The 55,270-nt window shown below is 41.2% G+C and overlaps 1 protein-coding gene across 1 annotated transcript; it reads left to right on the plus strand.

Annotated features, from left to right (window-relative positions):
- Positions 1-486: 486 nt before the first annotated feature.
- RASSF3 (Ras association domain family member 3) lies at positions 487-53,889 on the plus strand. The gene is made up of 5 exons (XM_084206135.1): positions 487-705; positions 47,379-47,486; positions 48,702-48,969; positions 50,030-50,145; positions 50,513-53,889. The coding sequence occupies exons 1-5, from the start codon at positions 577-579 to the stop codon at positions 50,660-50,662; spliced, it is 771 nt and encodes a 256-aa protein (XP_084062261.1). The 5' UTR covers positions 487-576; the 3' UTR covers positions 50,663-53,889.
- Positions 53,890-55,270: the final 1,381 nt, after the last annotated feature.

The following is a 55,270-nucleotide window of genomic DNA, read 5'->3' on the forward strand; positions in this document are numbered from 1 at the left end:
TCCGTGTGCTGATGGTGGTGCGCGGGGCGGCCCCGGCCGGACACCGCGGCGGCTGCGGAACTGGAGGCTGTGACTGCTCAGCCGGAATTCATGGATCGCTGGAAGAACTGTAAGGGAAAAGCTCTCCCCAGTACTTTGCCGTCGGTCATTTAAAAAATGACTATTCTTACAGTGCATAGAAAAGTGAAATTGAGTAATTATTAGGGAAAGGTTTGGGAAGTTCTTACTTCATCAAGGCCCCCCTCAGCTGCCTCGCTGCTGTAATGAGTATGGAGGTGCGGAGGCGCCGGCACAAGACGGGGAGGGGGTGAAGCCGCGGCGGGGCCCGGGGCCGGGAAGGAGCCACCCGCGCCCCTCACCTGCTGCCCGGGCGGGCGGGGGCGGCGCTGCCCGGGAACTCGCGCGGCAGGAAGGGAGCGGAGCGAGGGCGGGAGCGGGGCCGCCGGAGCCGCGGCTCCTCCTCCCCGGACCCCGCGGGCTGGGCGAGGAGCGGCAGCGGCGGGGCCCCATGCGGCGGCCGGGACGGCGCTCTCCGCCGCCCGGCCCCAGCACCACCAGCAGCCCCCGCCGCCGCCGATGACCTGGACCAGCAGCATGAGCAGCGGGTACAGCAGCCTGGAGGAGGAAGAGTCCGAGGAGTTCTTCTTCACCGCGCGCACCTCCTTCTTCAGGAGGCCGCCGGGCAAGAGCCGCGCCGCCCCACAAGTGAGTGCCGTGCGCCGGGCAGGAGGGGCGGCTGCTGCCGGGCCGGGCCGGGCCGGCTCCCTCCGGCTCGGCCTCCACGTGTCCGCCGCCCCCTCCCCCACGGGGAAGGACCCGCCGAGCCGCCCGGGCGGCGGGACGGAGCGGGGCGGAGGCGGCCGGGAAGGGCTTCCCTCGGCAGGCTTCCAGCGGGGCTCCCGTGCGACCGGGCGGCGCTGGAGGGGCCCCCGCCGGCGTGCCCCTCTCGCCAGCCGGGCTGAGGGACCCCCGCTGCCCCAGGCAGGGATGTGACCAGACATCCCTGTTTGTGCGGTGAGTGTCCGCGCTGTCGGCCCCGCTGCCGCCGCTGTCTCCTCGCTCCTTCGGAGCTCATTCCGAGGTGAATGACAGCCTCTTCAGCTGGTTTGTTGGCAGCGAAAGGCCCTCTGAAGTGTTTAAGTGGCTTGGTTTAAGGATTCAGGCTTAGGCAAGTGGGGCTTTGAGGTGAAAAACTAATTAAGTAGAAAGCAAAAACTCCGAACCAACCCCTTGTGTGGGCAGCGTTGAACTTCAGTGGAGGACCTGTCCGACCCCGAGCACTCATTAAACCATATAGGGTAAACGTCACACTTTTTTAGCTAAGCAGTCTGTCCCCCCTCATTTCCCTCTTTCCAAAGTGCAGGATCTCATTGTAGAGATGGCTGGTGTCTTTGGAAACTATAGGCTAGCGAGCCTGTTTTGTTCATGCTACTTCTTCATCTGCTCCCACCAGCATCTGTGCCTTCTTTCTGTTCAGTGTCTGTTTCTTTCTACAAACTCTTAGTAGCTTTCCCCACTGCATTTCAGTGTTAGTATTACTGCCGCTGTAGGGACCTGGTTAAAAACTTGCTTTTGAAAGCCTGGCTATGCCAGCTGCCCTCTGGTCCGCCTGTGGCACTTGTTGAAAAACATCATTTGTTGCCCACAGCCATTCCTGTAGGCTGCGTTCTGCTGCAGAAAGCCAATCTTGGTTTCTGTTTCTCTGAGGTTATTTATGATTTGCTTAAACTGAAACCCTCTAGCTGCCCCTCAGGAAACTCCTGCTCCCGTTTGAGGAAGTGCAAGAGCTCTCTTGAACTTCAATTTCCTTTCCAAAGTCTGGCAGGGAGCCAGGGCACGCCCTCTTCCTACACCTGAGCTTGGGCACTTGGAGCAAATAGGTTGGGACCAGCTATGTATCAGGTCATGGCTGCTTCTCCAGGGTACTTCTCTTGACACCTCTCCTCAGTGTTTGTTTTTGTCTCATCCATTTTGAGTTTCAGCCTCCCACTAACCTCAGGTAATCTGTGGAAGCTGCCAAGTGCTGTTGGGTGTCCCTGAACTTCATCTGGTAACCTATTTGGCCAGCACTGGCTGCCACCTGGCCCTTAGAGAAGAGGATCCTGGTGTCACCCTACTGTGGGAATAGATACCTAACTGCTATCTACCTCAGTGTAGTTACTGTATCGTGACATCTGAGAGTGTCCATGGCTTAATTCAGATCCTAAACACGTACACATCTTTCTAATGCTATTGTATGAGTTGTGTTGCTAAATATTAGCTGTATAAGTAGTAAGTTGTGCAAATGTGTAAATTGTGTGTGGCGTTAACATTTCCAAGCAAGAGGGACTGGAAAAAACGCCAAAAACCACCCCCCCCCCTCCCCCCCATAACTAAAATTTTATATTCTACTCTAGTAATGCTTCCCAAGAGAATATTGCAGTGAGGTGTTGCAGGGTACCTATTTAAGCATGTATTTACTAGGCTGGAACAAATTCATCTGTATTGCTGACTCTGCAGCATCAGAAATACTCAGCTAGTATTTCTGGTCATAAAGTTACTACCAGTTGCTCTCATCTGATGATTTATAGAGACAAGAAAAAAAAAACCCCTCCAAACAATGCTGAATGCAGATTTCAACAGTCATGTGGCCAGTAAGAGTGAGTTTCCCCTTCCAGCAATAACAGTCATAATAAGCCTCTTTGTAGGGATGAGGATGTTACTTTTGGTTTGTATTTGAGGTTTAGTTAAAAAATGCATACTATGTCCCCTTGAGCAAAAAGAGGGGAGTTGATAGTTATTGTTTCTGTGTCTTTCTCAACTACACAAATATTAAGTTCTCCAGTGTGGGTTTCTCTTCTTGCAGAAGACCTTTAAGTGCTGGCAGTTAGTTTATCCTTCTGTCTTAGCTCCCTGTGCCTCCATTCTTGCGGGGAAGAAATGGTTTAGAGCATTTGGTTTGCAGCTGTGCCTACAGAAAAACTGAGAAAAACTCAGTACTAGTGTTTAGCCTTGTTATGTATGGATTTCCAAAGAGAAGAAAGGAAAAACAAAATTCACTTAGTTAAGTAGTGAATTTTTGTCTTCATCTAATTGGGCAAGGATGGGCTTAAATACATCAAATTCTGCAAATGAGACAGGATTAATAAAATGGCTGCAGTTCTGGTGTAAAAATTTTGTGATAGTACCTTTGGTCTTTGCTTAGGATCTGTTGAGTGATTAACGATTTAGACAACTCTTCCCATTTCTATACCACTTTTAAAAGAAAATTGCAGCATAAAACCATTGCAGTGTATAATAGGCAGGATGGTGTTTTAGGGTTCAGCAGTAGTCCCCAAGTTATTTCTTAAGCAGGAAACACTTCAGTCTGAGGGCAGTAGGAATAAAAATGCATGTTGCCTTTTGCTGTCTTATTGCTCCTGAAAGTTTAGCTTTATTTAAGGTTTCTTATCAACTGCGTCTCTTGTAAAATTTGAATGTCAGAGACTAGATTAAGCTCAGTGTGGCCCTGTTTAATGTTTGCAATGAGTCATTTAATAAATGGAAAAAGGCAGAACTGTAAATATTTTTGTCCTGCCAGTCTGACTACTCAGGTGAGATAAAGTTATCCGTATACTTAGGCTTTTGCAAGATCAGACCAATGCTTTTGTATGATCAGTTTGGAAATTGTCCATTCCCTGTAGAGAAAATACCAAAATAAGATGTTTGGCAAACTTTTGAAAACTGACCCCTTTCTCTCCCTGTTTCCTCCCACCCACCCCCATCCTTCAGGAAAATTGAAAACAGTCATGCCTGCTGCTGCAAGCCCCACCATATGCTGGAGGGATGTGCATCTTCCTGTGTATGTTTTCTGCACTTTCCTTCCACATGCCAGTTCTCTGAATTATCTGAATTATCCCACTTTGAGCAGGGTCGATGTAAATCCTTGCAATTGTTTCCTTTCTCATGGGTCTCAATGGACAGTGGCCTTTCAAGCATTGTAGGTGGCTAGTTCCAAGCCATGCTGGGCTCACATTTTCTGTCTGGATGACTGCAAAAACCTGAGGACATCCCTGTACTTGGTTCTGCCTGCTCTATGTTTGAGGGCCCCCTCCACTGTAACTAGAAGGGTTTGAAACATGAGAAGAGGCTGTAGACAAGCTCTCTCTCTGCCCTTATGTGTGAGGAATCTGTGAGACAGGACATCACTGTACTTTGGAAATCCTTGCTTTGGAAGCTGGCAGTGCTGTGGTGGTCGTGGATCCCAGCTAAAAGAGGGCCATTCCTGCAGGTTCTGTTCAGCATCTGAATTGTGAATACTTTGCACACAAAATGTGAGAGAGTTTTGGTTGATGTCTCATGCAAAATGGCTTGGAAATAGGAAGTTTGACACTTGGATGCTACTTTGTTCTTTGGAGTCAAAACACAAAGTGCTGCTGTGTGCTCTGTTTTTCTATCATTTCATACTAAAAGTTTTTGCAAGAAAAATGCAGTCTCTTCTGTTGGCAGTTTCCAAAAATGCACGTGTTCCTTTTGCACCCAAGAATGTCCCCATTGCCTCACTGTCAACACTGGTCCTTCCCTGTCTCCTGTCTGGGGTCTGATTTCTCCCTCTCTCTTCCCCTTACTAGTCTTGGTCATCACAGCTTCCAGACCCGCCAAGTTCCTTCCCCTGCACTCTCACCTAGTGCACCCTGCCATGGCATTGGTTTTGTGGCTCTCTTTTCTGCATGTCAGTGGGATTTGCAACTGTGCTAATGGTGGTGGGAAAGGAAATTCATAGAAAAGCTGGAAATGGGAAGCAGATAGGTAAGAGCAGAGGAGGTGTAAAGGGAAGGGCAAAAGGCAGAGGGTGACAGTCTCATCCCTAGCTAGTCCTGACAAGGTAATCAACTATCTCTCATTTCACTGTTAGAGAAGGAGATTTGAAGGGAAAGGTGTAGCAAATTTTTTTTTTTTTAATGGGTGAGCTGGTGAAAATGGGAAGAAGTAGGACAAACTTCTGGGCACAGATACCTTTTTTTTGGTTTCTTCTTCATGAATTTGCTCGGTAGGTTGAGGCATGTAATTGAGAGGAAGAGAGATAATAAAAACACCCATTTGAATTGGGAAGAAAAGTTTCTAGTAGTAAAACGCAATTTGTAGCTGCTCAAGCCTAGTGAGGAGGTCTTTGTGTTACCAGTGTCCGTTATTAATGTTTCACGTTGTTTGGCCATTGCGACTCTTCCTGGGTTTCCTTTTAGTAACATTCCCCAGGGAAAACGGCTCTACTGACTACCAGAAAAAATGAGGTTTCTAATTATAGGGGGCTTGCTTTGGAGCCAAAAAGTTTAGGTTTGTGTTTGACATGTAGTCGTGAAACTTACTTTAAAAAATGCAACTAAAAATATCCAGTAATATTTTGTTGGGTTTTTTTTAAAAATACATTTGGCAGTCAGTGAATATTATGGGATAAACATTGTCGCAACTGAAATACTTGAAAGTTAAGGGCTGAAGGAATGAGGAGGGTAGAGATTGTGTCTATTTTAAGCCCACATCACTGTGATGGTAAACTAGAGGTCGTTATTTTGTGCTTTTGCCTCACTCTTCTCTCGGAGGATTTGATGTGGCATGTGTGCGTCAGTAACTTGGAGGGGCTTGATGGCCATTTTGTGGTGAACTCTGAGTCCCCTGTGGGTGTCTGACAGCCTCTGGAGGTGAGATGAGAGTTATGCTCTGAGCAGAGGGTGCTGATTGCTGTACGCTCGTTTATCAGCACAGCTGGTTCTTGGAATCATCAGTTTAAATTTTGAGGACTTAACTATATGAAATAGTAACTACTAGTGCACACAAAAATGTAAGAAACAGGTTTAGGAGAGATGGATTAACATATTGTCCTAGTCAGAGTTCAAGTCACTAAAACATGTGATGGGTGCTGTTAGATTCAGCAGTTTAAGGGTCACGAGTGCAGCACCAGCAGCAGGTAGTATTCAGACTAGATGAGTAACTCTTAACATTTCCACTGGTTTCTTTAGTCTATTGTATTAATACTATATAAAGTGAATCTCAGGCACTTCTCTATAAACTTTGGGAGCACAAACAATGTATTATTATCTTTTTAATTGACATTTATTTAAATACCACCAGAGAAACACTGATTATTTATTTTTCATTTTGTTGGAGAAAAAAAGGCTTTGATTCACTTATCAGAATCTTGGGGTATAGTAGCTAGGCTTCACATTAGTTAGATCAGAAGCACTTAATAAGTGTAGGTATTTTGTGAACTCAGTGATGTAATTGAATTGGGATAAATGTGAAGGTTTAAGTGTAAATCAGAAGGGTAGAGCTGTGGAATTTTGCTGAAGTCAAAAAGTATTGGGCACCTATAACTTTATGGTCCAAAATTTTTAGACTTAGGCTTCTTCAGACACATGTCAACAGACATGCAGACACAAGGAGTTTTCTTTTAACTGAAGAGTCTGGTGAATCCAGGAAAGTGCTCTGCAGAGCAGCAGAGCTCAAGGTCATTTGAATACACTGAAGAGATTAAAAAAAACCAATAAAAAGTTACTTAATGAGAAAATTTGATACCTCCTTTTCACTATCTGTTATTTCAGCTGTAGATCAGTGTGTAAGAATAATATCAGAATGACCATTTTGGAAGAGGATCTTGCTGATTAACATCTAGCTATGGCCATAGCAAAATTATGAAGAAAAACTGAAGTAGAAACTGATGATACAGTTTGTCTCTTCTGTAAAAAGTCAGTGGCACCAGTGCTGAATTAACAGTTGTAAACACTACTGGCTCATGGTTTGGGTGCAGAGGGTCAAAGTGAGTCATCACAGGCTGTCAGCTGACCTCTCATGGAGTACTGCAGGGCTGCATCCTCAGCCCAGAGCTTGTCCACATCTTCATTAATGACTTGGACGCAGGACTGAAAGGAATACGAAGTAAACTTGCTGATGACACTAAATTGAGAGGAGCTGTTGAGTCCCTGAAAGGCAGAGAGACATTGATAAATTAGAGAGATGGGCAATCATCAGCTGTATGAAGTTTAACAAGGACAAGTGACATATTCTGTCCTTGGGATGGGGCAACCCTGGATGTATGGACTGACTGGGGAATGAGAGGCTGGAAGGCAGCCCTGTGGAAAGGGACCTGGGGGTCCTGGTCAAGGGAAAGTTGAACCTGAGTCAGCAGTGCCCTGGCAGCCAGGAGGGCCCAGAGTGTCCTGGGGTGCATCAGGCACAGCATGGCCAGCTGGGCAAGGCAGCGGGGGATTGTCCCACTCTGCTCTGCACTGGGGCAGCCTCACCTTGAGTGCCCTGTGTGGTCTTGGGCAATGTAAGGAAGATACTGCCCAAAACTGGGAGGAATTGGCACGGTGTAAGGAAGATATGACGCTATTGGGAAGTGTCCAAAGGGAGGCAGTGAAGGTGTTGAAGGGTCTTGAGGGGAAGCTGTATGAGAAGGGCCTGAGGTCACTTGGTATGTTCAACCTGGAGAACAGGAGAATAAGGGGAGAGCTCATTGCCATCTCCAACTTCCTCTTGAGGGGAAATGGAGGGGCTGGTCTTTCCACTCTTGTAACAGTGAGTGTAACTCAAAGGTATGTATGGCCTGAAAGTGTGTCGGGGGAGGCTCAGGCTATGTATCAGTAAAAGGTTCTTTACCCAGAGGGTGATCAGGCCCAGGAGCAGGCTCCCCAGCCTGAGTTCAAGAAACATTTCGACAATGCTCTCAGGCACACAGTGTGATTCTTTGGGTGCCCTATGTAGGGTCAAGAGTTGGACTTTGGTGATCCTTGTGGGTCCCTTTCAACTGATGATATTCTGTGATTCTAAATAAACTGAGTAACAGAGAGTTTTGGATTAAGTGGTCTGTATGTAATGTATCATTTTGCCTGTGACACTATATTAGTGAGTCAAGACAAGCAATGTGTATATATATATACACACACACACACAAAATATTTAGATTTATCTATATAAATTTGACACATGCACGTATGGATTTGTGCCTTTTGAGACCAACATTCAGGAAAGGTCTTAAAACCAGCTGTCCCACAGATGGTGGAGGTGTACCCTGATGGGACTGAAGCTAGCCCAGCGTAGTGTCATGCCCCTGGTTTCAGTGCAGCACTTACCTGACTACTGCATTGACAGGCTTTTGTATGGGTTCAGGTGCCTGTGTCAAAGCCCGCACGTTTCTGTAGACAGGTATGAATTGACTTGGGGGAGTAATTGCTGCTTTCCTTTTGGCGTGCTTGCTGTTCTGTGAGGTTGATGAAATACTGTGGACAGTTTTGAGGAGAGTGCTTCCTATGCAGACGTGTATTTGGCTATGCTAAGTAGCCACATGTGATTTATGTAGCAATTAAGAATGCTTTCTAGTTACTCATCTGTGTGTGTGCTGGAGAGGAATTTGTGTTTCTGTATGCAGAGGAATCTATGCTGGGCTGAAAATAATAGTAAAAGCAGCAGTGGTTCATCTGCCTCTGAGGATGCATCTAACGCTGATGTTGGATATGTAGGAGTACTTGGTGTGTCAGTTGCCAGCTTCTCTGTCTCACTCTACCCACTCAGTAATTGTGGAAAATGCTGTTTGCTTGTGTGTTTCTTTTATAAATTACATAAAATAATATACTAGGGGCAAATTACAAAGGCAGTTGTCTCTAATCTTTTATAGATATCCCTGTTGTCCCTAATTAGGACTGGGATCTGTCTCCTCACTGATCCAAGGTGTGGTCAAGTGCATGGATGCACAGTTTAACCATGCTATAGTTTTCCTCATAGTGCACAGTCCTTATGTCCACAATCAGTACAGTCTCTCTAAAGCCTGGTAATAATAAAAACTGAATATCAAGTTCTTCTCTGACTGAACATGATAGTTTGCCAAATATTTAACTGCTTAATTTTATTTCTGCTGAAGCAGGAATCCCATGTTTTGACTTGTCCCCCTTGAAGTAAAGTTTGTAATAGAACAAATTTGTTAATACTTCACGAGTAGTTTAACACCTTTATTGATGGCTAATAACTTCTGTTGTAGAGGCTTCCTCTCAGTGACTTCTTATGTACGTTGTGCCTAGGTCACACTAGCCTGTAAACTGGAAAGGGTTTAGTTCAGATGTTTCATTTAGAGCATTATTTTTCTCTTTGAGGGTTCCTCTTTCCTGAAGAATTTGATGCCTCAAGATCAAAGCCTGCTCGTCTTGCTGTTCAGTCCACTAGGAACTTGATTTGGTGTGTTCTACTTAGATACATAAGCTGAAATTGTGGAAGTCTTTTCGTTCAGAGCCGCTCATCTAATTGTAAAATATTCTCATAGCTCATATGAGAAGCACCTGGTAAAGCCATATAAACTCCAGCAACTGCACTAGGGATTTCAGCATGACCCACTGTGATTGTGTGTACAGAAATTGGCAAATTCTTTGGCACTGCCTGAAGGATTAGGAATTTGGTGGTTGTGTATTGCATAATGGGAGAATTGGTCTGCATTGTTTCTCCTCATGTTTCAAATGAGTAAGTTCAAGAATCAGTATTATTGAGATTAGCATAAGAGTCAGTGCAAATTTTTAAAACAGATGCAATCTGAACTACTGTATTCCAATTTTTTATTATATTATTGAAGTGTGGAAAGGTTATGTAATATAGGCATAGACAGCTATCTTATGTTACCATTTATGATAAAACATGTGAAAAAAACCTAACCTTGTTTTTTTGATCTTTGATTGGCTTGCAAGTAGTAGAAAAGCTGATGTGTGGCAGGTGACCTAGGCTGTGCCTAAAATGCACAGCAGGTACATGCTGTAGCCAGCTGCAGGAACTGATCCCCCAGCTTTCCAGACTGGTGACTTAAAGAATAGTCAGCCCCTTTTTTGTTACCATGCATGTGTGTTTAACTTTGAAAAGCAGTGGAGAGCGAGGGTTTCTGCAGAAGGGTTTCTTGATTTGTCAGGCTAGGCTGTTGAGCCCAAGTGTTGAAGACCAAGGAACAGAAATATGAGCAGGAGGAAAGTTTGTTTTAATCCTGTCATACATACAGGCTCCCATTTCCATCATCAGGAGTACTTTGATACAGAAATTAGACCCACATGAAGGCTGTGATATAGCCAGGGGTAAATGCTGCTATAAGGGGATGCTCCTGAAAACTGCTAAAATAAATCCCTAACTCCCATGTGGCATGGACTTGGCAGCTGAAAGCTAGAAATAGGTGTAACTTTTATATCTGATAGGGAAGGACGAGGAGAAGGAAGGAATCTTTGTGTACAAGACTTGCTCCATCTCTTGAAGGATAATATGAGCACTTATCAACTGCTGAAAGCAAACTGGAGTAAATTATCCTGCATACATGTGAGGCATGGTAAAAGTCATTTGAGATGGGCAGTTGATTTGTGACTCTTGTCTTTTAGGAGCTCTGTTGGAAAGAAGGAAGAGAAAGTATTCTGTCTGTCCTGCTGTAAGTGCAGTTTGAAAAATTGCCTGTTCATATTTCTGCATGTAGGATCAATGTCTTATGTCCTGTGGAAAAATACACAGCTTAAGCAAAAATTCATGCTTGAGGCAGTTGCTCCATTAGGTACCCACATACAAGTGCTGGCAGTGTAAGAACAGCAGAGTCAGGGGAACATTAGTTGTGCAGGCAACCTGATGCAAGCAGTAACCAGACTCCCATGTAATCTGTACAAGAGAAATCTGCTTTATTAAGGGAAACTTGATCTTTCATTAAAGAAATCTTCTAGTCATGGTTGTCACAGCTTTCATGGAGCCTAACTTAGCACAGTGTTACTTTTCTACTGCACTGTCTACATAAATTTATAATTCTAAAGTCTGATTTTCTGTATTTAGAAGTTTATCCAAATCTTTGAGTTAATTTTGATGTAAAATCTAAAATTAGGGAGAGTTTGCAGTTTTTGCATGAGTTAGCAGGTCAGCTTAAGATGAACTGGGAGTATTTAACTTGACATTCAGGGATCCTTTATTTGTTGAATTAATAGAACACCTTCTTCCCCTTCCAAGAATATGGGATATGAAGTGATAACTAATGTCAGGAGCCTTAATCAATTATTTCTGTAATGAAAATAATTTAGAGAGCCTGCTTTAAGGGAGCCTAATAAGGAGATCTCAGGATCTAAGTAAATGGTTTCACAATAGCTAGTTAAGATAGTCTTATGGAGTGGGGCTGTTGTAGAGTTCAAAGACTGAAATGTCTTTTGTTGTATTTGTTAATATAATTTAGTTATTTAGTTAGGTAATATATTTTAGTTATTTTAGGAACTGACTCTTAAAATACTGAATTACTTTTAGTTACCTTTTAGTCACTGTAGTGGTAAGAGACTACTGCATATGCATGTGAATGTCAGAGGAGACAGCAAAGCTTCTGGACATCAGTCAGATAAACCTCTGAATCAGATAATCACATTATTCTAAATTTCATTTTTCTATTCTCATTGAATATAAAGTTGAATTAATTTATGTGATTGATTCTTAAGTTTTTTCTTTGAGCTCTATGACTAAGTAAAAAATTCTTCCTGAACAATTTCCTACACTCTCCCCTGCTCCCCCTTATTTTTTCTTCAAGGTCCTAGCCAAGCAAGAGCTTGTTTTATTCTTTGGGTGCTAATTACTTTCCCTTCTTCTTTAAGTCTGAGACTGACTCACACTGCTGTTGCTTATAACAATTATAACAAGAATTGCTGATAAATCTAAATACTTTCTTTAAACATTCTCCGTATCAACTGCATAGTATTGTGTTGGGGTCTGATTTGGGCTTCATGGGAACAAGTTTGTTTTCATAGAAATTGAAAAATGGTATTAGTGTTCAGCTGACCATGTGATCTATTACTCTGAACTTTTGGTCCCTGGCTTGCCTAGGAGGTATTTTTACTGCTTTAAAAATGTTAGCAAAACAAAATTCAGCTAACTAAAACCACCATGTTTTAATTAAAGTATGTTAAAGAAAATATCTTCTATAAAAGTTTTAATTCTGAGCTGTAAAGGACAACTTTTTTCTCAAGTGAATGTTCAGTAGTCTGTGTTGTCAAAGAGTCTGATAATTGGGAGAATGTTCTTATTGCTAACTCAAACCTGTGAGCAACAGGACTTCATTAAGCAGATTTAACTGGGTTTCTGGCTTTTTGTTCCTCTGGTCAGAATTCTTGTTCTGTAAAATGAAGCAGACAGTTCCTGTGCTTAGTATGGTGAGGTTTTTGTATTCTGGATTAGGCTGGGTGCCAATGAGCCAGCCACTGTCTACCCTTCACAGTGTAGACAGTTTTTATATCTTAGACCTGATCACAGCCTGTGTAACATTATCCCAAATAATTGCCAAGTATTTAGGCAAGGTGGAGAACCAGTGATGCTTTGTAAATCAGAGTGGCTCTGTTGCTTGCAAGGCATGTTCTACCAGGGTTTGTCTTTTGGTTTGCTAAACCATCAGGCACTTGTGATTGTCTTGATACTGTGATAGGAGGTTTGTTATAAAATACAGAGGTAATTCCTGATATATACCTTTTTCAAGTTCTGAATAAGAATGGAATTGTTTCTAAAACCCTAAAGAAATGTTCAGCTATCAGGAGATCAAGTAAGTTGGTTTGAAACATGGCAGGCTGTGTAATGCAAATTTGTTTGACTTCTTTATGATCACCAAATCACAGTGAGGTTCCTGGGAGTTTAATTCTGTGTTTTGTCATCAGAAAGCTGCTTTGTGCTCACCTGTGCCTGAGATTTACTTGTGAAGGGTGTTTTCAGGCAGCAAGGTTATTGGCAGCACCCTCTTGGTGCTTTGGCTCACTCCTCTTGGGTGTCCTTGGTTTTCCAGTTGCTGTTAATGCTGTTCCCCACTGGTGGCAGTGGGCGTGGGAGCTTTTGGGAGGAGTCTTATACCTGCTGAGCCCAATCCTGTGGAAGAATGATTTTTTGTTTTTCTCGTACTATGCTCCCCTGGAAGGAGTCATCCCACTTGCAAGGAGACCTTTAGGCACTCTTACAGGTGAAATCTCTGCTTTGATGGTGATAGCAGTTGGCGATTCGAATATCCAAACTGTTGTTCCATTGTTCCACATGTTCCTGTGACTGAGGGGTGATAAGATATACCTTAATACAAATCTTGGAGGATTTAAATAACTTCTAGGTTATTCCAGTAGAACAGAAGTTATATTTTTAGAAATATCTTTCTAAAGATCTTCTGTGTTTGTCCAGTCATGGACAAGAGTGATTAATAGTTATATCGGCTTTGTTTTACGGCAAGAGTTTGTGGGTTTGTCTACACTGACAGCTGCTTTTGAATTTATGTGAATGTGTTCACATGTTGGGAAGCTTATCTCAGGATGGGGGAACATGACTGTTTATATTGTGCTAAAAGGCTGATATGTGAAGTGAAACATCAAAGTAGTTTCTAATGCTCTGAAGTTTAAAACTCACAGTTAATTTAATTAAAAAATAATTAAAGGCATGTCTTTCCCCACCCCTGAATGCAGACCCCAAATATTCTTCAAAGCATATTTGATTTTAATGATTTGGTGATTTCCTCCCCAAGGCATTTTTAACTTGTCACTGGCATATAAAGATGTAGCTTTGAGTTGCAATGATAATAGATTATTACTGCAGTAGGTGTTTGCCTCCTAAGACAGTAAAATGACATGTTTTGTAGAAATAGCCTCATATTAAAAAAAAAATCCTTAACAGAGTGATTTTTCCTCTAGCAGTCTAAGTTCATGATACACTTCTTTTTTTAGTGATTTATAGCTTGAACTAGCTCCTGAAGCAGCTTGGTTAAGTGCATGGTATGGAATGCTAGCATGCCACCCTTGTTTCTTCACTTTTTTCTTGTTTTGTCTCCTCCCCCTTGAATTCTAATGAAGAGTCCTGTTTTAAAATGAGTTTAAAATCAGCCTTTATGGTCAATGCTGGAAAATACCATGTATTATGCAATACAGATATACTGCACTAAGTAGTTGTAAAGATGTTTTGTGGAGGATGTAGGATTGGAGCTCCATGCTACCTGTTTGTATGTAACAAGTAGTAACCTGTATGTTTTCATCTTCAGAGATCTGTCTGGAAGATAGAGTGGGGAAAAACCACCTTTCAGAAGGCATTTAACATTTGGTAGTAATTGTGTCAGAAACAAAAGGCAGCAGAGATGAGTATTTTTTACTATAAGATTAGTAAAACTAACATTGGTATTTCTTTCTGTTGTGGGTATGGGCATTACAGTGCACTAAGGGCAGTGTCTCAGTCTTGTCACCCCAAGACAGGCAATCATTAGAAATGTGGTGCCACTCCCTGGATATGGGAAGGAACTGTGTTTTTTAGGTACTTGCAGAGATCCTTTCTCATTCTGCACACACTCCTGAGTAATGTGCTCTGGGAGACCCTGCTTGAATGGGGAGGTTGGGCTGGTTAGTCTCCAGTGGTCCCTTCCAACATTACCCGTTCTGTGATTCTTCCCTGTCTCCTTGCTCTGTGTTTCCAAAGGAACCTCGATACTGCCCTTCCAGAGAAATCCAGGCTTTATTCTGAACAGACAGGTGAAAAAGTCTGAAATATGGTGGGGATGCCATGCTGAAACTGAGCTGGAATTGGATCCCATTCTCTTTCAGATGTGTAACACCAGAACACAACTTTCCTGGTCAGCGCTTGCTCTGTTCCCTCTTTGTTCTTGTGCTTTCTGTGCATTTCCATGGCTGCATGCTCACGAAGGAGATCTTTTAACCTGCAGTAGCAATTGGATTGCTAATCTGCACAGGTTGTTGGTAAATAGGTTGGTGGGGTTTTCTTGGGTTCATAACTTCATCATACTTCACTTTTGGTGAAGCAAAACATCTTGGTGAAAGCACAATAAACTAAATGTTAAAGGTAAATTGTTTTAAGATGTAAAAGGTCAAAACAAAAGGCCTGGTGGAACTCACAGCACTCAGTTTTTTCGGGTGTTTTGTAGAAGGGGTGTGCCAAGTACTGCCAGGTTTCCAGTCTCCTAGATTTATCCCATGAACCACTGGGAACAAGTGATATCTCACAAGGCAAAACACAAATGGATCATCTCAGAGCAGTTAATCCTACCTCTGTTGTTCATGCCCTGTCATATCTCAGCCACACGCCTGCAAGGTGGATGCTGCAGGTTGAAGGCTGTTTCAGTGTGGCTGCCATTGCTTGAGCAGAGGGTGTGGTTCCACTGAAGCTTCAGTTTAATTAAGGTAGGTTTTTGTTCAGATGTCTTCCTTCAATCAGATCTCTCTGTGGTTGCAAGAGAAACAACTCTGGTGCTAGAGCGGATGGAGGAATGTGCAGATGAGGAAACTGACTGAGAGGGTGGGACCACAAGAGGCTGTGCTTAGCTGGTGTAGCTGCGCTTTGGGAGGGAAAGCCCCCGCTGATGGCGCAGTGAAGATGTGCCTTAGAGTGTTTGGACAGATTTCTTAACTTGGTAGACATGATACAGGTAGGCAGAAGGTGAAGAAGTCTGGACATTTTGGTTTTGTGTGGTTTTGGTTTGGCTTTTTTTTTTTTTTTTGTGTTTGTTTTTATTCATTTAATGAATAATGGTTCTGAAAGGAAGAAAGCAGTAGTACTTCTTGAATGGGAAATATGGTTTATGCTTTGGTATCTGACAGAAAGTAATGCAGCAAATAGGATTGCATTGTAAACCTTGGATTTACTTGCAGGTTCTTGATTTTCAAAATTCATGCATTTGTGTATTTCTAGCTCTTTGTATTTTCTGTGGCTTTAGAATCCTCCCTCTATTTAGAGCCCTGTAACAGGTTTAGCAGGCTGGCCCATCCATTTAGAGAATAAAGTTAAGGGCACTATTTTAAACATACTGAAATGTATTTTGAATGTTATGCCATACCAAAAGGTAGCTGCACTCTTTCCTGTGCCTTGACCATCTTCAATCTCCAACTGTTATAACATCTTTCCACTGCGAGTATGAGCCTGTTGATGGCAACTGGATGTTAGTCTTTTGCTTGTTGCCTTGCTTGCCAGTTTTGAGAGAAGGTTGGAAGGAATTTATTAATGTTTGACAAATGTATCCTCAGTATCTATTTTCATGCCACTTCATAAAAAGTTTCACTGCTGAAACTGTCTGCCTGTGGTAATGATTGCTGTAATCAACCTTATGCCATGATTTCGTTTTGTTGGTTTGGGCTTTACTGGTTATGGTATGAACTGCACTTACTGCTGTTTTTCCCAAGTGTAAATATGGGCAGCTTTTTGGATGCAACTGCTTGAGAGGAAGTAAGTTCCTTTTGCTGAATAGAAGACAGAAGAATATAGGTGAAGAAACTGCAGCAAGGGAGGAGGCAGCTGCTCTTGGCAGGAGATCTTGCTCTGCCAGTGGATCACTGGAAGAAGAGAAGGCAGGCCTGCACGCTCCTTCTGCCTTTCTTTAATCACAGCATGGGGACATTTGAGCATCTTGACTTCTGACTGTTTAATAATTTTATTTGCTAGTTTTAAAGAGGGAGAACATTACCTGATTAGCATCTGGACAAACTGGAAGGCCACATCATGATTCTTTTTTTCTCTTTTTTTTTCCCTTCCTTTTTCCTTCTGCCCCACAAAACTGAAAATAACAAATAGGACAGAGCTCAGATGAATAAGGCGCTAGTGTTGTCAGGAATGTGGTAGATAGCAGAGCTGTGTATGCTATTCATGTAAGGAAAGTATGAAGTTTAAAAAGTACATAAAATCATACCTCATTACTTGGCAGATTAGATCTGTTTTTTTACCTTGGTTGTTTTTATTGTACGAGACACAAGGTGTTCCCTCCCTTCCTTGTTCTCTTAGATCTTTCTTTTACGGATGTGTGAATCTGCTTCAGGTATTTTGTTAAAACAAGGAACAAGTATGGACGGCTACTAGGAGACTGGAGGGCACCAGCAGGAGCAGAAGGACCAAAACCTGACTGATGCTGTCAAGACCGGAAAGCATTTGATGGTTTTTTGAAGGCAATCTCATTTTGTAGTAGTGTCTGAACTCAGCACTTAGATGAATACAGTACACTGGGGCACTCAGAAATCTGTCTAAATACTTAGATTTGAGCATAATCAGTTTTGATTCTGACAGTTAATAATATTTCTTAGGAAGTAATTGCAAAGAGCTGAAAAAGGGAACCGTTGGATTCAAGAGTGTGTGTGTGTTTAGCCTTCAGGAGAAATGGAGTGTCCTAATCAGGGTGAGGAGACTAGGTGACGCTGCATGGCCTGTGCCTCTTCCTTCTTCCCTGGCTCAAAGGTTCCTTGTGTGTAGCACCTGTGTGAAGAATTAGATCTCCTCTGGGCAAAGGGCTGATGTGAGCAAGTGTAAGAACCGCTTTGAGTGCTCCAGCTCACCAGTGTGGCTGTGGCTGAGTCTCCACTCCCAGCAGGCATTTCACTCATGTCAGCACAGTGTGATGGCTTTGATAGGGGGCTCCTGCCATGGCCTTGGAGAATAGGCCCTTCTTCTCTCCAGAGAGCTCTGCCGTGATCTGGGTACAGGAAAAGGCATCTGGGCGACCAAGCTGCCTGGAAGGAAAGGGAGAGCTCTGGGTCAGCTTCTGTGCAGGTGAGGGGTACTGGAGTTGGGAGGAGGCTGTGAGCACTGTCGTTTGAGTGTTCAGTTCATTCCAGTTAGCAGTGCAGGAAGCTGGAGTGCCAGCATGCTGGGCCCCTTATCCCAAGAGAGAGGAGTCCAGAGAGCTGAATAGCAAAGAGAATGTCTGCAGAGAGCATCTGCTGGCTGCTGGAGTGGAGGTCTGCACACATGCTGGGTGCTGTGGGTGACCTCAGCGGGGCTGGTGGCCAGGTAGAGGTGATGGTCTGTGTTTCAGCAGTGCAGCTGCACTGGTTTGTGGAAGCTCTGAAGATGGTGACTTATCTGAAAGGAATGATGAGTCTGGTCTGGGCTGTACAAACTTATGTATGAGCAGCTTATGTATGAGGAAAGGTGTGCAGGGTGTTTTTGTCATCTTTTCTTCCAGTGACTGTTTTCTTGTGTGTCAGAACTGGCTGGACTAGCTTTATGCTGATACTATCAACTTTACTTTTGTATGTTCTTTTAAGCCTCTTCCTTGGTGGCTGTGATGCCTGGAGAGGTCATAAAACAATACCTGACTGCATGCAAATGCTTTTCAGATGATTTTTATCACTACCACTTACCAGACATCTCTTAAGCAAGCCCATTTATAAGCATTGGTATGTTGGGTAATTATTAACTGTAAATCCCTCCTGTTTGCTGCTTGGAGACTTAAGGATAGTTGCTGATGGTAGACAGGTCGTTAAATGTCCATGCAGAAGTCCAGAAACCACAGCCTAATACTAGTCCATTGACTTCTCTTCCAGTATTAGGTGGATATCCTTAAGAGTTTAGATGTTGTTTAAAAGTTAAAGTCTTTTTTGTCAGTGTGACTGTGCTAAAATTGAATGGACTTTCTCCAACAGCCTTCAGGATGCTTTAGCTGTTCTTCAGAGAACTGGTTTGGAAGTAAATGTAGAAAGTACAGTTTTTTTCTCCTGAGTTAACACAAGCGATAAATGAAGTATGTAGTAAATATAAGGGTATTTAAAATTTGGGTGTTGACAGACAATGAAAGTGGATGAAAGACTGGAATTTGTAAAGCTGCTGTCCACTAATTGCACTTTTGTATTGCATATTTGCTAGTATAAAGAAAAACTTTATCATTTAATTTTGGGCTAGACAGGCAAATGCCGACCAGTTGCGTGGAAGTGTTTGCTCTGGCAGCCTTCATTGCTTATGAGAGTCTTTGCTTATGACCTGAATTCTGGGAAGGTATCCAAGGCCTATGCAGGCTGAAGTGCTTATCTCTCAAGTGTTTTCTTTTCCTTTGCACAACAGAATACTCAGACCTGCTCAGCAAATGCAGACCTACTTAGCAAATGCCCATGCAATTATAGCTCTGTGTCCTATTTTAAATTCTCCTCCCGCCCCGCCAAGGCTATGCATTTAAAGATCTTGTTCTTCAGTTGCACTTTGTTCTTGTCCCTTAAACCTTGATGGTGTCTCTTTTATTCTTTTAGTTTGAAAATATTCTTAGTTAATCTTATGGCTTATTTTCAAGGTGACCTGTCATCTTGCATTCATCTCTGAAAGAAAAATTAATTTTCTGAGCAAAACAAGTTGTATTGTTTTTATTTGAATGGTTGCACAATTAACATAAAGCGCATTAAGAATTTTCGCTTTTGCATCCATGTTACTGATATAACACTAGCTTCTTGCAAGAAGCTGCTATGAGAATGGTGTTTTTGTAACTCTTGAACTCCCTCTTCATTGCTGCTAGAGAGTTGTGTTGGCATAAAAGATCTGTGGTGTTCATGGAGAGCCCCTGTCCGGTGCCTGGGGAGTATGTAGTATATAGCTGTTTCAAAATCAATTGTTGCTGTGGAGGAGGTATAGCTTAAGACAAAACCTTTCCTGGTTGGCTACTTGTGGTAGGATCTCAAAACTGTCCTGGCTATCTATTTTTAGCTCTTTCCCGCAGGAGTGGCACTTCCATTCCCTCTCCTAAGCTTCCATAATGTGTTGACTAGAACTCACAAAGGCCTGGAAACACATAGGTATTGAAGATTCTACAGATCTTTAACTAACCTGTAAGAAGGATTTGCAGAGGAACACACCCCCCTGGTGCTCCAGCCAGAAGGTTGGCAAATGCCATTTGAGACATTGGGGCAATAGCTCAAACGATAAGCTGTACTATTTGTACAAGGGCAAACAGCTTGAATCACAACTTGCCTCTTTGGAGGCATCCATGTGGAAGTGTCATGTAGTTTCGTTCACAAGTAAGTTGTGTGCAAGATCAAGGCAAATGGGGCTTTATTAGTTCTTTGCATTCAAACCACTTAGGGGTTTCTTGTTGCCTTTTCAGAGGCTCCTGGAAGAATTTTCAGTATTGAATGGAGCTGATGCTGTCCCTGACCTTGGGTCATTTGAATCAGAAAATGTTTTTAGAACAGCCTTGCTTTTTTAGAACAAAGGAGGACTGGGAAGTTTTGAAAAGTTGGATAAATAACAATGTGTTTGTATGGCTTGTAGCAGCCTGGACTCTTTATGGCAGGGAGTATAGCAGGAGCTTTGTTCCACATTGCTGTCCTGGTCCCTCTGGCATCAGTGGCACTCTGTGAGTGCTCAGTGTAGGGAAGGGAAATGGGATGTGTCCACTGCTGCTGACTGTGGCTGTGTTGTCAGTTCTATGTGTTTGTCTAGAGAAGAGTCAGCATCTTAAATGTGTTTACTCCCTTACATGGTGTTTGGCATAGTTCAGTTCATGCCTAGACAGCCCAGGGGCTGCTTAGTTAGAGAAGGCAATCTCCTTTGGTCTCAAAACAGTGGAGAGCTGTGAATACTCCCAGTGAAGGAGGCTTGGTATTACCTTTTCCCTGCACTTCTGTGTATTAGTTGCACTACAGAGGTTATTCCATTATGCACTTTCCCTTTGGAGTTGTGGGTACTCTGACATCCTTCCCATACTCCAGTTGTGCCTCTCAGTGCTTCCTCTTCTGGAATATAGTGCTGCAGGACTTCAAAGGGCTCTTTCAGCTGGGAAGCTCCTGAGGTAGCCATGCTCAGCAGCTGGCCTGTTCTGGATTCTGGGAGGATTCTGGTGTGCTTTCCCCTAACCATTCTTATCATGAGACACAGATGAAAATGGACAGATCCACAGATGCATCTTTAATGCATTTATAAACCTCAAAGGATTTGGCTTTCTTTTAAAGCAGGCATCTGGCTTTGCATTTCATACTTTGTTTTTCCTTGGTTACTTGAAAATCCCCATGTGGTCCGTCCTGACTCTCACCTTTTGAAGATATTTATTTGAGATGATTTCCAATGATTAGTGGGATTTAGGAATGATTTCTAGAAGTGATATGTCTTATTTCTGCAGAACTGATTTTCTGGAATAGCTCAAATCTGTCATTGGTACTGTAAACAACTCAAGACACCTTGTGTGAAAAATCTGCTTCTAGATTCATTCTGTGTTGTATGACAGCAACTGAAAGGCTCTTCAACAGTCTAGTTCCCTCTAGATGAGGCAAACACTGGAAAATCTTTTATTAGGAAAACCAGATCAAATATTTCTTCATACTAATAATATCTGTATTTTTTAGAATTAAGCAAAGGGAATGGTGTGTTTTGGTCTTTGCAATTCTCTGACCTGAATAAATTTATTTGTGGTGTTTTGGGTTTTGGTTTTTTTTCCTTAACCAACAGTTGGTGTTAGAGGAGACAGGGTTGAGAACTTACTGGTCTCTAAATAAATCACCCTTCCATTTGTATATATACCCAGGATACAATTTTTTGTGTTTTGACAGGGAAAAAAATGTTTCCATTTTGCAGTTCACGTAGGATGTAGGATTTAGTCATATATGATAGGTGCTACATGTCAGAACAGAGGATGTTGTTTTCTTAATCTCTTTGCTGCTTTTACCAGTCCCATCTTTGGAAAACAGGATTCCTTTGGAGTTCTTCATTATTGTAAGTAGCTAAGTATGTGTCTTTGCTGGAACACACAAATGACTCTTTCTAGTTTCCCTAGAAGCCAGTTAAATTGATTGGAAGCATGATAAATTTGTACCTTACTTGTAATTATACTCTGGGATGTCAGGAAACTGATAGGCTGTCGAGGAAAGCAGTGTCAGTAAAAACACCTTAAAATAGTTTTGAATAAAATAGTTTTGAATAAAATAACAGAATATTCAGTCTGGCTGAATTTCAGTATCTTTTGCCTGTCAGCCTTTTATAGAGATGCTTCCTTGCCTACCGAGGATGTCTTGCTTCCTTGCCCCATCTCAGTAACTGCGTAACATGACTTTGATGCTTAGAAGAAAGATGGTTCATTCTTCAGGGATTTTTTTTTTTATGAGAAAATGATTTATAAGGAAATCATGAAGCACAGTAGGAAATGTTTTAAACATTAAGACTGATTAGAAGTATTAATAAAGGAAACACTTCTTCTGAATGCGGAAGTGATATCTAGAGAAGGACAGTGTGACATTTGCAGTTCTGTAATTTTAAAATAGTTTCTGGATAAACTTTGCCCATTATTTGTTTCAAGTAGATGTTGTTTTTATTGTTAATAGTCAACTACTGGATATAAGAAATTCACATTTAAGTTAATGAAATGTATATCTTGCTAAGTAAGTGTGTGAAAATTCCGGCATGCACGAAACTTATTTCAGAGACCCTGTAATATCATAAGGGCACATGGTGATTTCCATCATTTCAAGTAGCATTTTCCCATACTAATTCTCTTCACTACAGGCTCTAAGTCAAAATTTGAATGGTGCTTTATCTGCCAAACCTCACAGCTGTCCCTTGCTTTAGAGCTGACAGTTCATTCAGGGTGCAGAGGAAATGCATCATCTGACTGAAGAAGTATTGCATACAGTATTATGCATATAAATATATATATATATACACACACACACACAAACACCCCTAAACATACATATATATATATACACACATACATACACACATACATATATGTACACACATACATACGTACATACGTACACACATACAGCAAACCCACACAGGCTTGACTCTGCTCTGGCACAGAGGTAATTTGTGAGGTTGTCCATTAGCTCCCAGTGAAAAAATTCAGCTGGGGATGGGGGGCTTGCCAAGTTTAAAGGCACATGGTGAATTTCTGAGGCTGGCTGCCAGTTGTCTGCTTAGGTGTGCCTGATGGCTCCGGCATCAATACTATAAGTTCTTCTCTAGTTTGTGCTTATTATTCTGGGCAAGGATCGTCCATGCACAGTGACTGTTGCAGTCAATGTACTCTTACATTATTATTGGGACTCAGGCTGTTTTCCCAAGGCAGGCATCTGCAGTCTTGGTGACATACTTTCATACTAGATCTGCTCTTTTAAGGCTTTCAGTCTTCCCAAAATGAAATATACAATTAGAATAGGAGGAAAAAAATTTGCATGTGTAGTTAATTTGATGCACTTTTTCAAAAAGCTTCACTGATGGTGAAGAAAATCTTCTTTCAAAATCCATGTTAATACTCCTGAAGTCTGGATTTCCTCTAGATCTGATGGGTTGAGAGCCTTAGATTTGAACTTGTACATACTGAGTTTTTGCCTATGCTGTTTACTTAGGGAGCGTTTTAAATGCTTCTCCAGTGGAGGAGGGAAGAGTCTTTTAAGGGTAAGGCAATGTAAAGGAATTCAGCAAAGACTAGGCATGTCATTTGCAGGTTTGCATAGAAATGCCTTTCATTTCTTGCATTTAAGAAGGAACCAACCTAAACCATAGAATAGTTGTTAATAGAGCATTTGGCACTCATGGTGTGAGTGGGTCAGGAAGTTGTTGACTGAGTAGAGCTGGTTGAAGCTGCTGGAGAAAAGTCTTAAAGTACTCTGTGTATTGCCTGCTGTACTCCATGCTCCTTGTTATGTTAGTGTAGTTTTTCTTCTAGAGTTAGTATCCTGACACATTATTGAGCTGACTTTCATTCACCGAGGGTTTGATGAAATGCTGTGAGCCAGGGAAAGAGGTGAGACCCCACAGATGTAGGGAAGTGAAATACTTCTTATGTCCTTGAGAGCAACAACAAACTGCTGGGTTGTGTCACACCTAGGAAAACCAAGCACTCATGTTTGACCAAGTCTGGGTGATAACGCTGTGGTGTTTGCTCCCTAGAGCAAGTGAAAGCTGTTAGGACTCTTGTGCGACATGAATTGATGGCTGTGTTGCCCAGTGTAACATTGGTTCCATCCGTTTAGCTTGCTTAAGCTGATACAGCCTTTGGTGGGGCTGTAGTGTGTGAGATCAGGGAACTCCAGTACCATGACTCATCTAGGAAAAAAGGGAGTGGGGCTGTTTGGGTATGTGTGCCAGCAAAAAAGAATCTGTCTCTGTTTGGAGCTTTAAGGTTGCCAGTCAAGATGCCGAGGACGTGAGAAGGCTGATTGGGGTGTGGAGAGTTTTGCAGTGCAAGGACTGGGTCCTGCACTGTAGCTCTTGGCAGTGACATGTGCTGCAGGGGTGCCTTGGTGTTTCAGGAGGAGCTGCTTGAGGTTGAGCAGCATTTGTAGGCAGTAGCTTGGTACTAGCTATGTCAGTACACTGAGAACTTGTGTGGGGGTTTTCTGCATCATACTGTTCACTGCTGATGCTTGCCTCACTTCTCTTTATTTTCCCAGCTCCCCACAGTAGAAGATTGACCAGACAATGTTGGGTTTTTTAAAATAAATGCCTTTGTTTAATGGTGATTTAAAGTGACACACAGCACCATGCAGTGCCAGCTACTCATAAGTCTTGAGCATTAAGAAAATACATGGTAGCTACAATTCTAAATTACTTGCTATTGGGAAATCTAAAATTGGACGCGCAGGCTTCAAGTCTGAAGATGTTATCAGTCTTTTGGAGAGATCTAATGAAGAGTGTCTTTTTTACAGAAGTACCTTTCATTGTTAGTCTAAATTTGTATTATAGTGCATAATAGGCTCTTTGAAGCATTTTGTCATCTCATAAACAACTCTTGTAAGTGCTCTCTGTCTTTTCTCTTGGTTAGCTCTTCCTTCAGCTTTGTTAAAATGGCAAGAGATGACATGTCAAAAAGTGGCAGAAGAATTTCTCTTATTTTAAACAAAAAAAAAAAAAAATTGAGGTGAAACTACCATGTAATCTTTTTCCACATATTCATATTTCACTTTTGGTGCTGCAAATGGAAGCTAATTTTTGTTGAAGTCTAATAACCATTTATTGCTTATTACTTAGAAAATACTTAGGCAGGTCATCTGCTCTATTCAGAAGTAATTTGTAAGCATACTGAATCTGTCTGCCAAAGTTAGCTTAAATGCCATTTGAGAAAGACCAAATATGCAGTGTTATCAAGCTTGCAGCAAGTGATGAGGGATGTTTTGTTTTCTGTGTTATGGCAGGCATACCATAGTATTAAATGTAAAGACAAGACTAAGCATTAAATTAATTAATTAAAATTCATAGTTCTTTTGAACTTTACTGTGCAAATAAGTTTTCTTGTTAGAGGTTTGATATGGAAAGAATGAAAGGATTTTTTTCTTCAGTGCAACTGACAGCTCTTTTTCCCTACACCTTCAGAATAGTTGCTGACAACTTCAAGCCCTTGACACCTATGAAAATCAGACTTCAAACTCTTGAAGTTTGGAAAAGCCTTTTAATCTCCTGACCTTTTAAATATGATATTGAAATGAAAGGTGATTTGGAAAAAATATTTGGGGTCTATAAACCTCAAATTTAACACTACATTTAGCTTTCTCTTTTATATACACTTCCTAAAATGGCTTAACTGTTGTGACAGGTACTTTTACAGGAGAAAAAAACCGCAGGTTTTTTTGACAGCAGTGCTTGCTTAGAAGTTTGCTTTACATGTAACAATAGGAGCACCCTTGCCTTTTGCTTCAGCTTTAATTTGAAGTTAGTCAGCCGCACCCAGCAGCTTCCTTTGAGACATGCAGTGGGTTCAGTGATGGCTGCCCCAAGATACATAAGGACATTTGGTGAATTAAGGTGCACCTCTGCAGGAAAAGAGCTGTCTTTCCCATGTTTTTAACATGCATTTTAAATATCTTTAGCTTTTTTATCTGTTGAAAAGTGAAATGCTGCTTCCTTTTTCCTTGGTTTTCACAGTGAGTAGAGACAGACTGATTTTGATTGTTAATTAGCAGCAACCAACTATTTTTGGTACCTCTAGATCACCAAACTGTACTGCCGCCACTGCTTTTTCTTATTTACTCTATTGTATGACCAAGGAACCTGTGCTACTTAAGTCACAAATCTGCTGACTAGTTGCAGTTGGCTCTTTATCTTCATTTCCTTTTTTGCTTGCTATGTAGTGTGAGTAGTATCTTTAGGGAAAGGAGGAAATTGAAGTGATGTTTGTGCAGGCCAGACTGCTATAGCTTACTTTCATCTGTGTCCTCTGAGACTGGCCCAGGAAAGGCAGGAAGACAGCACCTGCTGCAGGGAGATCAAATAATTTTTGTTGTACTAAACCAGAAGGAGGGTAAGCTGTAAACTAAGGCTGAGCCTTCCTGGGCATAGTATTGACTTCTGGAGACCTGGAAGTCAGAAGTGTAGCAGACTGTTTCCTGGCCTTCTAAAGCAGATCCTTAACCAGAACTGAGGAGAAGTGTCTGTATGTCCTGGACCGTTGAACATTTCTGCTGGGATACAATATAAATGGCTTCCCAACTGCTTCTCCTAAGTGTTTCCTCCCGAGACATGGAGGCTGTGGTGGTGTGACTTTACTAGAAAACACTTTTGCTTGTCATGGTGAACCATTGCCATGTCCAAAGAGCACCCTGATTGGGCGGCATTTGCGGTGCAGGGAAGTGCTCATGGTGTAGGAGCAGTGACTGTGGCTAGTGGCCTGCATCTATTTTTTTATTCCTCTTCCCCAACCCTATCTTAGCTGGTTTTGTTGGGGTTTTTTTCTCCCTGTGAGGACTTCTGTTTGCACATCTCTTGGGTGCAGCAGGATTGCCTTTTCCACCATGGTTTGAGTACTCACTACCATGTTTTTTCCAAGCTGTTCCACTGACTCAGCCTGTGTTGGGTGAGTGTCTGCAGCTTGAGCCTTTAATCTCCTCCCTGCACTACTACTTACTTTTCTTTGATCTCTGGTTCCTCTTAGAGCCATTTTTTTCCTTTGTCAGATACCACAGCTACTAACCTGCTCTCCGTGCAGGTACTTGTAGCCCTCAGTATTTACTCTCTGTAGCTGTTTCCTTCCCCAAATGCCAGTGTTTGTTTTAATCCCTTTGGGATAGGTCAGATCATCATTTGCACTTTCTTCCTGACACACTGTAGTGTGGTACAACCAGGTAATTTACATTCATCAAGTCTGTGCCTTTCAGAAGCTCTGTGTAGGAGGCCACTGTGTTTTTTCAACATGATGAAATTGCAGGAGCCTGCACCCCCTGTGTAAGTGCAGCCACATCACAGGCTGCGACATCCACACTTGGCCTTCCCCAGATGTGCTCAGTGCGGGTGGGCACTAAGCCAGTTGCTCTCTGGGCGGCTGTGAGCTGTCCTTCAGAGGTCTGCTGGTAAAAACAAGATGGGGCATGAGAAGTCTCTTATGCAGGGAGGGTGTCAAAGAGACTTCTACTCCCTTCCTGCCATGGGAGTGGAGGGGTGTTCGGAATTCCTCATTCTTTTCTTTCTGCAGATGCCCTCACTGGTGTGGTTTCTCAGTTTACCCTGACCCCAGGTGGTATATATTGCCCTTCTGATCTGCTGGCAGCTGCTTGCAGCAGCCCTATCCTAATGTGTAGCCTGCTCTTTACTTGCAAAAAGTTAATGTTCCATTATCTCTCCATGCATGCCTCAGCCCAAGGGTTTTCTGAGGGAAAGTTGTAACATCAGGGCTGTAGCAGAATTTACAAAGTGTTGAGAGAAACTCACTGATAAAGTAGATACTTCAGATGAAATAGAAGATACTTGTCTTTATCTTCTAATTTCCCAGGCTGTAGCTGTGTGTTGGTGCTACTCGGGGCAGAATTTTCTGAATTGTTCAATAGAGGCCAGTGTGAGGAGCAGCGTTGCCTCAGGGGATTGTATGGTTTAAAACACACCCCTGCTATAAATGGCAGCAGATGGTGGTGGGATTCTTTGAGGTGGACTTTTATTCAAACATGACTTTCAAACAGCTTCCCACCCCCCCCCCCCCCCCCCCATCCCTTCTCAGTGCAAGTTTTTGGAAAAGGTGTCAAAATGAACAAGGGAAGGCTGACTTTGGTTTTTGTTTTGCAGCTGCAAGGAAAACACTCTAAGACCTTGAGTTTCCTTTTTCTGTGGTGGCAGACTTAACTCTTTGGTCTCTACCAGTGCCACTCTGCTTATTACAGGTTAGGGAAATGTAAACAAGTGTGCAAGTAGGAATTTACAGTCTCTCTGCGTATTTTTAATGCAAACCATATTTGTTGAAGGGTTGCCTGGCATGCTGGGTTTGGTCCCCCCAGTACCCAGGAACACAGAAGCTGTTCTATTAGTTTCCAGCTGATAATTTTTCATTTGCTCAGGGAGGGCATGCTGTTACGTTGGCTTCCAGCCTGTATCTGATTACCCCATGAAACATGAATGTGGTGTTGAACTCTTAGCCAGATACCCTATCTGCTCACATTTTCCTTTATTATCCTTTTAAGTGGTTTTGTTGTTGTTGTTGTTTGAGGGGTTTTTTTAAATGTTAGTTTTATTTAATATCCTTTGCTGCATGGTAGGTAGCAGGATGGTAGTTCAACTGATTTTTCTTCTAGTTATTCTTTACTTGGTATCCCTACTTAGATTAGGCCATCTATATTATGAGCTTTGCTTCCCATTTCTTCTTATTTCTTTGTCTGCCGATATTCAGGCAGAAATTGTGCCCTTTTTTGTAGTTTTTGTTTGGTTTTAGATTTTGTCTTTTATAGCAGGCTGTTAATGGTTGCTGCATTTGAAAGGCAGATATTACAAAATATGAGTCTCTGTCCTCAAAGGCTGTAAACAGAGGGAGTAATTCTTGCCTTTTGTTTTGCCCTAGCCAGATAGATTAGCTCTCATGTGCTTTAAGTATGCAGGATTTGCCGATCACTCTTGACCTGTCAAAATGAAAGCCAGCTGTAACAATTTGATACCTGTCTTATGGGTTGAAACAAGAGCTGTGTTTTCTAAAGCTTGGCCTGATATTTGAAATGCCAAGTTTTCTTTGAGAGAGTGGAAGTTTCTTTGGCAGATTTTTTTTTTCCCCTCAGCAGAGACCCTGGAACAGCTACTGTCTGCAGTATGTGTGGTGGGCTGACCATACTTTCTTCAGGAAGCAGAAAACTTGTATTCCTTCTTTTTCTGTGGGCTCCAAATGGAGCTCTGGAACAAGTTGATGGTGTTTTTAATATCAAAACACCGATTTCAGATTCAAGACTTGTGTTTGAAAGCTGTGAGTTGAACAGGTGAGAAAAGAGTGCTATGGTCTTGCTAAACTTAAGGTACCAGCCATCTTGTCAGATGCCTGGGCAATGCACTCACATGGTGCTGAGATAGAGCAGAGGAGAGCGTTAGTAACAAGGAGAAAGCAATTACTGTAATTCAATTGGGACCAGCAATGTAAGTGATAACTAAAACATCTAAAGCAAGAAAATGTTTTAAAGACCATTTGTACAAAAGCTAAAGTAATGCTTCCCATAAGAGATGAGAGCTCTTGAAAAAAAGTCTTTTTAAGAGTTACCTATGCTGCCATCAATTTTAATAAAAAAGTGAGAAAGCATGATTCCTTTTTCCAGTGTTTCATCTCTTCATGAGCTTATTTTTCCATTCAAGTTCAACTTCTACATCTTCTAGTTTATCATAGATCTTGTAAAAATGAATAGTTCTTTAGCAGAATTCTTGTTGAGGTAGCAGTGTGTGTATGTGCATATATATGTGTATATATATATGTGTATAAATATATATGCATGTCAGGGCTTAATATTGTAAAGTTAACAGTAACTATTTCATCTGAAAACATCTCACTGGCCTTAAGTGTAAAATCTTGTCATAGTCTTCATAGATACTTAATGAACCCTAGCTCTGTGGTAATACAATTTTATATTGTGCTTTCTAGGTAATAAAATAATTATTTTATAAATGACCACATTAAAGTGTTTTTGTGTTTATTTTTAAAAACACTTGATAGCTAAGTTTGGAAAAGCCATCGTTATTATTCCTCCTTGTCTCTCTGGGTTAAGCTACAACTTTTCATTACATTATCACTTGCCAGCATCCCTCCCACAGACTCTTTGCTTCATCCAGCAACAGATTATATGCTGCTAATCTTGATGAGTCTTTCCCCTTCTCCTTATGGTAGAGTATGTGGCATAAAGCCATAAATTCCCTGCATGGTACTCAAAGCTTGCTTTAAAAGAAGAATTAATCATTTCAGCAAGGATTTTTTTTTTCCTATGATATTTCACAAATGTTTGTGAATGTGCCTTCCAATAATAACATATTAACAACAGCTTCTTCCCTTCTGCAAGTACACCACTGCTCATGTTGCTGGCTTTAAGTCAGAGTGTGTTTTGTGTTGTGGTTGAATTGGATGATCGCTAGCTGCTCCACCTCGGGCTCTGTGCGTGCCTCATCTGACAGTCATCTTGGTTGGCCAGCCCCACTTTGGGACCTGCTCTTTCTCTCTTGCACATTGCTGATGATGTTCCCATTTCATATGGAAGCTGAAACATAAGAAACGTGTGGATACCCATATGAAGTCAAAAGCCAGATCTGTCTTAGGGGAGTGTTTGGCAATTATTAATGGTACATACTAGGGAAGGGTAAGAGAAATGGGGCAATTATGCAGTGATGTCCTGACAGAACACTCTTCTAGCCTCTTCAATTTGAAGGCTGGGATGCTTTTTCCTGGGAATTATCTGGTTGCTTTTGCACCCATGTAGTATCCCTAGAGTGCTGTGACATGGAATTCCACTGATCCACTTGCAAAAATCACGCTTTCTAGGTTTTTAAAGTCTACCTCTTGTGGATGTGACTGGAGTAGGATTCAGCTCTGGACTGAATGCTCATTTGCCGGTGTGAGAATGCAAGTGTCTCACTGATGATGTTGGCAGCACAACTAAGAGCCATTCAGCTCGCCACCAAGTCAGCCTGTGGGTTGGGACTCAGGACTTCTTAAACCAGATGTATCTAATGTTGTCTGGGGTACTGCTGGATGAGTATCATGCCCAATCCTGTTGCCACTTGATAGGTTGCAGGCATCCAGCTAAACCTCTGACATATCTGCCTGCCCTGTGCAGGCATTGGGGATGTGCTAGGATTTCTCACATGTGGCACTTGTGTTTATCTTGTGGAATTGGCTCCTGTCGTATTGCATCATCTGTCATGGGAATTAAACTGTTCAGGTGTTTTGATCAGATGAGATTTGATCAGTGTCTTGTGTCCTGTCCTGTCCCCTGCTTTGCTCCCTCCTCTGTGTAGTAAGAATTGTCCTCTGCTTCTGATCTGGTTTGGTCTACTGCTGTGACAGATTTCTGCATGTATCTCACATTGCAGAGAGCTTGTTTGGCTTCTGCTTGCTTTGCTTGCAGTTGTGAATGTTCATGACTCAGCAAATCCCAATAATTCTCAGGTCTCAAGTCAGCTCCCCTAAAAGGAGAGAACCTGCCATTAGCGATCATCTGTGGATATTTTTTGTGCTTTAAACTCCTTTTCAGGGCAGGGGTAGAACCTGTTCCTGCCAAGCCAAATTCACTTGAGAGGTTCCTCTCGCTGTTCCTTCCTTCTTTGCTGGGCTTCTTCCAGTTTCTGCAGCAAGGGATCTTACAGACCCAGCCTCACAGTTACAGCTGCTTGATGAAAGTATCACCAGAGAACACCTAAAAAGGCTTGTGTTTGCAAGTGTGTGAGGAAGATAGTGCTACATGTAGTGTTGAGAATAATACACTGATGGTAATGCATAAATGAGTTAGTTTGTACTATAGTTCTGTTGATGAGAACAAGTCTAACAATGCTGCTTAAAAAGATGGATGCATTTATTTATAGCATAGGTGAACCTTGAATTGAGCAACAATTCTGAAACAGCACTAAATGCATCTCTTTCAGCACATGGTCCTGACCTACTGTGCCTGTGCTAGCTTTCCCCACTGGTTCCCTGTCATCCTCATGGACTCCACAGTTTTCCCTTTGCAGTTGCAGCTGCTCCAGTGACACTCAGAGGAATTTGTCATGGACAAACCCCTTTCCCTGCAGCTTCTCCCTCTGCTCCAGTGGAGCTGTTTGGCTGGAGTTTTGAGAGAGGGGAAAAATTTCTTCTTGATATGTAATGTTGTGAACCTTGGCTCAACCTTTTTAACATTAGTTGCAGTTGTGATCAACTGAAAAATGGCTGTTGCCATCTGTGCAGTTTTGGTCAATACAAGCTTGTGTACCCATAAAGGTAATGGTTTGTTTTCTTTTAAAATAATCTGTTTGCAAATTATTGTTGCAAATTTGACTCTTGGATGTTTGCTGTATTTATCTTCTGAAAGCATTTTTAGTCCCTTTCCTTAGCTTTATTTTCAGTGCAATACACTTAAACCCATGACTTAGTAGTTGTGTTCAAGTTCATAGTAAAGCTTATAGCCTACACTTGCTGAGTGCTTCATTCAGCAAAGGGCACACAATTAAAAACACACAGATTAAACCTCATCTTGAAAATACATGTGTATTCATGGCAAAATCAGAACTGGATCTTCATTCCTGGTTTGAGTGCTGGAATGAAAAATACAGACTTTCCCCATTATCCAGCTGCAGAGACAGTAAATTAGAGGCCTCTTAAGGGGCCAGGTGTCCCTTGGCAGCATTTTGATGTCTCTAGTTTCTAATAAACAGGCTGGATATTGGGAGTTTCTGAGTCAGTCTGGGTATGGGGAGGGTTGCATTCTGTTATTTATAAGTCTAAATAAGTATTGCTGTGCTTCTTTCCCTCCTCTTTCTTATGTTAATCCTTAGTTTTTAATCTTGTTCAACTGGATTTGTTCAGTGTTTTTTACTTCAAAACTATGCAGTCACTTAAACAGCTTGAGTCAAGACAGCAAATATCAGCAAGGACTTGGACAGAAACTAAGATCATGTTCTGCAAACAGCTGTTGTGGTGGAGGGTGGTGGTAGCCATTTCAGTGGGAGTACTCTGTGAACTGGAGCAGTCAGATTTGGAAGCTCTTGTAATGTTAGAAAAGTTAATGTGAGGATCAGTATTCTAGTGCCAGCATTCCTGATAACTTGGTATTTCAAAACATCCCATTAAATAGATGTATGGGACTTGGTGTAAACTGGAACCACAAGTGCTGAGGTTATGGGTGCAGGGATAATGTTTGCTTTTTCTGTGTAATGTTTAGAAAAGTTTTGCTAAGCCTACTGTTTACAACTGATTTGCAGAATATTCCCAGGAATGTACAGTTGCACTGGCAAATTATTCTCTTAACCAGTAGTAGTTTTCAAAGAGATCCCAGAGGGAGTAGGAGTGTCCAGTTGTAATACACAGGAGTGTGTCTGATGCTCCCAGTTAAATGGCAAGTCACTGCAAAGGGCTGGCATTCCTGTGCCTGCCAGCGGGGAGCCTCTCCACCCATCAGCTGTAGCAGCCAGTTGGGCATCTACCTAGCATCTATTGTTAATTTATAAGAGAATCTGCTTCTGCAGTGAAACTTCTTCTGTTACGTGATTCATTGACAACGCCTGAACTAGCTAAAACGAGGGCATGACCCCCTGGTGCTACTACATCTGCCAGTTTACATGCACATGAATTCCCTTCAAAGCACTTAGAGATCAGGTTGGGCACAGGTGTTCTGCTAGGAAAACCAGATAGTGGTGGCTGGTGGTCTCCTGAGGTGTGCCAAGCAGGAGAGGAGGGGCAGTGGGGTTAGTTCTGTTGGAAAAAATAGATTATTTCCTGCCCAACATCATCCTCTATGTCTTGGAGCATGGAGTTGGGACTGGTGGCAGCAGGAGAGCACAATGCAGACTCTGTGCAGTGTCTGCCCTCCTGTCAGATGCAGAGGGTGCTTTGGAAAGCCTCATCCCAGAGCAGGCTGGGTTACTGCTGTGTATCTGTGTGGGAGGGTGGCTGGAAGCAGGTGTGCTTCCTTTCTAACATAATTATGTGGCCATGTAAAACTGCTTAGGAGTGCAAAAAGCAGAGGGCATTTTCTCCTTACGTTACCAGTAACATCAAGATGCTGCTGGTCTTGATCACTCTTTCTTCAGAGTACAACTAGACTTCTTCTGACTCACTAGAAATGTGGTATTTCCTAATCTGGTTAAACCTATAAGATGTTCGAGAGTCTTGTTAATTTTTCAATACTGTAAATTAGTTAGATATATGAGATTGAGAAATTGCAAACAAAATGCACCTTTACTGAAACAAAACTGGAAGGTGTGGTGGCACCTCAAGTTGTATACCCCACAGCTTTATCTTTTCTTAGGATCACATACCTCCTTTGTAGTTTGCTTGTTTAGATTGCCTGTGCTCTTTTTCTGAAACACTTCTTCCCACTTTGCATCATAAAAACTATTTGCTTACAAGCATGTAGTAAGCTCCCTTTGTTCCTTTTTCGACTTTCTACACTTTGATGTTGCCATGCCATTTTTTCTGAAAGGTTACAATTCCTGCATATGCGCATATCTTGGCATCAGTGTGTCGCCTTAGTCAGCCTATGTAAGTAACTACTTTGACTTTTGTTAATTTTTACTAATTAATAAATGAAGAGTCCTGATGATTTCATTAGGATTGCCTAATGAACGGTCCTAATAATCAAGGACTGTGCTCTGCCATTTTGAGAGAACTTTCTTATACTCAGGGTGCCATTTAGTTTTCCTGTAAAAGTGATGCTTATTATTATGCTGCTGTAACTTTCAGCATTCATAATGTGGGACAGAAGTGATCAGATGCTAAATTAATGCCTCTTAACCACCCTTTGCATTGTTCTCTTGTCTGTCGTTTCCAGTTCTTTTCCTTGTGTTATAATATGTGCTGCATAGGGGAAACACCCATGTGTTCCTCTCCCCGTTCCCTACCCCTTGCAAGCAGGCATTACAGAATAGCTTTTTATGTAAACCCACAATGTTTATTGATTTGAAAAGTTTTTGCTATCACATTATGCAAAGACGTACTGGTAGAAATTTGGCTGAATTTCAGTGTTCTGGCAAAATTGCCTGTACAGGTTTGGAGCAGAAGAAATACCAATACTTTAACTAATTACACAGTTTGATTGAGGTAAAAGCTGAGGCCCTTCACATGTGGCAATTAGAGAGGTCTTGTTAGTGGACCTGTATTATATACGCTCAGTGGAAGAATGGATGTGAACTGACTGGTCTGATTACAGGCTAATGCTTTTGTCTCTGTCAGAGGTTCCAGATGTAGTCTTAATTTTTCCAGCTCTGAGAAAGACTCCCCTTTACTTTGCAGCTTTAAATGTGCATGTGTATATTTGCAAGCTAAGAATGGTTCCTGTGATCTATAAACTTCTAATAAGATAAGATAGAGGTATAACTTAGTACCTTAACAACTGTAAGTTTAAAAACATAGGCAAACGCTGTGTTCCCAGTTGGGTGATGGTTTGTTTTTAGGTTTTTTTAACTTTTATTTTGATCTCCTTTTAAAATGGTGTTGATATCTGGTTGCATGCTTCATTTTATTGGCTAAAACCATGAGTTCTCAGTATTTTCTGTTAAAATACAGGAAATGTTAACAAAATATTTCCGATACTTTTATTAAAAGGCAGTTGTGATTTTGCTTTGCAGAGTTTATTGTTTATTTGAGGAAATTTTGATTGCACTGGTTTCAGCTTATCTGGTGCTTGTCCATAAGGTGACTCATCCTTTTCAATGTCTTCTGAGTGTTTTCTCAGAGGGTGTGGTGATATTGATTATTCTTATTACCTCTAACAAGGATTTTTTTTTAATGAAAAATTCTACTAGACTCTTTTGCTTCCACCTGAAATGCCTATCAGCTCTAGCAGATCTCACCTTCATATGCTTCATAATTACATTTCCTGAAGCAGCAGTCAGGCTTAAGGAAAGGTGGAGTAGCAGCAGCGCTTCCTTGTGCCTGTAACATCCTGCCCATAAAAGCAGGGAAATAGCTGTTTGGAAAGGAAAAAAGAACAACTTTTTGAACTTTCTGTTGTAAAGTCAACACATTCTCCCATTTGCTCCTTAAGAACAAAGCATGTAATCATTTTCCCCCTTCTCTGGTTTCCTGGTGGCCATTCTCCAGCATGGCAAAATAACTTGTGTTTGGAGTCAGGCCATGGCATCAGGTTGTAAGCAAGCAAACCCTGTTCTCCAGTGCAGCCTAATTGCTGTTCTCCTGACCTTTCCTCAGATTGAGAGTTTGTTTATCCAGCTTTTCCTGTGGGATATTCATTAACCATGTTCTGAAGTCTTCTGTTCACACCTCCCTTGAACGCCTACCGGTTGTGGCCTCCTATTCTCTTCTCTCTCCACTATGTCCTGCCAGTATTGATCTAAATAGCAATGCTGTCACTCTACTCTTTTGTTCATGGTATTAAAAAAAAAGTCTGAGTGTAACAACTGTCCTGCAATTCTGAAGTGATTCACTACTGCAGAATGGTCTGCTCAGATGCAGAACTGTGAGTTGATGAGAAGGGAGCAGCATGCTCACATGAGCACTGGAGATGTTAGTGGTGTAAACTGTCTGCTGACACATGGCACCAGGCTAGCACAGTGTTTGGGTAAGTTGGGACTTGTGCCATGAGGTGTTTATTGCACTGAAGTTCTCTCAGGCTGCAGACTTGGTTGATGCTTGTTTATATTATCTGTGGGGCGTTTTTAACCTGTGCAAAAATAAAACCCTGGCTTTCCCTTGCTAGTTCTTCTGTTTTCATTTTTTTTTTCTGTTCTTTTTCAACTGTAAAAAGAAAAAAAATCCCTTATTCATCCTATTTAAGAAAGGATTTATGGAAGCAATCCGCTGGCTGGTAGTGATTCTGTTACTGGATGAGGGCTGTGACAGCTGACACTGGTTTCTCAGACAGTGGTAGCATCTAACGGAGAAGCAGGCATATGGCTAAAAGCAGCTGTCTTTTAAATTGTCTCATCATTGGAGGCACCTGAATTCATTTGAAAGAAATTAATGTGTTGCGTGTATATTCTGGAAAATAAATTCATACTGAAACTGGGCAACAAGTGTATTTTTGCAAAAAGGGTTGAAACACAAATTGGTGGCAGTTTTAAATTTTTGCAATGGTAATAGTATGATTTGTCTTTCTTTTTAGAAAATGTGAGAGTTTTGGAGAAACTTGTCCTTTGTCAGTCTCACTCTGCTTGCAACTGCATTGGTTGGTAGCTTTAAATATGTGTGTGATAGATAAAATCCAGGTGGTAGAAAAACAAGAGCTTGAAACCCCCGAGAAGCGGGTTATCATTACTATGATGATGAGTTTATTCAAGGCATAATCTTGTTGACTCAATTGGTTGGTTTCCTCACCATGCAGAGATCTGAGGATTGAGTACCGTCTTAGCAGTGTGATCTTGAGGTCACTAGGACATAGGCTTTGGTGGGTGATGGCATGGGGCTGGAGGGCAGAGGTCCAGCAGCCAGCTGCCTTTACCAGTTTGTTCTCAGCTCGGCCATGAATGCTCTACTGCATCCCTCATCCACAAGATGAGAGGAATAACTTAAAATGAGGAGTTGAAGCAAAGAGTCCAAGACTGATCCAAGCCTTTTATTTTCCTTCTTACTGGAACAGCAACCAAATCTGAGTTCTGAAGTCTAGATATGTTCAAACTGGAATTCCACTCAAATTGAATGAAGGTGGAGAAAGAACTGAAAAGTTCCTGTTTGCTGCAGCTTTGCGATAATTGCCTAAGGGATTCTTATTTTTTTTCTTTCAGCATTTCACTTCCAAGGTTACAAAATAGAGGTAAAGGCAGAGGTTACAAAATAGAGGTAAAATCCTATCATTAAGTTCAATGGAAGTTTACACTACAGTAGTACATGGTCGCCTAGTTTGCCCCCATCCTTTTTTCTTTCTTGAATTTTTGCCAGATCAGTTCAAGCAGCAGTAAAGCTAATGATTACAGTATGCTGGTTTAGAAATGTCTTTTGGCTACTATCTGATTTTTAATAAAATGTGGTAATTAAAAGGCTGTAGCGAAGGGTACAGTCATTACAGTTTTAATTGTTAGTAAAATGTGCCAGGTGATTTAAATTTTGTGGAGCGTGAAAGAAGGAGGAAGTTTTTCATGCAGGCCAGGCTGTAGGGGTGCATCCTTTTGTCTGCACCATAAAATATCTAATTTGGATGTCTCTTTGAAGAGACTGGTTTTAATATTTCTGTGGAAACTCTGTAGAGACTTAATTGCACAAATTGCAGTGGGAGAGGTTGTGTTGTGTAAAAATATTTCCTATGGACTTACTTCATGAAAACCCAACTTGTTTTAAAGTAGAGCCACAGTCAGTGTAGACTGTTAGATTTTGGATGAAGTTAGTTTTTAGCTCTGTTTGTTTTGCATATACATAAAGCAGCAGTTACATAAGTTGGCTGTAATTGCATGTGATGGTTTTCTCATGATCATATTTAACATCCTAAGAAGATACTTCTGCTGCTTTGGCTTAGAAGTTGGGTATGTTACTGAAGATACCAGTGATTGCTTACAAGTTTGAGCATTCTCCGAGTCTGCCAAGGTTCTTGTTACAAGCTTTTCAGGCATTTCAAAAGCAGACTTCATTTGAAAAATAGATAGTTGTACTTCCTTAATTTTGTGGGGGTTTGATATGCATGTGTGGTAGAGGAGGGCATTTTCCCTTCAGAAAAGTTTCAAATGTGAGATCAGCACCAGAATGATAAAGACAGTAACAGTAACTTTTTGACTTTGAAGAACTGTATGTTCTTCAAAGTACTACATCCTCCCCATAACCCTGGCATTTTTTTGAGCAGACTGTTCATCTTTCTGAACATTTTTTCACTGTAGTGTCTATGATAAGGGAAAATTGTCGGGGTTGTTCTATATCCGAAGAGCCAATGTGTGATATTTTCTAGATGAGAATTGTTAGTGTGCATTTTTGAAATTTGTGTTTTTTCTTTTAAGTGGAACAAATCCAAACAAAAATTACTTGGTTGGTGGAACTGTTGTGATCATGTGCAGTTTCACCATTTCTGTCTAACATCAGCCCTAAAGCTTGGCCTGGTTACGAAGTTCTTGTCTTTTCTTGGTATAGGTTTTAAAAGTAATTTGGTTACACAATCTTAGAACTACCCCACCAAACCCAGGAAGGGAATGTTGTTCTAAAGATAAAATGGTGTTTGACGTGCGTGGCAAAAGCTGGCACATCACCCAGCTTCTGCTGAGACAAGGCCCACAACTGAGCTTGCTTCAGATGGGAAAGTGCTGGCAGTAAGTGCAGGGAGAAAACTGTGCCTTGGCCTGGCATGGGGCTCGCTTCCCCAGGAATGGCTGGTTGGTTTCCAATGTCAGCTTTAAAGGAAAATGGAGATAGTTGCATTTGAAGACCTGTCATTGTAAACAACCTCTTCCTACCTTCTGTTGTATGGAGTGTGTTGGATTCTTGCATTGCAGGGTCATATGCAAATAACGGCAGTGTAATAATCCAGAGCCCTAATGTTACTTAGTTGTTTGATCTCTACTTGTGTTAGTACCCTGGGCTTCAGACCATACTTAACTTTCAAGTACACTAAGTTTTCAATACAATATCCTGTATAAGCTTGTTTCCTAATAGTCTTTTAAAAGCTTGATTTTGTTGTATGGGTCATAGAGGCTGGTAATCCATTTTAGTTCATTAAACACCTTATGTGCTTAAATAGCCAGCAGTTAAAACTCACACTTTCTGAAGAGGAGACCTGAAGGAAATTATTTATTTCCTGTGGTACTTCTTACATGTAGTTTTACTGAAATTTGCAAAACTGAAACAGCTGTTAAATGTTATTTAAATAATGTAATGTATTTCTTTAAAACATGACATAGTCTGGAGAGAGGAAAATGTATAAATCTGTGTAAAATCTGTTGTGTCTTTAGGAACAAAATCTAATGCTGAGCCTGAGTTGCTATTATTTGTACAGTTGGTTTTCACTTTAAACAGATGACTGCTTTTTTGAAACTGGGTTGCATGCCAGTAGTTAAAGTACAACCATGTAGGGTACGACAGGCTTTGTAACTAGGGGTTTTCAGAGGTGATGTCATGATGAACTTAAATGAAACTTAAGCAACAATGTTAATGTCACCAACAAATATATTCAGTTTTCTAGCCTTCCTTTCACAATGCCTGAATATGAACTGTGTTCATATTGCCATATTGCTTCTGTTTGAAGGAAAATAATTTGTTAAAAGGAATAAAGGGAAGTTACAACTTTTGTTTTGTTTCTCTTCTACTTAAAAATATCCACCATATAAACATTTGAGTGTTTACATCAGAGGGGGCAGATGGAGCCATAATGTTTTACTTTGTCATTCATTGCTTTCATTTGCATGCCAAACCACGTGGTGATACTTGGTAAAAACTGAAAATAGTCAGAAAGTAACAAGTATTTATTAACTGTAATGCTTGTACCTTGTAAAATTGCGGTAAAATTATAAACTGTGTTGTTGCATGGGGATTTCTGTAACCACTATGGAAGGGAGACCACATTCCATCATGGATAAAAGTAAAGATTTTTTTATGGACCTGTAGCATACAGATTTATAAACAAAGAGCATCTAAGCTTTTGTGCACCTATGTCACAAGTTCTGATACAGGTCTGGTCCCCAAATCCCATTCTTGTGGTTAGTCTCCCTGCTGTAAAATGATTGAGAGGGTGGAACAACTGCCCTAGGAGAGACTGAGGAGTTCACGGCTCCTCTCTTTGGAGAGGGAAAAAAGGGTGTGTGTGACTGCGGTTTACAAGATCACAAAGGTGATAGAAAAGCTGAAAGTGAAACTCGAGTTTACCAGGTCTTGTCATATTAGGATTAAAGAGCATTCAATGTTTTTAACAGAAGTTATCTTCTATCTTAATAGAAGATCAGCTTAAAGCAGATGGCAGTACCTCTTCACCTCTGTCATGAATCTGTGGAACTTGCTGCCACAGGAGGTGTAGAGACAGGCAGTGTTGGCAGGTTCAGAAAGGGTTTATGTGCCTGCATAGGCACCAGGGCCATAAATGGACACTGAACAGACTCGGAAGGGAGGTGCCCTCTGAATTCCTGCTTCCACACTTGTGGATGCCAGCAGAGAGGCTGCAGAAAAGGCTCACGTGCTTGCTCAAAATAGCATTTGTTTTTGCTGTGTTGAAGGCAGAATATCAGGCTGGATGCCCTGTACACCTGACCTGGGAGGGTGCCACTTCTCTTGCTCTGTCAGCAGGACATGTTGTGGGCTGTTCTTGAACTCTCTCTTAATGGTCAGGATAATTGTTCAAACTCATGTCAGCCAAACCTGCTTAGAAAAACAAAATCTTTTCCTGAAAAAGGGACTGCTTCCTTGCCCTGTGTGCCACTGTGAGAGTGATCTCCCTAACTGCAGAAAGCAAAAGGTATTCAGGAAGATACGGAGATAATTCTGCCCACATCCATGCTGTCAGAAAAATTCCTCTTTCCCTGACCCAGAGAGCAACCTCATCTTGTTCAGGAGGACGCAAACATTTCAAGATTCAGCTGTGTGATAAGATTAATGCTTGGAGATACTTGGATGTTAACATTTCTTCTTGGCCACCCTGCCCCCAGTTGGTCTTCACACCTTTTTGGCTACTGGTGTCTCTGACTGGCTGTGTCTAGTGTCCCTGCTTGGTGAGTCTCAGGGTTTCAGATGAAGGAAGAGCACATATCTGGAGTTCAGGCTTGCCCGAGGATAGAAGGAGAAATCACTGTCACTGGGAAAGCTGCTGTGCTCCCAGGAGAGCTAGGATGAGGGAAGAAGTAAAATGCTTGTTTCAGAATAGTTTAATTGCAAGGTTTCAGTTTCTTTCTTTCCTGTAGGAGTGCTGTCAGGCTATAGGAAAGAGTGTTCTTTCTTGTAGGAGTAGCAACTGAGATCAGAATTCCATTTCTCTTGTTTCCTGTAGGCTCTGTTGGGCTTTTTTTGTTGTATGATAGCACTGTTACTTAAATCCTTTCTTTAATGCAAATGTGATGTAAGTAGGATTGCACTAGCTGTAATTTTTATGACTTTTTTTTTTTTTAACATTATTTAGGCTGAATTTCTCATTTTCAAACCCTCAGTGTTTTATTTAAAAAAATATTTCTGGACACAGTTTACAGCAAGATCATGACATCTTCATTCATCTGACTGAATCATGGTCACAGTATGTGTAGGATTAATGTGAAACATGAGAGCTGAGATAGGGACTGTTGTGTCTTTGAAGATTGCTTGAGTTCCCACAGGTCTTTGGTTCTTCAGATTTCTCATAAAAATGCTTTATGTATCTTCCTGGGATAGGTTTAACCTTTTGACCATTATATTTTCCTCTATCTCTCTAGCTGCAATAGTAAGAGGAGCTTGGTTTGTCATTCCTCAAGAGATGCTAATTTCTCAAAGTTTTGTGAAAATAACAGGTTGCACGGTAGACCTTTTTGTATCTCTCCATATATAGAAGACTGCAGTAGCAGTTTGGGGAAGCCAGGCATTTGACTCAAGGCAGGGATCCAGGCTTCATGGATGCAGGCTTCATGGTTTTGGAGTTTTCTTTCTTTGTGAAACTTTTTCTCAGCCTCATCCCATAGCAGCCTGTAGCTGTTGAGTTTATTAGTGCTTTATTACTGCATGCAGGACTAGGGTTTGGCAGCAATCGTAAGACTTAGGCTTCCATAAAGCCACTGATGTGATGTGATTCTTCTTTTTTGGACCACAAGTTGATTTGCAATACACTTTAATTGTAATTTGTGCCATTTTAGTTGTGTTTCTTGAGGATTCATGCTGAGCTAGTCTCATCTAGGGCTTTGCACTCGGCATAAATGTTACCAAGAAAGTGCTGCTTCTCTAAACATCTGTGCTACAATAAATGAGATGAGCATGGGGGGTGCGGGCAACAAAGAAATAACATTTTCTGCTCTTTTTCTTGTGAGGAAGCTCAACTGTGAAGAGGCATTGCATCATGAGCTCTAATGAAAGACCAGCTATTCCCCTTAGGAAAATGAAAGCACTTGCTTCATTTCCCTCTTACTGGCAGCTGTTGCTTAGGAATTCTGTTTGAGAATGAAATGCTGCTTTGGTTGATTTGAGAAATGGCTTTAATACAAATGGCTGCCAGTGGTGAGCACTGTAAGTGTTGTGAAGGACAGAAACATTTTCTTAAAAATTAATAGCTCAGACTAGAAAATTAGTGGTTTACACCCAAATAAATTATCTGCATGAGTTCTGGTGTATTCCACTGTGTCCTTGAGACCAGTTTTTGTCTTTCCCATCTGTGCTGGTCTGAAGAAGTGACAAGATCACATTAGCGTCAGGGAGTGGAAGGAGACGAGGAGCTCTGATGAGGAAAACATTTAATTGGACTGGGAGGAGAAACGGGTGTTGATGTGGCAGACAATACTGAGAATATAATTTGGTTAAGTGGTGGAAGAGAACCTAGCTCAGGTTCTATTCTATATATTTTATTTACTTTTTACAAAAAATAGCATGGAAATGTTTGTGCATTGTTTTATAGAGAAACTTCATTTTTTGAGCACTCAGAAGTGATATTGTTAAGCCTGGCAACATCTTGGTCTTGGCTGATGGAAGAAGACACAGTGTGAATTGCTCTGCTGGTTGTGCTCATACTTCACTCTACTGCTGTGACATATACAAGGATCTGTGGTTAGGAAACTCATTACCAGGCCTGATTTTTGAAGAAAGGCAGTTTCCCAATTCCCTGCGCTGTTGTGGGGTGTGTGCTGGGTGTCTTGTAGGGAGCCAGAGATGAATCAGCTGCATCTGAATCAGCCTGGAGATGAATCACGCTCCCCTTGTGCCTGAGCAGTGCACTGGCTTTGAGAAGCTGTGCCTAATCTCACCTCCAAGATGCTCTTGCTCCTTTGTTTAAAACAGCTGCCTTTGGAGCAATTGCTTTCCCTGAGCAGGTGTGGCTTCAACCACTTGGTGACCATTTCAAGAGCAAGATGTCAGAAGCACATTGTAAAGCATGGTAGAGATGAATGAAGTACTGCTCTTGTGTTGGATGACTCAAGGTCTTCACAGGTAATAAATTTACACATGAGATAACCAGGTGGAATTTGATCTGTCAGACAGAAGCAGGGTTAGCAGGGGACAGCTTTTCTTTTAGTGGGTCCTGTTATGAAGGACCTGCTATTTTCTGTGGGAAATGAGTTTGTCAAGTCTTCCTCAACCCACCGAAGTATGCTGTCAAAGAAGACTTTATTATTTTAACTTCTAATGTAGCTAGCAAAGCTGTATGGCAAAATTTAGGCACCAATGTATACTGAGAGCAATTCAGCCCCAGGAAAGTTGAAGAGAAAAGCCAGGAAAAAAAAACCCTGTCTAACATCTTATTAGCTTCTCTTTGCATATTGGCTAAATATAATTAGGAATATTAAAATATACAGGTGCCTCAAATCTGTGTATTCTGCTTTATGACATTCAGTGAGAGCAGCTGACCCAGTGAATCATGGTGGGCTGAGGTTTTCTTGTTCATAATAAACCCAGTGAGTTGTTCCTTTGTTGGCTTTCTGTTGGCAGCAGTCATGTGGGATTTACTGTCTCTGCAGTTTGTGTGACAGCAATGTGATTTTCTGTAAGTCCTGGTGTGTAGCTAGTGAGGAGGTTTTGTTTGCTTGGTTGAAGTTGTACCCTGATGAATGAGTAGTTGGAGTGTTCTGAGCTTTTTGTCTGGGCGCAGGATGGTATCACCAGATTAATTCATGAAGATATTGGTCTTAGGTTTCCAGTGGCATCGAGTTACTTCCTCTCCTGGGTCACATCTTCACTTTTCACTGCCTGTGGTCTTGATAGTGAAAGATGGAGGAGTAGGGTGAAAATGATGACTGAAGTAAACAGCACTTCTGCCTATTATGTCTTATATTTTTATTGAATGATTTTGGGTCCATTTGTTTGATTTAATCTCAGTAGTCCTCTTTGTATTCAGTTCAGAGATTTGCTATGAACTACATGCTGTTGAAGTTAATTAAGGCCCACACTGTGGTTGTTAGAAAACGAGTTGGAGGTACAGAACGCTCACTACAAAAGGAGGCAATCCCCGCTTTTGCGTAAACACACAGATGGGTTTTTTGTGGGCTTAATGAAGCTTTGACAAAATTGTCCAGCCTCTAGTGCTAGTGCAAGAAGGGAGACATTCCTGTGGTATGTTCACGTATGGAATCATATCTAACTCATGGGAGGGAATGACAGCTGTCCCAGTGAGGCCTTGTGGCTCACAGCTCTGCAGTGGAGCTGTACCTGGGATGGCTGACTACAATAGCATCACCAGAGCAAGTCTGTGGGAAATCAGCTGGCTTGGCTGCTGGGCTTCGATCCTGTGCTTGGATTTTGCTTGTCATGCCTGCTTCTATGGCAATCCACAGGATTAGAGTGATCTCGTGGGCTGGTGTCTTTTCTAAGCAGATCAAACTTCTGTGATTTTGGGAGAGCAGTATGAAAACTCTCCTGTGTGAAAATAGGAGAAAGTTTCTTGCTGTCTATTCATGCCCACCAATTCGCCAAGGTTTTTTTCCTTGTCCTTTTTTTTCACCTTAATAATGCATATAGATAATTTCCTAGATGTCAGCCTTGTGAACTTTACCCTGTGCCATTGCCATTAAAGGCAATAGGTTCTTTTTGTCATTACAGTTATTAAAAATTGGTTTCGTGGAATTAAATCTTAAGGTGCACAGAAGTTAATGTGGAGTGGTTGTTTGATTGTTTATTGCTTTTTTTAAAACAAAGGTTGATATTCCAACATAAGAAAGGTGAGGTTTTTTCCTCTTTCCTAGTTGGTGTTTTTGCTTAATAATAGCACATGTTGTGGGTGACTTCAGTAATCATGGTGACAGTTCCAACAGGGTAGGTACCTGCTTAAACAGTCAGAAATGAATTAATAATAAGCATTAAAGCTGAGGTGTCCAGTATTGGAATTTCAGTATCAATATTGTTAGTATATTGGAGAGGTATGAATTCCACAATGTGCTTGTCTCTGAGGTGAATCTTGGCTGGTATCCATGTGAAGGAGTTTGTCTGCGCTTACACTGACAGGGAATGTTGCAAGTTAAAGCTTGGGTTCTTGAAATGTATCATGTAGATGTCAGATAGAGGCCTGCAGACTGTTAGTTTCCTGTCCCTTTAGTATCCACTTTTTTTCCTTTGTGCCTCTTTTGTTTGCCCCCACATTGAATGCTATAAAGCTGAAAGAGCCTTTGGGGAGATGAAGTGGGCAGTTTAAATTCAGCTTTCCTTATTATTTGGGGCAGTTTGGGGCAGAGGGAAGATGGAAAACAGAAGGGCAAGAAGGCTTCATTTCTCTAGGGAGAATAGACTTGAATTCTGAAAACGTTCAGTAATTGGGTATTTGTAATATAGTAGGTGGGGTCTGGCAACTGTGCAAAATGCTGCACAATCTTAGAATTGTGCTTAAGGAACTAATGGCAGAGTTGTCTTTCACTGTGTTCCTTTTTTGCCTCAGTTTCCTGATCTTGAAATAAAGGTATGTTCTCAGGGTTATGCAGGAAATCAGTATCTGAGCTCAGATCAGAATTCAAGGTTTCTGGCTTCCAAGTTCTCCATTCAGACCACACCTTTCTTTTTATAGCTGTGGGAAAAAAAGTCTGCTCCAGCATGTCATTTAGTGAAATGCCATATAGAAAAAGCAAAACTAAGCCTAAAAGAGCTAAAAATATTTGATTTTAAATAAGGAGACAGAAAAAGTTCAGCAGATTCTTTCTGGCAAGCGGAACCTTACAATGCCACAGCAGATGTGCTCATCTTTGGGGTAGTGTCTGGAAAACTGAAGTGCCTGCAGAGATATGTGCTGAGTTGTGCTGAGTGGTGTCCAAGAGAGTGGGATATGGAACAGGCCACTGAAGTCAGGGAAGCCCTTCCTCAGGATTACATTACAGTGGAGTGTCTTTGGGAGGACAGATGGAACTGTGGCTTGGTTTGTGTGTAGGCTGAATGTGCTCAGGTGTTCTCTGAAAGCATCAAGGTTCTTCAAAGCTTCTTCCTTTTCTAATTGAAGCCTTGAATCATCAAAGCTGAGAGCTGAAACTCTTTCATACTATATATGGCATTTGTGCTAGTGGTAGAAACTGGAGTGTATTTATAACACTGGTTTGCTGCTGCGGGAATACAGATTGGGAACAAATGTTTGTTTGGAAAAAATCCAATTCCAGGGTCTTCTTTTACTGCTGCACGTGAAATCCACAGCAACCTTGTAAAAGCAACAGTTGAAAAATCTTAATAGGGCCTTCCCCATGGAAAAAACCATGCAATTGGTGTAACATTATGTATATGGAGAGTTACTTCTGATAGTTTATGTAGTAGGCAGTGACCCTGTATGTAACATCCCCTCTGTCACATTGGAATGTAGGGATGCTGTCGTGTTGTTGTCACACACTGGGATTGTTGGGGTTACTTGCTAGGACGTGCTGCTGTTTTCAGATGTACTCTTTTTTTCCTTCAGAAATACCCTACTTGTGCCCCAAGTAATATTTAACGAAAATTTTAAATGTTCTTAACAGGATAGCATAGCATTGACTTGAGAAAATCAAGCCATAAGCTGAGCTGAGCTGTCTTGCATACTGCTGCAAAATATTTGAAGGAAAACAGTTGTCAACAGAAGGGCACAGGTGTCTTTGGGTGTGTTGATTAAACCATCTCCATGCCATCTCCCTTCAGTCCTAGTGTTCTGTTTGATTTGCTTAATGTGTTAAACCTTTCTGTTGCTGCACAGCTAATTACTGTTATGTTGAGCCTCTGTGGAATGATTACCATTTGGACTAAATGTTTGTATCCAGAATCATAAAATAGTTTATTTTATATTGTGTGTTTTAAAACTGCTGTCTTGTTTTTGAAGGATGTTCAGAAGGAGAGAGAACCGCATGTTTATCTCAGCAAAGAAGAAGTTAAAGAGAAGATACAAAGCTATAATTCATCTGTCACTGATAAACTAAAGATGACCTTGGTAAGCTTTGCATAGAATTCCTGTAATTTTTAATGTTGAGTTGTAGCTTTGTAGTGCATTGTGAATTGTTTTATTCTCAGCATCTTACATATGAAACTCTCTCTGTTTAGATGGTTTTCTAAGAGACTTTTCCTTAGACTGGCAAATTAAATCTCATGTCTGAAATGCTTTTTATCCCTGTAGCTCTTTTACATGGACTAAAACAAAGTGTTGTAAAAACAAACTGATGTAATTTGAAATGTGTTTGAGGTAAACTATCTGCTGACACTAAGGTGTACATTTGTCAGAATAATCTTACAAATTCTGAAAACATTCAGATGGTAAAAATGAAGGTATATTTTTCTTGTTTCTGAAGATAAACTTTTGTCAGATTTCTTTGATAAGTATGCTCAAGCAGTGATAAAAGTTAAAACGTGCAATATTTATTATAGGGTCCTTAACTTTCAGAGTAGTCATACAGGTTTTCAGCATGAAGAGACTTTCTTCCCCCAGAAAACATAGAAATTACAAACTGAAATATTCAGTAAGGTTTGATTGGCTTTGCTATTTTGTCTTTCAAGAGCAACTGAAATAAACAATTTCAGATGTTAATTGGATTGGCATTTATTCTGGGGTTTTGCCTGGGTTTTTTTGTAGTTTTTTGGTTGGTTTTTTTTTTTAGTTTTTGTTTGTTTGAGTTTTTGAAAGGGTTTGTTTGGTTGGTTTTTTGTTTTCTTGTGAGTTTTTTGGTTTTTGGTTTTTTTTCAGTTGGTTAGGTTTTTTTTTCAACATGATTTGACCATCTGAATACCTCAGACTAAATTGACAAAGACACCTAAAATGTGGGAGATAATTTATGTATTTCCACATTAAATCTGTTGCTAAAGATGGGTGTTAGTGATCTTTTTCACTTCATAGTTCTCTCCTAAAGTGAAAACTTATCTCTGTATGTTGTACCTTTTTTTTGATGAGGGGCTAATATAATTCAGCAGTTATTATTAAAAAAAATTAATACTCAGTAGTTATTAATAAGAAAAACTAATGTTCAGAAGATATACCAGAAAGAATAACTGTCTGAGTTATGAAAACAATACCTTTCCTGTGAGATATCATGTATTGCAGTGGTATTTAAGTAGTGCTCACTGTGAGCATTTTCATGTGCCTGCTGCACTGCTGTGCCACAGGTGGTCACTGCTGATGATGATTTGAACAGTTCAGGCCTTTCCTTCGTTGCAGAACGCCAATGGGATTTACACTGGCTTCATCAAGGTGCAGATGGAGCTGTGCAGACCCATCACTGTGCAGTCCTCCCAGGGCCAGGGCAGGTGTGCTCCCAGCAGCCAGGAAACTGCTTTCTACCTGCCCGACGGCTGCGTGAACACCCTGCACATCAGCAGCACCAACACCGTCCGGGAAGTCATCGAGGCCTTGCTCAAGAAGTTCTTTGTGGCTGACAACCCTGCTAAGTTTGCACTTTATAAACGCTGTCACAAGGAAGATCAAGGTATAAACTGAGCTTGTGGCATTTTGGTCCTGGAAGGGTTTGGGGAGGGAGTTGTGTTATAGTAATACTTGAAATAAGCAAGGGGGAGGAAGTCAGATAAAGGGGGGTAACAGTCTGCCTACCTTGTCTTATTTTCTGTATGTAAAGTAGCATGGTAAGACAGTAAAAGACTGGGGGTGTTTCAGGATAATTCATCCAAGACAAAGTCACCTGCTAAAACATTACACAGATCTCCTGTGCTTTGCGCTCCATTTTATTTTATTTTATTTTATTTTATGCCCTTATCAGGTCCTAAATTTCAGCTGGCCTGATACACTGCAGAGTTGTGAGATGAAGTTACAGGCCAGGTTTTTAAAAAGATAAGCCATGGTGTGTGTGATGCATGAGGTACTGGCACTGGCAGACCGCTCTCGAGGTGACGGCCATGGGCACGTGTTGTGCTCACGTGTTAGTGCATGTGGCTGTCCCTGGGCACTGGCTGCTGTTAGGAGTTTGTTCTAAGTTGTGATGGAAATACCAGAAGATGGAAAAGGGTTTTTTTTAGGGAAAGGTGCATTTTGCCAGTCTTGTGTTCTTGCACTTAAAACCTGCCTTCCTTCCATGGACGCTGAGAGCAGTTTCAGTAGTTCAGATGTTTCTGACTGTCAGGCAAGCAGAGTTGTCTTTTAGACTTAGTGTGTGAAATTTTAAGTGGAGAACTTAAATCAGAACAGTGATACACAGCTCTGATGTCATAAACGCTTAGGGCAACAGATCTGTGTGTTGTATTTTTTCTTGTGGGTTATTTTTCCCCCCGCCCTGCGTGTACTGTGTTGACTAGAGACCATTTCATTCCTGTGTAAATGCAGTGTTGCACTGTCACCATCAGTCACCTGCTCAGCTCCTCCCTAAAACTCACTGCTCAAAACCAGTATGTAGAGTGATAGATAAACAGTGTGTAAATTTTGGCTACACATGCATCTTTCCAAAATTTTTTTAGCATTAGCTAGCGTTAGTCATTCCAAGTGTTTGAATCGTTGTTGGTAAAGATGGTAATTACTGTGGTTTCCTTCTCCTGCAGTTTATACCTGCAAGCTGTCAGACAGAGAACATCCCCTCTACCTGCGCTTGGTGGCAGGCCCCAAAACAGAGATGCTCAGTTTTGTTCTACGCGAGCATGAAACTGGAGAAGTCATGGTATGTCACACTATCCTGGGTCAGCGTTTGTGTAACCTCCTGGATGAGTGGCCTTCTGTTTGAGCTGTGCTGACCAGGCAGATCAGTTTTTGGAAGCAGACTTTTTCCCCTGTTAATTTCCTTTGTGCCTTTTGTAAACATTTCATTTGCGGTTAGATTGACCTGTTCTTACTTGCAGAAGAAAAAAACTAACTGAAAGAGTAAAATATTTTCAGATGCCCTAAGATTTTCAAGGAAGGTGCCTGATACTGTTTCAGTTGGAAAGTGTCTACAGTGTCTAAGGTTTTGTTTGGAAATACTGCATCTACAAAAGATGTATGAATTTTCTGTTCGTCTCATCCATTCTTTGCTGTCTTTGTCTTTCCAGTGGGAAGCTTTTAGTATTCCTGAACTGCAAAACTTCTTGCGCATACTGGACAAAGAGGAGAATGACCAACTGCAGAGCTTGAAGAACCGCTATGCAGCTTACAGGGGCAAGCTTGAAGAAGCCCTTCGTGGGGTGCTGAAACCTGGTTAAAAAGGGGCCAAAGGACACTCAGGAAAACGCACGCTACCAAATGTCAATAGAGCATGCCAAACCCAACGTACAAAGAGCAGCAGAGAGTAGTTTTCTTTATTCAGAAGACTGTTTTGTGATGCCAGGGTAGACTTAGTTCCATAAGCCAGGTCACTTAGCATCTTGCACCCGCAAGTAAGGGATTCTGCATGTTTGTACATCAGTTTGCAACCCTCTGTGTGCCTAGAGAGTTTCCCAAGTTATCTTGGTGCAAGCTGTGAAACTGTAAGCAATTTCCTAGGATGCTATGAAATAATACCTTTTTTTTCTTCTTTGCTTAATGGTATCTTTACAAGTAAGGATGTGCAAATTGATGGGTTAAAAAAATATTATTAAAGCCATTTGGATGAGAATTAGAGCACTATCTTAGAGATGAAATTGATTTGCACTACCTTTCTGTTTTTGAATAGTTACTGTATAATTTGTGAGAGAACTGTTATAGGTGGAAAGCTTATGAGATCCTGTGGTTTGTACTGTGAAATTGTGGAAAGCTTTTAAGTGGTCTTCATAAAGAAAGTAAAGAGAAGGTGGAAAAGAAGGTAAGAGTTGGGGGAGAACTCTAATAGCTGACGGGAGGTTTTAAATGAAAATAGTATTTACACAGAGGAAAGTTGGAATACCAATTCTACAAGGTTAAAGTTTTAGTATGTTTTGATATTGTGAATAAGTTTTATGGTTTTTAACTGTGTAAATCCACACTGGAAAAGAAATAAAGAGAATAGAAATAGTGGGAAGGAACGAGAAGCAAAAGCTAAGTAAGAATGGAAATGGAGCTGCACATACAGGTCCCTTTTGGAGAAGCTGATTCCATAAAGGCATAGTCAGGGTCTGAAAAGTGTGGCAAACCTAAAAAGCTGCTACTTGAATTCTGAAAAGTGGTCCACGTCTCAGATAACTCCGTGAGCAATACCTGCCTAGTGAGGGTGCAGACATAAGCTACAACTACCGATGCATTTGATTTTTATTGTAAGTCAGGTCTTTCCTCTGGCCCAGTGATCCATTTTTAGGCTGGATAATCTTGAATTACCATATCTGAAAGACAGAAATAGCTTCCTCTGCTTCTTTCTTTGTTAAAAGCTCAGTCAGGCAAAGAAAGTAGAATTTCTTATTCACATTTCTAGCCCAGCAGAACGTTAACATTTATTGTCTATTTTGGTGACTGAGATTAGTAACTCTTGCTTTTAATAATTCAAAAGTTTTTTTCCTTATGGTTTTAAACTCTTATGATTATCAAATTCTGCGGACTGCTGATTTACTTGATTTAAAAGTAGGGAAAATGTAGCAGGAAAACTTTTTACTTTAGTGTAAATATAGTTGTTGTTCTTTCAGAGTTATTTATCTAAAAAAAAAAGCATGATCAAAAGAAACCAAAGAAGTGGGTGTGCAATAGAAGCATGGAAGCATGAGGCAGATTTGAGTGACTGATATTGTAGTCATTATCATGCCAGAGAGGACATGAGTTATGTACTGGGGGGTGGGGGAGTGGAGGAGTGCTAAGGATTGAAGAGCAGCAGAACTTGTGGTGGGGTTTTTCCCCCTCTGTTCTTAATGTGTTCGATTTAAATTCCCAAGGAATTGTTAAAACTTTGGTGACATCTAATGGATACTGTGTGAAACTCCAACATGCTTCTGTTCTTCCCTTTAATTTTATGTAATTGTGCCTTTGTTTCCTTTACTTAGTAAGATTCTTTTTAAAACTCTTTACAAGGTTTTTAGGTAAAAAGAATTTGCAAGCTTATGAGACAATCATAATGTTTTAAAGAGTTAAGAGAAATTAAGAGTAGGACTAACTATAAAATATATCTAAGGCATATCTTGTTTGTTTTTTTAATTTCACATGTAACATTGTAGTGCATGTGTGAGTTAGTAACATTATCCTCAAGTGAGACACTTTATAATGGTTCAGGGAATGCTTTTGTGTTTTGTTACAATTTGTTTTTCTAGGAATGTAGCAGTGTGTTGGTGGGTATTCTGTTAACATCTTAATTTATGTTTCTGCCCATAGCTATGTAATCATTGCATAACCGCTGTCAATATTGAACCATTTGTTGCTCAGATTTAAACACTGTTTGAGTTTTAAAGTTGAGTATAAAAATATGTGAATTTTGGTTTTACTTGAACTAAACTGTCAGTCTTTTAAGTTGGCACATCTTCATTTACTTTAGCCAAAACCTCAATCAGTGTTGTATGCACTATGAGTCTTGATTTGGGGGGAAGGGGAAGGGGGTGGGGGACCAAAATAAAACTTTTATTTTAATTTTGTCTTAGTCCACAGTTAATTATTGTAAGATGTCATGTGTGGAGTTAATTTTCTTCTTTTTTGTTCTACACACTGGCAGTTACAGCAGCTTTAATTTAAAAGAAATGGTCATGCCTGGTCAGTTTTATCTTTTTTTAATTTTAGCATCAAATTGAATTGTCAGAGCTTTTGTTGCAAAACTGTTTTCTTGTCATTATATGATGGTACCAGAATGACTAAATGATGAGGGAGGGGGAATGCAGGGAAACATTAAAATATATGTCTTTAAATACAAACATTTAAACTATTTATAATTTTAACAAGCTTAGTTTTATTTTTGTAGGGAAGTTTTTATTCCCCTTAAAGTTATTACTGAAATGGCAAAAAAGTGATGGTTCCATTATTAAAGCTGAAGTTGGCAATACTTGGTTACGTGACGTGAGTTTGGTTTTTCCTTTACCTGGCGATGTGTTATGATTGTTTTGAGGCCAAATGGATTTCTGTGTAAAGCAGCAGCGAGTCCTGTGGGCAGGCAGAGCTGGCCTTTGGCCTAAAGGAAGGTTTGCCTGGGAGAGAGGGAGGGAGGGGAGCTGGGGGTTGTGGGGCTCGGGGAGCTGACCCCTCCGTCGGGGGAGCGCAGTGGTGCTGGGTGGGACAGCCCACGGGCGAGTGGTTTCCTTTCTGTTAAAAAACACATTGCAAAAATGAGGCAAATACACCAAAACAGGAGGTGATACCCCAGCCCTCTCTCCCCAGGAACTGCTTTTTACTCCTTTGTATCTTTATTGGCTTTTTAGTGGTTTCCTTTGGTAACATCCATGTTTAGTTTTACGGTTACTTATTCTGTGTTTCATAGAAGTGGTTTATTCCTCCCTGATTTAATTGGTAGAAGGGAGCTGCTGAGCTGTTTGCTTTGGTCTCTGTGGCACTTCCCTGGGCACCCTGGCCCCGCAGCAGAGGAGATGGCAGTGGCTCAGCAGCACCTTGAAGGCTGGTTTATGTGAGACCTCATGGCTGGTGTGTGCAACAGCCCCACTGCAGAGTGCTTGCACTTGGCAAGGCCTGCAAATGACAAGTGCTTCAGCACTCAGCCAGGGTGGGATGGATAAAAGCCTTAAAGATACTGGAGGCAGCAAAGCTGCTGACCACACAAGTCACTGGGCTCTGCCTGTGGCAGAGTTGTCTACTACACCTCAGCAGAAGAAATCTCATGTGTTTTGGCTGGATCAGGGGCAGAATCATCCATCTGGAGACTGATGAGTTCAGTGTGGAGGCAGAGCAGGACAGCAGCACTGTCTGTGGAAGCAGTTGGGCCACTCCTCTCCGTGGCAGGGATCAGCAGATTGTCAGTCTGCTCTATCTTCCTGCAGGCTGAATTTTTAGCTCTGAAATTTTTGAACATTTGCAACAAACCCCACCAGACCATTCCCTTCCTCCCCTCTTCCTGTATGTGCGTGAGTATAGAACAGTTTTCTTTCTTCCCAGGTTCCCAGCATGGGGATTTCCAGCTGCAGTTCTTGCAAATTTTGTCAGCATTCACTTTTTACCATCTCCCATTGAGCTAGAACCATTCAGGTACGTTTTGCTCCTTCATTTTAATGTTCAATGGCATGCTTGTGTTTGTTGGGAAATAACTGTGCTTTCAAAACTTTCCCTACACTTTTCATCTTGCAGGAGCGTATAAATTACACTATTTAAGTTCATACACAGAAAAAAATCGTTTCTCCTATAAAACTGCAAAATAGAAACACTTTTTTTAATAAGTGAGTTTTGAGCAAAACAGTGCTGACTAGTGCAGTGTTCATACATTCCCAGAGGGAGATTTGTTAGTATACCTCAGACTAATGATAAGGAATAAAACAGTCAAGGATTATGGCAATTTTGTGTTTGTTTCAGAAAATAAAGACTCATGAATGTCTGTATACTTTCAGGCTTGGGCCTGAAAGCTCCACAGAATCCTTAATTTAGTCTGAAGTACCACTTTTAACAAATTGTTTAAAAAAATAAGTCAATACCTTGTTACTAGTATCTCTGGAATAAAGTCCTATTACTTCAACTAACTTTCTAGTCCAATGTTGTTTTGTTTCTTACATCTACTGTATAATTAATTTGGTGCCATTTTGAGACTTCACCTCTTGCCTTAGTTGGATCAAGTGAATAAAAAGCTGCAGGTCATTCTTACAGGACATCTGAAAGGTTCAGAGTCTCTTACTCTTGATGATGAAGGCAAGTGAATGACTTCCAAATGGGTAAAGTTATGCATCTGCTACATCTGCTCGGTCAAGAAGCGGGGACTGTGTTGAAAATTCAAACCAGGTAAGAAGAGACAC

The sequence above is a fragment of the Fringilla coelebs genome (assembly GCF_963513975.1).
Source record: "Fringilla coelebs genome assembly, chromosome: 5".
Taxonomy (NCBI): domain Eukaryota; kingdom Metazoa; phylum Chordata; class Aves; order Passeriformes; family Fringillidae; genus Fringilla; species Fringilla coelebs.

Excerpts from the sequence above, each read along its gene's own strand:
- RASSF3 (XM_084206135.1), top strand. The coding sequence starts at position 577 with ATGACCTGGACCAGCAGCATGAGCAGCGGGTACAGCAGCCTGGAGGAG. Across the intron at positions 706-47,378 it reads AGAGCCGCGCCGCCCCACAA|GATGTTCAGAAGGAGAGAGA; the intron begins GTGAGTGCCGTG and ends TTGTTTTTGAAG. Across the intron at positions 48,970-50,029 it reads CTGTCACAAGGAAGATCAAG|TTTATACCTGCAAGCTGTCA; the intron begins GTATAAACTGAG and ends CTTCTCCTGCAG.